At 31.5% G+C, this 60,948-nt stretch overlaps 5 protein-coding genes and 1 pseudogene across 7 annotated transcripts; 3 read left to right on the top strand and 3 right to left on the bottom strand.

Moving 5' to 3' along the window:
* Positions 1 to 3,918: 3,918 nt before the first annotated feature.
* On the top strand, positions 3,919 to 5,673 carry LOC118031364 (transcription factor TCP15). Its single transcript, XM_035035744.2, has one exon. The coding sequence runs from the start codon at positions 4,168 to 4,170 to the stop codon at positions 5,353 to 5,355; it is 1,188 nt and encodes a 395-aa protein (XP_034891635.1). The 5' UTR covers positions 3,919 to 4,167; the 3' UTR covers positions 5,356 to 5,673.
* A 15,603-nt stretch (positions 5,674 to 21,276) lies between these two features.
* On the bottom strand, positions 21,277 to 23,418 carry LOC118031365 (dof zinc finger protein DOF1.4). The gene is made up of 2 exons (XM_035035745.2): positions 23,259 to 23,418; positions 21,277 to 23,045 (listed from the first exon to the last, which is right to left on the bottom strand). Exons 1-2 carry the CDS (start codon positions 23,337 to 23,339, stop codon positions 22,050 to 22,052), a joined length of 1,077 nt encoding a protein of 358 aa, XP_034891636.1. The 5' UTR covers positions 23,340 to 23,418; the 3' UTR covers positions 21,277 to 22,049.
* A 5,472-nt stretch (positions 23,419 to 28,890) lies between these two features.
* On the top strand, positions 28,891 to 31,078 carry LOC118031483 (FT-interacting protein 3-like; annotated as a pseudogene).
* Positions 31,079 to 42,837: 11,759 nt separating this feature from the next.
* LOC118031366 (squamosa promoter-binding-like protein 3) lies at positions 42,838 to 46,689 on the top strand. Its single transcript, XM_035035746.2, has 2 exons — positions 42,838 to 43,313; positions 46,330 to 46,689. The coding sequence occupies exons 1-2, from the start codon at positions 42,997 to 42,999 to the stop codon at positions 46,445 to 46,447; spliced, it is 435 nt and encodes a 144-aa protein (XP_034891637.1). The 5' UTR covers positions 42,838 to 42,996; the 3' UTR covers positions 46,448 to 46,689.
* Positions 46,690 to 47,191: 502 nt separating this feature from the next.
* Positions 47,192 to 49,941, bottom strand: LOC118031367 (mitochondrial arginine transporter BAC1). The gene is made up of 8 exons (XM_035035748.2): positions 49,605 to 49,941; positions 49,270 to 49,359; positions 48,599 to 48,700; positions 48,383 to 48,487; positions 48,189 to 48,287; positions 47,930 to 48,118; positions 47,736 to 47,834; positions 47,192 to 47,598 (listed from the first exon to the last, which is right to left on the bottom strand). Exons 1-8 carry the CDS (start codon positions 49,695 to 49,697, stop codon positions 47,464 to 47,466), a joined length of 912 nt encoding a protein of 303 aa, XP_034891639.1. The 5' UTR covers positions 49,698 to 49,941; the 3' UTR covers positions 47,192 to 47,463.
* Positions 49,942 to 54,107: 4,166 nt separating this feature from the next.
* LOC118031368 (glyoxysomal processing protease, glyoxysomal) lies at positions 54,108 to 60,205 on the bottom strand. 3 transcript variants are annotated; one of them, XM_035035749.2, is made up of 14 exons: positions 60,002 to 60,205; positions 59,874 to 59,920; positions 59,596 to 59,770; positions 59,456 to 59,503; positions 59,295 to 59,378; positions 58,472 to 58,615; positions 58,253 to 58,378; positions 58,020 to 58,123; positions 57,529 to 57,614; positions 57,352 to 57,446; positions 56,537 to 57,269; positions 55,547 to 55,739; positions 55,028 to 55,119; positions 54,108 to 54,638 (listed from the first exon to the last, which is right to left on the bottom strand). In XM_035035749.2, the coding sequence occupies exons 1-14, from the start codon at positions 60,065 to 60,067 to the stop codon at positions 54,373 to 54,375; spliced, it is 2,259 nt and encodes a 752-aa protein (XP_034891640.1). In that variant the 5' UTR covers positions 60,068 to 60,205; the 3' UTR covers positions 54,108 to 54,372. The 3 variants fall into 3 exon arrangements, with proteins under 3 accessions (XP_034891640.1, XP_073268824.1, XP_034891641.1); XM_073412723.1 differs by lacking the exons at positions 59,874 to 59,920; positions 60,002 to 60,205 and having other exon boundaries at positions 59,456 to 59,534; positions 59,666 to 59,770; XM_035035750.2 differs by lacking the exons at positions 54,108 to 54,638; positions 55,028 to 55,119; positions 55,547 to 55,739 and adding an exon at positions 55,746 to 56,228.
* Positions 60,206 to 60,948: the final 743 nt, after the last annotated feature.

The following is a 60,948-nucleotide window of genomic DNA, read 5'->3' on the forward strand; positions in this document are numbered from 1 at the left end:
AAATCTAAGCCAATTTGTTAAATTTACGATCTAGATCATAAGATCAGAATAACCTTATAGAAAATAAATATAAATAAATTATAAAGTTTAATCCCTAACAAACTCAATGTCACGAGATAAAATTTGTTTAAAAAATAAAAAATCTTAATTAATCCAATATTTAAAGATGAAATTGAAAAAAAAAATTAAAAACAAACACAAAAAAATACGAGCTAACCTAAATTAATTTGCTAACCCTAAAACTCAAATTTGAAGATCGAGATAACCCTATAAAAAATAAATTAAAACAAGTTATGAAACGTAATCTCTAGTAAATACAATTTACAAATTTAAAATAAAAAAATAGTTTAAAAAAAAACATTAAAAATAACCAAAACAATGTTGAATTGAATTCCCTCCTTGAAATTAAAAATAAACTAAAATTAAAAAAAAAAAAAAAAAGCATGCTTTGTTCAAGTAAATAATTTTTTTGTGAGGAAGGAATACAGAATTTCACTCCCGGTTCAATATAATAATAATTTGGATGGTAAATATGAAAAAGACATGAGTATATGTTTTCACGGAAAAAATATATATTTTCTATTAAAATTCTTGTTAGATGGCAACCTAAAACACTGAAAGAAGAGAAAGGAGATTTCCGAGTACATAGTAAAAAAATAAAACTTTGTTGACATGAAAAACGAGAGCAAAAAAAACAGAGAGAGAGATACCCAGGAGGGCACAATATATAATATATTCATTTATTGTGGTGGCCTGCCATTTAAATTGTACGATGGGTTAATTGTTGTTGTTCTAGATCTAACCATCAAAACTTTTTATCGACTGCCTTAAAAGTCCATTTTATTTACCAAACAATTCCACCAAATCACTAAAATTATCCTTAAAACAAATTCAATAAAAAAAAAATCCACAACCATCAATTTAAACACAAAATTAGATTCAAAATTTGAAAATTGAAGTTTTAAGATAGTAAAAAACCAAGGATTTTAATACTACAAAATTAAAAATGTCTAAGAAATGATAAAGATCAATTCTTTGTAACTTCCTGTATTTGTTAATGATACTTTTTCCGGTCACATAGACTAGATTTTGATTAGCCATGTGATATTTTCTTTTCTTTTTTTCTTTTGGTTAATATCCTAGGAATAGAAGGCAAGAAGACAATATAGATAAAAATTTATTTGGTTGAAAACATAAAAAAACTAAAACTAAATATATTTTAAAATAATTTTGAAGTGAATTTTTATCTGTAAAGACATATAAAAAAAAACATCAAACAAGAGGTATAAAGGAGACATGTCTCTAGAGATAATATTTATTATTTTTTACTTTTAAAATATCATTGTAAAAAATTCTCAACTCCAAAATTATCCAATTAAAAATGTAAGGAATAAAATGGTTATTACATAGTTTTTAAAATCCAACTTAAGGGTTAATTTAGGGCAAAACCCAAATCACTGGTTGAGGCTAAGGTCATGAATTAATTAAATTAACCTAGGTCAACCTAATAATAAAAATGATTTATTATTATAGTCATAAAACTTGATTCGGGGGTTGAGTTGGGTAAGGGCTAGGTCAAGAGCGAGGTTGAATGTAGATTATGGTCAATACAATGACAAAAATGATTATTATTATAGGTTTAAAACCCGACTCAAAAATTGACCTAGACTAAAGAAGGGTCAACTCGGGTCAACATAAAATAAAATTGGTTATTATCATAGTTTTAAAACTTGATTTAAGGGTCATTCCGAGGCAAGGCCTAGGTCATGGGTAAGGAGGGTCAACATATGAATAAAAATAATTATTATCATTCTTTTAAAACCTTAATCAAAAGTCGACGTGGAGCAAGGATCAGGTCACAAGTCACTTGGTGGACCTAAAATATTTTTACAAAATCAAAACAATGTTCTTTTTATCAATTTTTTTTAAAAAGTCAACATGTTTTTTATCAATTTTTTTATCCCAAGTTGAATTAGATTTTTGATCTATCAAGCCGATTCAATCATTTTTCTTTTTTTTTTTAAACTCGGACAAGTCCAAGTCTCGAGTCAACTCCGTCAAATCGGCTCTGGTTTTATAACTAATTGTTATTATATTATTATTAATTTCAATACTTAATATAAATTAAAATAAAAAATATATCTAATTAGTTTTAAAAAAATATAAGTTGGATAACAATATATATTAAGAGAAAAATAAAATTTTTTATATTTTATTTTATCTTGTTCACCATAACCAAATAGGATACATAAATAATTATTTTTTCTTGTAATCACTACCAAATATAATTTTGCCTTCATTTTCTTTTTTGACTGGTTTTTATTATCTCTGTTTTCCATCTTGGTACAATATATCAAACATTACCTTATATTTTGATTGATTTTCAAGGTTGTTTCCTAAAAAAAGAAAAAGAGTAGGTTCATCTGAGAAAAACATATTCTAAAATCAATAATTGAAAAATGTTAGTTGAGTATTTTTTATAAACGGCCAAAGCTGATCTAAAATTTTGATGTATGAATTATGATGCTAGTGACCGCAGTAGATCATGTATTGTGATCCTCACGCCACGTGTCAGTATCCTAATGTAGAGTCCACCTATCAGGGTCCTTGCTTGAATGTTATGGGACCCACCTAATAATAAGTCTCTCAAATTTTTGACTTGGGATTGGACCCACCTCTGGCCACCATTGTCTTTGAAAATTGAATGATAAAAAGAGCACCTCACGTGGAGTCTGAACCAAAGGGGCTGTCCAACCACAATAAAAAGGAACCTCGCTGCCTTGATTCACAAAAATAAAATAAAAATTAACTACAAATCAGTCCCCAACTTACATTTGATTTCCCATATCACTCTTCAATTTTCAAAACCTTACTAAACATTGACTCAACTTTTCAACACTAAAAGTGATTGGTCCTATATTTTCATTAGGAATTCTTAAAACTAATGTTTTTTTAAGCAATAATAAAACATGTAATATGTATACGACAAGCATCTATTTTACGAGTTTAACGAGATTTCATCATACTAAAATACTTGTTTTTGAAATAACATATTAAAGACTTGTATTAAATTTAAATAAAAATTGACTTAAATTTGATCACAAAATTAAACTTAAAAAATAAAATCAAATTATTTAAAAATCTTTTTTATTACTGTGAAAATTCAAATCGATGAGACATAAAGTTAAAAACGTAAGAACAAAATCAAAGACATCTTTTTTTTTCTTTAAAAACCCAAAAAGGGATTTAAAATTACTGCAAAGCATCTAGAAAAATTAATCTTATTCTTCATCACAAGATGATGTGCTTGCTCTAGCCATTACTTTGAATTATATATTTTCCAATAAGTCCATTGTACAAACTACAAGCAAACACATCAAAACTTTCCTCCATGCTCCCTTTCTTTCATCATTTGAATCTTGGTATTTTAAGAAACATCTTTTTTTTTTTTGAAAAATCTTATCAAGGGTTTTTGCATGCATAATTAACTTACACCATCTTTCAAATGAATATCAATCAAAGCAATAAGCACTTTTCTTTAATCGAGTGAAGTAAGAAACCAAATTACACAGTCGATCGATACAAAATAGTCACTATAAAACCAAATTAGGAAATTAATGGAGCCTGTTGCACAAACGATACAACAGTTTCAACGTTGGTGGAGACTAAAAAGGAAGGCGATACACGGTAGGAACCCATAATTTATAACTTTTATTGTGAAAGGTTGAGCCATATTTGTCCAAGTTCTGAAGAATGGTGGTTGATATGGGAAGAACATCGTAGGTTGGGGCCTGAGTTTTTTTTTCCCCAAAAAAAAAAAGAAAACAAAAAGCTTGTCGACACATCAACAAAGCAATTTTTTCTTTTTGTTAAAAAAATTGCTTTTTAAAGCTTACCCCATATAATTCCCACTCATTATGTTTGTTGCTTAAAGCTCGTCCAGCTCTTCCTCTCTTATCCTCTCTCTAACATTAATTCTCAAGGGAGGGAATTCCAGGCACCCAAAAGAGACGCGAGGAATAAAAAAAGGGCCTCTCTCTCTCTCTCTCTCTCTCTCCGCCTCTCTCAATACAGACTCTTCTAGTAAATATTCAGTCTTTTCTCATAGAAAATAAAGAGGGGGAAAGAAAAGCCATTGGAGAAATTCCCACATATTTTCATGCCATCATGGAAGGAGGTGATGATCAGTTCCACCATCAGCACCACCACCAGCACCACCACCGCCCAACCTTCCCATTCCAATTGCTGGAAAAGAAAGAAGACGAGCCTTGCTCTTCCTCTTCTCCTTACCCTTCTCTTCCCATCTCCGCTACCGAACCTAACAGCAACAGCAACAGTACGAACACAAATCACTCCACCTCGAATCTCCAAATTGAGGTTGCTGAACCATCAAAGAAACCCCCTCCAAAACGAACATCAACAAAAGACAGACACACGAAGGTGGATGGACGTGGTCGTAGAATTCGCATGCCAGCTCTCTGCGCTGCTAGGGTTTTTCAGCTCACTCGAGAACTTGGCCACAAATCAGATGGTGAAACCATCGAGTGGTTACTTCAACAAGCTGAACCAGCAGTGATCGCTGCCACAGGCACGGGCACAATCCCTGCTAATTTCACTTCACTCAACATATCCTTGCGTAGCTCAGGTTCAAGTATGTCACTTCCTTCTCACCTAAGATCAGGGAGTTTCAATCCAAACTTTTCACTGCAGCAACGTAGTCGGAGTTTGTTCCCTGGAATTGGGCTAGAAACCTCACAACCACCGACATTCCTAAGTTTCCAATCTAGTAACAATCTGAATGCAGTGCTGCAAGCGAAGCAAGAACTGCGAGACAATTCTTCACTGGAATTATCAACGGAGACAGAAGAGAGTTTAAGCAGGAAACGAAGGTCCGAGCAAGATTTATCACCATCGCAACAGCATCAGATGGGGAATTACTTGTTACAATCCAGTTCAGGGGCAATCCCAGCTAGTCATGGTCAAATTCCAGCAAATTTTTGGATGCTGGCTAATTCCAATAACAATCAAGTCATGAGCGGAGACCCTATATGGACATTTCCTTCTGTCAACAACAGTAGTGTGTACAGAGGCAGCATGTCAAGTGGGTTGCATTTTATGAATTTCCCTGCTCCTGTTACCTTATTGCCTAGCCAGCAACTGGGGTCTACTAGCATTGGAGGTGCCAGTGCTGGTAATAGTGGGATAAGTGAAGGGCATTTGAACATGCTAGCTGGATTGAATCCCTACCGACCTTCAGGTCTATCAGAATCACAGGCGAGTGGCTCTCACTCACATCATGGTGGCGGTGGTGGAGGAAGCGATGATCGGCATGATACAACGAGTCATCACTCATAGAGATGGAGCAAGCAAAGCAAGAGCATCATCATGACCATCATCCCTCCACTTGTGTAGTTTTTATGTGTAACACACGTGAGGTTTGATTGTTCTTGAAATACTGGAGTTTTGTTTCCCTTTTCTTTTGCGTTTATTTTCCCTAATTATTATTCCAAATTTTTTTTGAGTGTGATTAAAATGGGATTTTAGCTAGGGTTTGAAGGAAAGACAGTACTATTTTAACAGGTGTTGGGTGGTTTTGATAAAGGACCTCATTTGGGTTTTTCATTTCATTATTGCTCAGTCCTACGGAACATCTCATCATCATTGTTTGTGCAATTTCTTCTTTCTGGCCAAAGCTGCTGCTACCTGTAATTTATATATATATATATATATACACACACATGTGTGTGTGTATGCTTCTGATATATGGATGGTAGTTTCCCACCTAACTGGCAATTAAACTCTCCTCCCTCCCTCCCTCCCTCCCCAGCTAGTCTCTATGGATTGGTGATGAAAAGCAGACATGAATTAATAAACTTTGTCAAAGTTAAAGCAAGAGAAAAAACAATCTTACTGCATTTGCAGTGTTGCTTTTCTCACATTCTGATTCTAAATCTCTGCCATGAATCTCAAGGTTTACTGCGTCAATGATTAAGATATTTTTTTCAGAGAAATGGGGGAGGGGCCCAGACCTTATCAGTTCCAGCTGTTGGTTCAGGTGGTGGGCCTAGATGCTGGTCATTGCCCGAACCAATGTACAATGTCACGAACACGAACAAAGAGGTGGATCATTCCTCTCTCTTTTTTTGTGGCAAATTCTACAATGCCGTCGGCCATCAAGAACTTGACGCGTGCTCTTTGGTTTTAAAATACACAGCACGCAACATATCAGTTGGCCAAATAGGTAGAGTCCACCCAATCCCGGTGGTGCTCCCCAGCTAGTTGGCATGCATGCATGCCTGCCTCCCTGCCTTCATAATTAGTGACTGGGCTTCCACGTGGTTGCAGAAAATTCTACAATAACCTTGATCATCTTTCAAAGAAAGAAAAATCATCACCAAATCTAAAACATGACCGATTTAACTCTATAGATCAATTTTCAAAACTTCAACTGATAGTTATAACATATAGCCCTGAACTTATCTTGACACAAAAACACACACACATCTCTAGCCATGAAATACAAGCAGTCTTTACCCTAATCCGCAAGCATGTGAAGGAGAAGGACCGCCCAAGAGAGCCTAGACGAGGAGCAAATGTAATGCCAGGTAAATAATTGCCAGTAATTCCTTGGTGTGCGTGTTTGTTTTATTATCTCGCAGTATGTTTGAGTAAGTTTGAATCGTGAGGCTACAGTTTGTTTTACTAATTAAAAGCAATTGTTGTGGTCTTGCAGTGGCGGCGGCGAAGGAAAACCGGCCAAAGGCAAAAGAATTATCGAAGTTGTCAAAGGTGAAGGTTGTCGAAATTAAGAGGTAACGGGTTGCTTTGTTTTCTTTTGACTGTATACGTTGAAATGATAAGTTGTGAAAGATGGAGTTGATTTCTATGTTTTGGATTTCTCTCTAAAATTGATTTTTGAAATCCAAGTTTATGCATCTGGACACATGAATAGAGTTGATAGATGGGACTGTTGGATTGTGAAATAAAATTAATGGTAATTCGAGCTAGATGGAATTTTATATCTGTAAATGAATGAATTAGTTTTATCTTAATTAATTCGTAGTTAATTGGGAAGAATTTAGCCTCTTGTGCCTATTGTGTTGATGGAATGTCTCTGAATATTAAGGTAACTAAGAAGATACATGGATCGATGTTAGAAAAGAAACCATGCTAACTTGGAATCAAGTCAATGACAACTTAGGATAAATGTCTCTGAATATTAAGGTAACTAAGAAGATACATGGATGTTAGAAAATAAACCAAGCTAACTTGAAATCAAGTCAATGACAACTTAGGATATCTAAGTTGCTTTAATCATAATTAACTTGTTGCTTTGTGGATCGTTAAGTCCTTAGTCTTTTAGGACTCAAGTTTTCGGTTAATATCAACTTGTATAAATAAATATAAGGGATTGGGTCTTCATTTGTGTGTGATTGAAAAAAACTCTCAAGACAAGTGCATGGTGAGTGATAAAAATAACCAGGAATAAATTATAAAGGATATCATAGGGTTGCTATGATGATTTTACAGGTTATTTTTGAGTTTGAAAATGTTTTTAGATGAGTTTTATAAGTACATTTGATTTAAAAAAATATATAATTGATATTTTTTAATATTTTACAATATTTTTTATGTCAAAAATTAAAAAAAAAATCTTAAAAAAAATTATTTCTAAATACTAAAAAATAAAAAACTTTTTTTTAAAAAAATACTAACTTGAATACTAGCTTTGTGTAGTAACTTGATTTTGTGAGTTAAGAATTAAATTATAAGCGTTGGTGTACATTTGATGAAATTATTGTTTGTGTTTGGCAGTTGTCTATGACATATTGAAGGAATCATTAATTGTGATATATATACTATATGTGATGTCGAAAAATGGGCCTTCCAATTATGTGCATAGAACGGTGGCTATGGGTGAAAACAAGGCCATTAATTGTCAAAGATTAGGATTTGTAAAGTTTCTATCCCTTTTATATTAATGTGGTGTGTTCAATAATTCTTATCACAAATCCACATGAAATCAACATGAATTTCTAGCACCTATACAACACATTCAAAAGCAACACGAAATTTTCAACAAAGGATCATCTAGATGTGTAGAAATTTGTGAGAGTTGTTGACAATCTGCATGCGGCAGCTCATGGCTTCCATACAGGTTTCCATTCTATGCATATCGGTGCAGAAAATAAAGAGGGGAAGTGTTTCATATTTGTTTCAGATAGAGCAGCTATGTTGTCGTTATTAAATATTAACATTTACAATTGCATGAGGTTTAATACCTTAAGAATCCATCTTTGGAGCTCAAATCTTAGCTACAAGTCTCTTGTCAAGGCAAGAAAGTAAAATACCTAATGTAACTCTGAAAGGTGTAGTTTAACTGGTCAGATCCTGAGTTTGCTCTTTAGAGGTCACTAGTTTGAGTCTCACAAATCTCAGGGTCATTGGATGCTTACATAATTGTTAATTTTAGGACCTGTGTGATTAGTCAAGATGTACAAAAACTAATGAATTTTAAGATAGATTTTTGTTGACTTAATGTATTAAGAACTTGAAAAAAGGTTTGTGTTGGCTGAAGAACATGTTGAATGGATGATTAACACATAATTAAGAAGAGGCCGAAATGCTTGAAATGGACAAATGTAGAAGTTTGAATATAGGGATCAACAAAAATGTATCAATTGATGATGGGTTTGGTGTGTTCAGATTGTGTATGGTTAATAACGTATCTGCGTCTAGTTTCTATGTGATGTAGGAGGTTTTTAAGTGTGTGTGTATATATATTTAGTTTAATTAAAAAATTAAATAACATGCTTAATAATTTTATTAAATTGTTTTTATATTTAAGTTTTTTAGTTTGTTTAGGTTAATTTTTAGGTTTATTTAAGGAATTGCAAACCTAAGAGACATACTACTTGAATAAAAATTCAATAATAAAATTAAGAATTAAAATTTTTTGCAATATCTCCGATTAATTTTTTTGTATTTTTAACTCTAACTAAATCTGATGCATCTAATAGATAGTTGTATAATGAGACATGAAGAAATGGTGGAAAGTGGACTGAGTGCCAAACATGCAGCAACACTCAGGATTAGTTTCAAAATTCATTAAGAAACACGAGGGGAGAATTAATGAACGAGAGCCTTATATGGTTGGAAAGATGGTGAAGTCTATGAAAAAGAAATATTTTATTATTATTGCTCATCGTAATATGGTGTTATTTATTTTTACAGTTGAAATTATATTTTATAATTTTTTTATTATAGAATATATATATAAAACCCCTTATATTGATCACGTGATTCCTCCTATATATGTTTGACTTCATCAAAATTATTTTCTGTTCTTGAGCGAAAACCGTGGTTGCCTTTGGTTTTCTTTCTTTCTTTCTTGGGATCCATTGGACCTATCAACATATATGATACAACCACCAACACATTACGATGACGACTACTGCAAATATATAGTTTTTAGCAACAATTAAGTCTCGAAATTAATTATAAATTGATCATGAGGAAGATGATGAGGAATGCTACAAATTGTATACAACTCAAAGAATTCAAATTGTAATCATATATGTTGATAGGAATTCAAAGACAGTTGTTTCCCTTTCATTCCTTTCCATGTACACAACTCAAAGAATTCAAACTGTAATCTCTTCATACATATCAAGAGGTCCAATAAGCTATAGATTCATTAATATAATCTTAAGAGTTTGGTAGTGGTCATAAGGAGTTCTCTTATTTGATTTTGAAGTTAATATATAGAAGATTTTGTCTTCTTAAATGCAAGACCGATACTAGAGGAGAGGAGGGAAATACATAAAACAAAAAAAAAAAAAAAAAACAAAAAAAGATTTAAGATTTAGTATTGGTTTGTTTTTTAATCTTAAAAATATTTAAAAAAAATTAATTTTTTTTTAAATTAATACGTTTTTTTTATATTATTTAATGTGTTGATGTTTAAAATAATTTTAAAAAATTAAAAACCATATTATTTTGATACATTTTTAAATAAAAAATACTTTAAAAAACAATATACTTATCAGCACTCACTTCATATTATTACATCCATATTTGCTCATAGCTTTTTTTAACGAAATAAATTTGCATTAAAGGCAAAGTCTTGGGTAAACCATTAAAAAAAGTCAACCACATTAAAACCACTATTTTTTTCTTCTGGGTCAAGCCCGTTCCCTTCAGTTTAAGTTAGGGGTGTTCACGGTCCGGTTCGGTTCGGTTTTAACCCAAAAATTCAACCAAACCGAAAAATAATAGTCCTTGTTAATATAATCCGAACCGAACCAAGAACCAGTTCAAACCGAACCGGTTTTGTTCGGTTTGGATCGGTTTTTAGCATCCAACAACCAGAAAAACCGAAGCATTTTTGTTGCTGCCGTTGTATACCTTAATCTGGGCTTTGTGCCAATTGAGGAACGAGATGGTGAACGAGAAAACAGTCCAGTCAAGAAAAAATGAGATAATCCAACTTCAACCAAAAACCAGAAAGGAGAAATAAAATGGAAAAAGTACAAAAAGGTACCAGATCACCAACAATGTAATGACTGGGGATCCTATGACCATATCCATCTACTTGGTAAGACAATAAATTCAGTTGCCCAGAGGGCAAAGCCATACACTTTCTTTATTTGAGATTTCAGAAGTATATCACATCAGCAAAATAGGGGCGGCTGGAAGGGTTATGGAAAAAGAAAGGGGGAAATGGAGGGGGGAAGGGGGAAAGAGAGGGGGGCGGCTGTTAGGGTTATGGGAAAAGAAAGGGGGAAATAGAGGGGGTGAAGGGGGAAAGGGAGGGGGCGGCTGTTAGGGTTATGGGAAAAGGAAGGGGGAAAGAGAGGGGGGAAGGGGGAAAAGGAGAGGGGGGCTGCTGTGAGGGTTAGGATATTTAGTTTTAGGGTTAGGATTTTCTTTTTATACTTTTTTTTAGATATAATTAAACCGGTTTGGTTTGGTCCGATTCAATTGGTTTAAGCTTTTTTAAACCGGACCAGTTGGTTTTTTTTTAATCGGTTTATTCGATTTTTTTTTTCGGTTCGGTTTTTTCAGTTAATTTTTTCTCGGTTTTTTCAGTTTAATCGGTTGGTCGGTTTTTTTTAACACCCCTAAGTTTAAGTTGATCCATAAACTAGCCCAACAAAGAATGCATTCCATTTCCTACCTCCACATATTTTTCCGTTCGTCATCTTGTCCCGAAGTCCAAAACCAATTGCTTATTTCTTTACCCTTCAAACTTTCCCTTCCAGCAAAGCAAAACACTACCTTTTAGCCTAATTATCCAACCAGCTAGCTGAGTGGCTCCAAATAAGAGGAGTCCACCAGCCCTTTTCAATATTTAATATCCCAACGGCTCGACCCTTGGGACACATATTAATGAAATATATTTTAATTTGTAATATTAGGACACAATTGAAAGAACAAGGATTCAATTAAAAAATAAAAAAACAACGTAGGTGGCCTATCTCAAATTCATGTGAAAAGGTTATGATTAGTCCCCATATTCTTTGTTAATTTATTTTAGATCCATTTGGCTTCAATTCGAATTCCACACATTGGATAAAAAATTTTTCAGTGCATATATACTTAATCCAATACTTATTATTTAGTGCATTTATAGAACATTTAAGCACAAGTTAGTACATAATATTACATTTTTTGTTATCATTAAACATAAAGGTCATAAACCCTTGGAGCTAATAAGAATGGTTTTAGATTAGAATCTCAATGCTATTGAATTACTTGGTTAAATTACTTAGCAATCATTTCAATCTTTTGACTCTTCATCAAACTTCATCACAAAACTTATAATCTGTATTTTTTTGAATTTCAAAAACATTTTTGTAAAAATAAATTTATTTTTTTTCTTTGCTTCAAATTATTTCTTTTTAGTGTTTTTTAATTATTTTAATGTGATAATATTAAAAATAAATTTTAAAAAATAATAAAATTATTATTTCAATGTATTTCCAAACAAAAAGAATTTTTAAAAGCAACTATTATCATAATTTCAAATAGAATTTTAGTGATTTATGCTTCTAACATACCATTACAAGAGTAAGAGTTCATATACATAAAAATGCGTTGAATCAATTGAATCAATCTGTTTTTTTAAAAAAAAAAATTTCCAAAGTCTTATTAGTTTAAAAACCTAATATAGAATTACTATATTTTTGTATTTGTTTGTGACTCAGTAATCTTTAGTAAATAAAGTAAAATTTTTCAATCTCATTAATCATAACAAAGGAAAAACTTCATTAATCATTTTGTACTTCCTGTTGTTAAATAAAATCACATATACTAATTTTCAATCATTTTAAAATCGATATGATTTAATTAAGTGATATGGAAAAATGAAAACAATATAAAATAATAAAAATAAAAATGATATCAAATTTAATATATATATACAAGGTTGCGGAGGTGAATGATATATGCTTTTGAAGAACTAAAAGTTCTCATCTATAAAAAAAAATAAATTAGAAACACATTTAAAAAGTACAATTTAAACATTTTTAATAATGATGTTTTTATCATAACACTATTATAAAACAACTTATTATTAAAAAACAAATTTTCAAATTTTGTTTTCCCATTACCAATTCAGAATTAATTTACTTTCCAAATTCCATTATAACCGAGTCTTCAAAAGCAGAGAAACCTTCCGTTCTCGTTATGTGACTTTGTCTAAACTCTGTCGGACAATGCTGAAACATAATTACAGACGTGCTGCTGTGGATTAAACAAATCTCCTTTGTCGATGAACATGTAGCTTAAATGACAATAGAGTTTTCAAAGATCTAACCTCTTCTCTGTAATAATAATAATACAAAAAAAAAAAAAAAAAACCTGGTTTGGGGAATTAGAACCCATCAATTCCTTAAAAGTGTTACTTGTTTGTTGGGCTTAGGAAGATCCAATGGAGACTTTAAGAAACAATAATGGCAGAACCTAGGTATACCTGGGCCTGTGATACAAAATATACACACACACTCGATGCGAACCCATTAATGGTTTGTAATTTCTTCAGGTCACTTCTGTTCATCGTTTCCAAAACCACCTGGAACCTTTTTAACCTGTGAATGTGGCACACATGCAAGTTTAACAGCATGATAGCCCAAAACTCAGTACCTTTCACTGAGTGTTTGTTCAAAATGTAATTATTGTTGTTTTTTAAAATGTTTTTCATTCAGAAAAATATATTAATAATATTTTTTTTATTTTTAAAAGTTATTTTTAATATCAGTATCAAAATAATTTAAAAATAAAAAAAAATATTAATTTAAAATAAAAAAATTTTCAAAATTTTTAAAAATTATTTTTTTATCGGATTACCAAACAGGTTCTCATAAATACAAGATTTTTTTTGTTGATGTGGAAGTAAACCTGTCATCATTGTGCATAATAGCTTTTGTTTTACAGCTCGGTGGAATCCTGATGATGGGTTATCTTATCATGTAGCCCAGAACTCATTGGACCTTTCAATGAATATTAAAAAAACAACAAAAACAATTTAGTTTACGTTGAAGTCTAACTTGTCATGATTAATGCCTTTTAGATTAATGAATATCTCCCAACCATGTGCCATGTTATTGTATGCGTTTGGTATGCTCTTTTTTTTTTTCAATATTCTTAAGATAGTGTCCAGAAGTATGGTAGTTTGTGTTCTTACATGCACTTAACTTAAAAAATATATATTAAAATGATGATTTTTTTATATAATTTGATGTTGTAGCATGAAAAAAAAACTAAAAAAATTATTTTAATATATTTTTAAGTAAAAAATATTGAAAGTAACAGCTCAAGAAATTTACAAACCCAACTACCTAACATTACATGCTATGAATGTTATAGTCTAATAAATTGGTGGGGGGCCAGCCCTCCCTGTAGCCTTTTGGTTTGTGTTTGACACATTATGCAGGAGGTTTGAGTGTTCAAGCAAGGCTCAAGAGAGGAATAATATCAAGTAGGGATAATTATTCTAGGTTTGGTTCAGTTTTTATTAAAAAAAATAACAAAACTGATTTAAAAAAAAAAAACAAAACCAGTTTAAACTGGCTGGTTTTAGTTCGGTTCGGTGTAGTTTTTTTAGGAAAAAAACCTGTTCAAACCAGTTTGACTCGATTTTTTCAGTTTTGGCTCGGTTTTTTCCGGTTTTGACTTGGTTTTTTCGGTTTTTGCTTGGTTTTTTCCGGGTTTTTTTTGTTCGGTTTGGTTCAGTTTTTTCGGTTTTAGACTTATAAAACCGATACTGAACCGGTCAGTTTTTTTCAAAATTTTAATTAATTTAATTATTTTTTTTTTATAATTCAGTTTTTTAATTATTTTTTTAAATTTTTTTGATTTCTTAGTTTTTTTCTCACCCCTATCTCGTGGAAGAAGAATTAATTGTTTAGCCCCTCCACATTAGTCAGGCCTCACGCATGCTGCAAGGGAAGCGTCCTTGCTAGCTAGTGAAAAGATGCGCATAGATATGCATGGAGGTTAGGAAGCACTTGCGCTGCAGCTGATTCCTTTGTTGGGTTAGGTGGCTCAGCAGTACAAATCAATATAGTATAGGCATAGCCCATGAATTATTAACCCAATGATTTTGACAGCTTCTCCTGGATTCTCTTCACATGACTTGTGCTTCTCTAGTCCTTGCTGCTTCCTGTCATAGAGCTTCTATTTTTCTGGTTGGTTGGGAAGGGTAGTTGTTGTTATTTTTTAAAATATTTTTATTTAAAAAAATATATTAATAATATTTTTTTTTAATTTTTAAAAAATTATTTTTGAGATTAACATATTAAAATGATTTAAAAATATAAAAAACATACTAATTAAAAAAAAAATTCAAAATTTTTCAAAAATATTTTTAAAAATATATTGCCAAACACACGCACAAACCAGGTCATTATTTGCTAGTTGAGCACTACTATATACTGCTACAAATAAAGTATTGCCTTTGTCCCAAACACATTACCAATTTTCCAGCCCTCTCCATGCATGGCCATCCTCCATGTTACATGGCTACTGTGTGTTGACATTATCATCTTTCACCACCATGGTGGCTTTGTCAATGTATTTTTTAGGCATTGCGTATATTAGTATTTTTTTTCCTTCACAACTTTAGATATACAATCAAGTTATTAGAATTCACTTGAGATCAAAGAAAAATTTAGCTTTGATTAAGGGTTAGTTTTATCATTTTCAACCTCAATGTTTTTTGTTTTTGTTATTTTTAAGTGAGGTTAAAGACATATTAGTACTTTAGTATTTAATAAATATTTAAAAAGACATGTGTTCAGGTCGGTTAGTGCGTGAAGAATTGTTGTGGTCTTGAAACAGTACATGTGGTGTTTACTAGAGATCAAACAATGACTTTCAAGGTGGAGTTTGATTTCTCTTATTGTCCCCTGTATGATTCAACGACGCATATCCTTTATGAACCTCTAGTTTGGTGCTAGTATACTTTTTTTTTTATTATTGTTCTCTCTCTTCTTAATTTTCACATCTAGCTTTTTAGATTTTCATAGCTGCCCCTTAATTTGTTTTGCCTTCAAATTTGATGCATAATCTTTTGCTTTTTAATTTTTTTGTCCTTGACCTTTGTGTAAAGTTTTGAATTTCTTTTTACAATTATATTCTTCATCAAGCTCAATTTGCTATGTTTTGTTTTCTTCATTATGATTATCATTCTCTTGATTTCTGATTTTTTTTCTTAACATTTTTGTGAAATTTTTATTTGTTTTTAATTTTATCTATCAATCCAAATTATGGTGTATTAGTTTTTTTTTTTTTTTTAATTTAGTCCCCATTATTTTGGTTTTTGTGTCATTTTGTTAAAGTTTTTCTTTTCAATTTCACTCTTCAATCAATAATTTTTGTTGCCCTCTAATTTATTTTTTATTTTTATCTTCATTCTTCTAATTGATTTTTTTTTAATTGGATCTTTTTGTACAATTGATTAATTTCATCCTTCAATATTTGGTTTGTTAGGGATTGTGTTTCGTGATTTCATCATTTAACATTTTAAAAATTTATTTTTTCTTAAAAGTGGTTTTGTGGTTTTCTTCGATTTCTTTTCTATTAGGTTATTTCAATGTCACGAAATGGATCACAAATTTTGCAGGTTAGTCCAGATTGGCTTGTCCCTTATTATCTAGGTTACATGTCTATCACATTGTTTTAGACTTTTTTTTTTGTTCTTTTTTCATCCAATTTTGTACTTTCAATTTTTTTCAAAGTCATCATGTTTTTTTTTTTTTTCCATTTTGTCTCTTTACTATCATCATCTATTTTTTTTTATTATTATCTCATTAAAAAAAAAAAAAAAACAAACCCTGATGTAATGTGGACATGCGGCATAGCACAAGCCCAACTCTAGTTATTAACATATAGTCCATGGAGTAATCTACTTCCATTGTTTTCATGTACCATGTTATTAATTTCCATTCTACTAATTGTTTTATGGGATATATAAAATCTAGTGACTAAAAGGTAAAAACCTCACCAAAATATAACACACACAAGAAATTATGCAATAAATTTTAATTATAATATGAGCAGAATTTAAATTGAGGGTTGGTTAGTTTAAGAAACTAGCAAAAAGTGCCCCATTTTCATTGGAAGCTTTGATTTTTCCTTTTCTTTTTTCAAGAATGAATTTCAATATGTAGCTAGTTGTAATAGTCAATAATATAGATAAAGTTAAAGTATCGAATTTATTCTTAAAAAAAATAAAAATAAAAATAAAAATAAAATTACAATTGAGTTTAAGTGGTTGTTTGTGAAAACACAATGTTGTTTGTTTATCAATAAATATAATAATATATGTCAATCTAAACCGAATATTTTATCTCAATAAACACACTAAAAATCATTTTAGAAGAAAAAAGAAATAAGGAGGAAGTTGGTTTTCTCTCATTGCAAACTATTATTCAAATGCAGCTATGCATATTCTTATGATGATATCATGTATTCTAATTAAGAAGATGTGAAGTCTCTACTAACATTTTCTAAGTTGCAATTGGAATACAACATTGCTTTTAATTGATTTTGTTTTCATTTTATTAAGTATTAATTAAGTATAGAGCTATAAGGTGTTGACAAAACATTGTTTCCTACACCCATTAGCATTGTGGATTACAATAGTAATCCACATTGTTGGTTTTTTTTTTTTTTTTTTTTTTTTTTTGCATATGACCCTTTTTTTCTTTTGGTTATTGACCTTTTTTTTTTTCCAATTTAATCCTTATATGATGTGTTTATGAGAATTTTGAGTCGATAAGTTACTCAAATTATCTTTTTATATGGTGATCGAGGTATCAAAAAAATATCTCAGCATTAGGTTGGTATGAAAAAAAATTACAACATCGCGGTATGATCTATTTTTTTTTTAAGTTTAGTTAAATAAAAAATGATTTCTAAAAAAATTAGGTTATTAAAGTTTGTGGAGTAATGACCTGATTTGCGAGTTTGGGGAGGTAACCCGTCTCGGTTTACGGGTTTAGCGAGGTATCTTTTTTTTTTTTTTTTTTTCTAATGAAAATTGATATTTATATATCATCTATTTTTCTTTCTATCATATATTTTTAAAAAATAATTTTGGAAAAAAAACATGTTATTAAATTTTAGAAAGTTTATGGGCCTGTTGACAGGTTTGACAAATTTAACTTTTCTTTTTTTCTTAAATTTTTTATTTCATTCTTTGATATATGATTGATTGAGAATTGAGTTTTATAATTTTTTTTTCTTTCTATAAGGTTATCATAGTTTTTAAAAAAAGTATCGGTATTGATTTGACACTTAATTTTGTAATCGTCTATTCTTATTATCATATAGTTAAATAAATAATAGTTTAGAAAGAAAAAAAAATAAGTTATTAATCTCATTGGAGTCTATCATCTTGTTTGCGGGTTTGGTGTGTTAACTCGAGTTACTAGATTCATGGGTCTAGTAGGTTTACCCATCAAACCTAATTTTTTTTTTATATAGTTTTTGGTCATTTAATTTTTCTAATTGTTTTTTTTTTTTTCACTCTTCTTCAATATTGTATTGGCTTGGGAAATGAAATTCATGATTTTATTTTCTTCTATATGGTTATCACGATCTCAAATTAACATCTTTTTAAGGTTCATGCTCAATTTTACAAGCATCTAATTTTATCATAGAATTAAATAAAAAAATTACAAAATAAAAGTTATTAAACCTACTGAAATCCATGATCTAAGTTGTAAGGTGATCGAGGTCTATTCAATCTAGCATCGTCTTAATATTAAAAATCAAATTATCATATTAAAGTTTTTTTTAAAAATATATGCCATGTTTTTTACCGGTCATCAAAGTTATCTTTGGACCCATTAAATTAAATTATACACCTTATGTTAGCTCCCACACGGTTTAATTTGAAATTTAAGCTAAGTAAGGAGTTGGGTTGTCATGTTTCAAAATCAAACCGTTCGATCTGATTAATGACACTACCAAAAAAATTTCCATACTCATAAATTTTTTAAAAAGTTTAGAAAACAATAGTTTGACTAGTAACGGAGCGCGAACAAATATACTAGTGTGTTCTAATTGAGATGTTGTCCCGAGTAGTTTTGAAAATAAATTTTTATTTAAATCTTTTATAATGAAAAAAGATAATTGTAAGAAAGGCAACGATTTAAATTCTAAAAAGAAAATAAATGAATTTTTTTTCATTAATGTATTTGTTTTTTTTTTTTACACAAACATGTCTTCTTTTTATTAATAAGATGTTTTTTGAATAAAAAGTTAAGGGTTATTAAAATAAATATTCATATTAATCTTAATCATAGAAAACAAATGTACGTATGCAACAAAAACCGTTTTCATTTTTCACTATCAGAATTTTGCATATTACTCACAAATTATTTTGTCTATATTAAGACATTGAGTATGTATAGAGAGAGGGTGTTTGTTCTAAGCAATATGTATATATCGGGAAGTAGATTGCTTAGTAAAAGTCTAACAACAATAAATATTTTTTAAATAATTAATTTCAATTAACAAAAGGAATGTCAAGTTTACAAATGTGAAGGTTCATCACACGATAAAATTGACAATTAAATCATTAATAGAAGTGTCATTATTTTAGTAGAATCAGGTTTTCAAAAATATTGAGTGGAAATCAATGATTGATACATGGTTTCGAAAAGTTCAAAGTTAGTATATACTTAAATAATTTTTTTTATTTTAATTTGGTTAGTTTTTAAACTTTAATGAATTAATTCACTTACAAATTTGAAGTGCAAGAAAATGTTTTAACTAGGATATCACTGACAACATATTACCAGAAGGGTTTGGAATAATCACAACGTAACTTAGTAATATTTAATTTAAAATGTTATATTTTTTATTTCAATGTTAAAATTTTAGTTTTCATCATTTTAACCAATAATTTATTTCTACCATAAATATTGCGTGATTTTTTATATGAATGCGCATAAAAAATATATATGCTAATGAAATAGGCTTTCCAGGTTGGGGAAACGTTACAGTTTGGAGAGATTCTAAACCTTTACATGTCTTCAAGGCTATATATAAAGCTTATATATATACTGTTAACTTTTTTCTTGGTATCTGCACTAATACCACTCCTAACAAAAAAACATAATAAATTTTCAACTAACTTTTACCACAAAAACACTAAAGTTATTATATATCCAATGAGAAATTGAAAAGGCCTTTTGATAAGGCTCGAAAGTTATTATATAGGAATATATAAATTAGGCTATTATTTATAAAAGAACCAAGCTTTGTATTTTATTTTAGGTTAATTAGTTATTTGGATTTGATTTTCATCCAATTATTAATTAGAGTTTATTATTATTTAAGTTAGACATATAAATTCCTTTAATTTTTGGATGTAAAATACAAATGATTGATATTGAATTAAAATTTATACTAGCACTCTTGCTTTAATTGGTTTTCCATTGAAGTTTCAATAACTTTTTTAAAAGATCATCTTCATGATATTCTAATCATATCTTGATTCAAGTAATCAATGGGTTATGTTTTTATAATTTGATTTTAGCTTTCTTAAAAAAGTTATCCCATTATTGATTGTAGGTTTTAAGATTTTGTCCTTTGCATTCACATCATTTTTCATTGCAAGAATATAATTTATTTTTTCATAAAATTAATGGTTAATTAACCAAGGGAACATCCTTAATTTTTCATAATATTTACCTGTTTCGAAATGGATTTGTACATGGGTAATGCAGCAGGTCACTATTGTCCATGACGTTTTTGGACAGAAGCCGAGTTCTCTCAAGTTTGACAGATCTAAAAGCCTAGGCCCAGCCTATGAACACCTCAAATTCAAAGCATACTTTTGAGGTTACCTTTGCTAGCACATATACTAGATATACGGTCAAATAGCCCCCGTAAATGAAGACATAAACACATGGAGATTATCAAACTTCCTTAATGGCAATACCTTTCCGACAAGGTCAGTTTCTAATTATTAATTGGACCAAACAGTCAGTCACTACTATCACTTCATCTCCCAACTACTGCCACTTAAAATTGACATAAGAATAGTAAATATTCAAAAAGCTGAGTAAAAATGTAGAATGATGGAGCAATCTTAATCAGAGGATGAGCTAGATAAGTTAATGTTGTGTATAATTCTGCTTTTGGGCATGATGTTATGAACGCCATGCCTAACCTAGCTAGAGCTAGCATTAGCTTATGATCAATTATACAATTGACAAAACTTGATCCTTTGCATCTAAATTTTAGCAGCCGGATTCCTTTATATAATAACTGCACCAAACTCTCATCATTAGCTACCTTATAATTTGGATTATATATAATTCTGAAAATAACCTCCTCATATTTGATTTTGTAAGAGATTTCTGTGTCGAGAGATTCGAAGTTGGAACTGTAGTCAGGCACTGCAGCCAATATACTAAAATCCAAGTCATCATGAAGCTGAAATCTATTTTAGTTTCAGTTCTTGTCAGGGAGATATCTTAATTTTCATTATATCTAGAGATCCCTCAGATCTCTCTGAGGAACTAAACAAAATCAGGACGTAGAATTGGAGCAAGCCATATATATCATACCAAATGTAACATCTAGTCCTGGTACAGTACTCTTGTTTAAAGCAAATCTGAATTCATATTTTCATTTAATATCATCGTGCCTACATTTCTAACATTATGCAGGCAGATGAACTATCTGCAATTATTTGACAATGTGTAGTGTATCCAGAAGTTTACGATATCACTGAATGCATTTCAAACATCAGCATTGGAAATTCCCAAACCCACAGCTCCTTCATTACATGAAACACTTCAAAGTCAACAAACATATAACCCAAAAGACCAATCACATAAACAAAATCCCAACATTACAATAGCAAAATCCCCCCCTTTTCCTATACCATTGTACCCAACGCCCCCCAGCAAATTTTTTTTTCCCCATAAAAAGAAAGTATAAAAGACAAAAAATGAAAAAGAAGTGCCTCGTCTGATATTGATTATGGACTGAAACATATACCCTCTAACCCCAACCTAATAACAAGGACTAGTACATTAGGAGAAATTAAAAAGAAAAGGAAAAGAGACTTGTCATGCATATGTACATACAGATTAAGGAAAGTCCAGTCCAGCAATAGCTGGAAAGTTGCACCAAATAGTAGTGGATATTCTTAATTTCTTCAACACTGTGTAGTGTACATGATAATAATCGTGGTTATGGTAGCTGTGTTGATGAGAGGGAAGAGGATCCGAGGTTCCTTTCAGTGCAAATGGGATTTCTCAACCTTGAAAATAAAACCAATAGGCTGATCTTGCAGCTGACATGATCTCTCTGATCCAAGCTCCTCTCATCTGTAATTTCCTTCCACACCTGTCTTATACCCTTGTTAAGAGAAATCCATCCTCAATTTGAGTACCATGAACCGCACTAGAAACAGAAGTAATACGAAAAATAATCAAGTAGCTTAAAGAAGATCATACCAAGATCACTAACCAAGAGGGAGATATCTAAAATGAAAGAAATGGGTTTTTGGTAGAGCTAGATCAAAGAAGTACTGAAGACCCCATATTAGCTGGATCATGCCATGAACCGACACTTGTGGTGGTGTTCCAATACATTGAAGGATCTGACAAGCCAACTTGTTCTATCTGATTCTGGCATGGCACATTCCAGTCCAACCTATTTTGATCATGCTCAGTTTTCACCCCTTTCATACCAATCCCAGATTCACTATTGCCATTCATTTGCAACTCCTCAAAGGGTACTGTCAAGCTTTGAAAGTAGTTAGGAGCTCTAGTACTCTCTTTGATACCACCATTGGTGAACTTTTGTTGGTTAAAGCTAGAGGCAAGCAAAGAAGCTATAGTAGGAGAAGTTGTGTTGGTGGAAGTTGTGGAGGAGCCAAAGAGATTGGAATAACTAGAAAGAAGTGAATTTGAAGTGACCACATCTTGTATTTGCTTAGTAGGGTTAAACCCATTAGCATCATTAGTACTCATGATTCCTGATGAAAACCCTAAAGCAAGAGCATTTAACTGAGGCTGGAGGTCGTGATACCCAGAAACAGCTGAATCCATCCTTGGATTGAACCTACCAGGATATGGAAGGTTCATCTCTGAAGGGTTACTGCCAGATAACCCATAAAACAAAGGATTAATATGATTTGAAGTTGAAGAAATATGGTCAATTGGGGTTTGAGGGTTAGGGTTTGCACTAGAAACTGAATTACTAGCTCCTTCAGCGGCTGAGGCTGGTCTCTTGACACGCTTGTTCTTTCTACATCCACCACCAACAGGAACATTCCTTAAAGTACCACCTCTTGTCCAGTATCTCTTACAAGCCTTGCAAAAGTGTCTTGGCTGAGATAAGCTGTAGTTGTTATAGTAACAGAACTTGGTGTTTGAGGAGTCACAACGAGGACATTTAAGAGCTTGCTGCAGCTGCTGCTGCTGCTGTTGTGGTTGCGAAAGTACTTCTTGGCTTGGTCTCTCCATTAGTTTACTTGTTGATGCCATCAGGCTTTTCTCATCTATCTGATTCTGCACCAAAGAGAAAAGGAAAGAAAAAAAAAGAAAAAAAAGAAAGACATCAAGAGTGGTGTTTTTATTAGAGTAAAAATAACAACACAAGATAGATATTCTCTTCCAAAAGCTAAGAAACAAAAAAATGGGTCATGTTTTGTCTAATAATTGAGAGAGAAAGAGAGAGAGAGAGAGAGAGAGAGAGGAGGAGGAGGAAGGGGGGTAAAGAACCTGTGGCCATGCGTTAGTAGTTGAAGAGATGACAACCATCTTCTCACAGTTGCCTAGCATTTCTTCTCTCAAAGGAATCATTGAAACAAAGAGTAAACAGACAAAGACCAGGTGGGGACGCGAGTCTCTCTTGATGGGGGTACAAATATTGTCACATACATAGAGAGAAAGAGAGTATGTGTGTTAGATTAATTAGCATAACATGAGAATTTGTGTGATTTAACTGGTCAGATTTCACGTGATGGGGTCTGGCCTGAAATCGAATTTGGGTATATGATTTTTCTAATGAAACTATAAAAATTTAAAAAAAAAACAAGAAAGAAAGGAAGAAAGAATGTGAAAGAATATATGGAGGGACATACAATATATTCAAAATCCAAGAAAAAGACAGGGAGGTATAGTAGAGCTAGAGATGAATCTTTGAGTTGTTCAAGAAAGAACATTAACATATGAGCCTGAGAGACTACACATTCCACATCACTACGTAACATTCCTTTGTTTTAGATAGATATCCATAGATACATAGAGGGAATCCCTAGAGCCCAAGACCCAATGCGGTCACTAGCCAAGTCACAAAGCAAATCCCACTTCCACTTTATTTTCTTGTATTTATTCAATATATATTGTATAGTATGTGAACGCATCCGCCATAAAAATAATGCCCGACGTCGACTTTGACAAGTACTTATTATGTTGCTCCTAAGAGCAAGAAGAAAAAAAAAAAAAAAAACATCCCATCCATAACTAGATCCAAAGATGCATAACAATGTTCACTTGCTTTCGATGGGATATCAATATACAGCAAAATGAAACGTTCCGATCAAGCACAATGTGACTATTTATTCAAAGAGTGCCTTGCCCTTGTTATGAAAACATCGTCATGTTTGACAAGTATAAGCACATAAGCTGTTGTAGGGTTATCAATTATGTATGGCCTTAATGTTTCGTACACGTGAGTGTGTATATATTTACTATATTAGTAGCAACAATAATACTAATATTGTCAAGAATCACCTTGGAGACATCAAAAGTTGTGAGAGGTCGTGAGCTATTGGGTGTTGCTGCTTTTTTTTTTTTCTTTTTAATGGGCATGAGACTGACTACTCAATTTTTGTGGAGAAAGTGAAAATTCCAAGAGAAACAGGACAACACAACAGGACTCCATGTGGGGGACTCCAAGCTACATCTCAGTCTCAAAGCATAGAAATGACCATGCTTTATTCCCGAGGGCTTCATCTTGCATGCAGTGCTTCTTGTTCTCTCACCATTTTCATGTCTTTAAAAATAAATAAATAAATAAAGAGAGAAACCGTTAACAGAGTTAGTCAGAGAGAGGGAGAGAGAGAGGGAGAGGGAGGAGCCATGTGGTGAGCAGCTCAGCTACAGGGAAGAAAAGAAGGGAAAAGCAAAGCATAGCTTGGGGAACATATGGATTTTGTAGTCTTTCAAGGGATCTTCTCCTCCTCCCTACCATCCCATCATTATTCTTCCGCAGTCCTGACCCTAATTAACTTTTGATCTTTGGTTAATTAATATATATAGTACTAATCACATTGCTTAATGTTAACTCGCTAGGGCTACGTAGTACTTCCACATAATTTTATCATGCTTTAAAGTATGGTTTTAAGACCCGGTCCGGCAAGTAGCCGACCCGGTTCAAGGTCCGAGTTTCAAGTTTTAACTGGATTGCTGGGTTATTATTTTTTTAAAAAAATCAAAACGACAATCGTTTTAGTAAAAAAAAAAAAAATCAACGGGTTTGTAGTCGGATCTTAATCCAGATTTTGTCAGGTCAACTAAATAGTCGGGTCGGGGGTCACATCAAGTTTTTTTTTCTTTTGTTTTTTTCTTTTGTTTTTTTCTCAATCCGGTCTAGTTTCAGTCCCGGATCGACCAGGTCTTGAGTCGACCCACCGAACAGGGCAGCATTCAAAGCTATGTTTTAAAATACTGTGGCTGGAGGCTCTCTGTAAATTTAGACGTTAAAAATAGGAAATTAACATGTCAAGGCAGTATTACAGATTAGGCTGTCAGTTTAGTCTTTCTATTTCTTGGAGAATAATTAGACAAGTAGTTTAACTGCTAGATATGCGTAATCCAGTGTTATTTCTACGAAGCAAAATTAAGTGCGGAATTCAAGTTCAATGTCTTGTTTGGATAAATTAATTATTACACCTTCTCTGTTTATGCATCAACTAAACCAATCACAATGCATTGCATATATTAAAGGGGCAGGACAATTTTGGTCTGATTGTTTTTTTTTTCTCTAAACATGTCTAATTCAATTAAATACTTAATTAAATGTTAGCCATTTTAGGGGTAAACTGTAATTTACACATCTATGTATCTTTATATGTTAAGCATGTTCTCTTGTATATTTGTTAAAAAAAAATAATAATTGAAGTTATGTTTTTCAATTCTACCTTAATGGACCACTTTTTCTCCATCTTTTGTGATGAAAATGCTCTTAAAACACCAAAAGAAAAATGATTTAAAAAAAAATAAGAAGAAAAGCTTGAAAACCCAACAAATTAAAAATAGAAAATGAAAAAGTTGAAAACTCCCGAAAAACTTGAAATCCCAACAAATTAAAAAGTTGAAAATTGAAAACGTTGAAAACTCCCCGAAAATTAAATTAAAAATTTCAAAATTATTAGAAATAGATAAAGTATTTGTACTTGAAAGAGTACTCATGACATCACAAATTATGTAGATAGATTAACATGTTTCACTATCAAAAATTCAATAAATATAAATGAAATTACCGATAGTTTTTTTTTTGTCAGTATTTTGCAGTGATATTTATAGATAAAACTTTTTCCATCGGTAAGATTTAATATATGACTAGCCATCGACCCCCTCCCCTATTTATTCTTCTTTTTATCCCCTTGTATATAAACAACCCCCCCTCCCCCTCAACATTAACAATTAGCTCCCCCCCCCCAAACATCCTTCCCCTAAAATTCATTCATGGATGTAGATTGCGTGACTTTTGGTATGAAAGCGTAGAAAAAAAGCAATGAAAATACGCCAGAGATAACGACTTACAAGGTTTGGAATGACGTGATGTCTGAGCATTTTACACGATGCTCACAATTCGGTGCTGAGAATCGGAAACCAACAAATTCATGGTTCGGCTACCATACACACCGACGACTCTGTTTCATTCATTGCACTTATGAAGCGGATGGTAAGATTAATTTTAATGACATTTATCTTTAACTAATTTATTGTTATTTATAAATAAATTTAACTTGTCATATTTTTTTTTCCTTACAAGCTATATCTCTTGGACGTGAGCCAAGACCCAATGAAGCTTTTTGTAGAGAATGCATATGCGGAGTAAAGACTCAAAAACGGGGTGTAATAGTTCGTCGACAAGTACACTCAACACTTCATGGTATGTTTGTTCAATCATTTTCTTTCGTAACTTATTATTTTTTGAATTAAATTTGATGATTTTTTTTTTGAATTTTCAAGACATATAATAGTTGGTTGAGGGAGAGATACGAGGACGATCTTCCGACCCTTCCGGGTTTCAATTTGGATTTGTGGATGGAGGCATGATCATCTAGTGGACCCAATAGAAATCAGGTGTACGAACTCTCCAACACTACGGCTGAGAACTTGCGAGTGGCCCATAGTGTCTCAATTGTTGGGATCTCCTAATCACATTAAGGACCAAATCTCAGGAGTTCGTGGTCTTACCACAACACACAACTCATCTCACCAAAAAAATATGAGCAACTCTCGGTGAATTATGAACAATTCCGTCAAATGGTCATAAACATGAGATCTCAGATGAGTGCTACGTGTGGCTCTTTTTTTGGTCGTATGGTCTTGGGAATGACAGGTCCTCCTTCTCCTTATTCTCCTTTTCCTCTAGCGCCGTCATTGTTATAGTTTAATTTTTATTTGTACAAATCAAATTGCAATGAATATTTAGATGAATATTTGGATTTTATATTATTCAATTTTAGTTTTACATATTTAGTTTTATACAAGTTTATTTTCTTAATTATTATTATTTTATATTAATTATTCTATAAAATTTTATTTTTTAAAATATTTTTTAATTATCACCACAAACTTACTGACAGAATCAATCAATCGATATTGTCTAGAGAGTTGTAAAAACATTACTGCATATGCCACAATCACAGACTAAATTATTCTATCAGTGATTTACGGATGGTAATACAGACAAAATCAAATCCGTTGGTATATTTCAGAGAGTTGGGAAAAAATTATTACATATGCTACTATCATTGATGGAAATATACCAATGGAATAATTATGTCAGCATATTTTCCAACGCAGGAAATATATTTTTTTTTTTTTTTGCACGCATTTTCTGTCTTGTAAACCCATAGGTTTTTAATTTATTTTTTTACTGATGAATGGTATACTGACAGACTGCATTTATTGGTACAATTTTCACCGACGGAGTGGTAATTTCACACCAAAGGAAAAGCTATTAAATGTTGTAGTGTTTTTCTTCACGTCACCTCACAAAAATAAGTTTTTTCACTTTTTATTTTTTTTTAGTATAGTTGCTAAACCTATCTTTTCTAATAAATTAACTCGAGAAACCTAAAATTTATTGCGTGATTTAAACTTTATTTTAGTTGAAATGCATAAGATATTGACTAAAAGAAACATGTTTTTAATGAGATAGTTAACTTAGCCAAATATATTTCCAAACCTAATTGGGTCACTAGCTAAGAAAAAAAATAAAGAAATATTATCGTTTAATAAAAAATAGTTGACTCGGTGACCATAGGTTGACCTAGTAATCCTATATATATTTTTTAGTCAATCCCGGGATCAAGTCTAACAACTATGCTTTTGAGTTTTAAGGGTTTTCTTTTTCTTTTCTTTTTTCAAGATTTTATTTTTTCTTTGGGATTTCATGATTATTTTTTTAGGTTTTTTCAAAATTAGGTTTTTGTTTTTATTTGAGTGGAATTATTATCATAAAAGTGGTAAATTTTTTATCAAAGAATAATTAATCAACAAAAAAGATACTAGAAAGTATAAAAATAATATAAACTAAACTGATAAATCAAGGATCACAAAATTTCATTTGAAATAATACCTTCTATAAATCCTGGATGGGATAAATACAATTATCTTTGTCTTACATTCCTAGCTATGCGTATTAATCGGTAATTGCGTAATCAAGAAATTTTAAAGGTAATGAGGAATGAAATTTGGGATTTCCTAAGAAACTTATTATATTAAACCTAGAATATCTATAGGGCTCAACAACGCCATATCTTTGAACTAATTGTGCATCCCAACTTAAAAAGACTAGCCATATGTCCTCCTAAATCAATTATACCTCAGACTAACCTTGCATCTCCCCAAACGCACGTTGTTTATCTCCTCGGTGGACTGGCCACCCATCCTTCATCAGGATGTTGTGCATAATATCTTGAACAGTTGTATAGAATACATATTAATGAATAAAATGCGTGTAGATTGCCTGGTTGTTTTTGTGTAACCAACATTATGTGTGCATGATTTTTAGTACTTCGTCTATCAAATCTGACAGTATTTTCTTCTCTTGTGATCACAGAATTCAGGCATTCAAAACTTTCAGAGGCCTGATATTTTAATATACTCGGACATGAATTTTCCCTTGAAAGGTTTCTGCTCTTATTGCTCTTACTACAAAATATCTAACAGGAAATAAAGATCCAACACTAATTAAGCTTCAGTAACTGATTTTTTTCACTTTCTTTTATATCTTGTAGTTTGAGCGAATGCCTCCAAAAGGGAAGCAAAGGAGGACTGCACCCTTAAGGTGGCATCACCTGATAATGGTGGAAGGACAGTCATAGGCAGTGACAAGCTTACTCTAGTTGAACAAAGACAGTTTCTTTATGTCAGAATTGTGGGAGCCAATCATGGCTTGCCAGTGAACAACATGACTGTCACTTGTGTCCCTTTTGTCGAGCTAAAGAACGGAAACTACAAGGGAATAGCTAGATGCTTTGAACAGACCTCAAACCCGGAATGGAATGAAGTCTATGCTTTCACAAGAGATCGCCTTCGGGGTGGGAGATTAGAGATCCTGGTAAGGGATAAAGAATCTACGATTAACGAGATTATAGGCTGTCTTTCCTTTGATTTGGGCGATAATCCTACGCGGTTTCCACCAGATAGTCCATTGGCAGAACGGTGGTATAAATTGGAGGATCGCAATGGGGTAAAGGTTGCAGGAGAGTTGATGTTAGCTACTTGGATAGGGAATCAAGCTGACGACGCCTTTTCTGTTGCTTGGGATTCTGATGCAGCTGCAGTTAGCGGCAAAAGCGTGACAAACATTCGTTCTAATGTATACCTCTCCCCTGTGCTTTGGTATTTAAGAATTCAAGTGATTGCAGCTTAGGATTTGGCACCTGCAGACAAGAACAGGAAACCAGAAGCTAACATCAAGGCTGTTCTTGGGAACTTGGTTTTGAGGACTACAGTTTCAAAGGATAAGAATCCGAATCCTACTTGGAATGAGGAAGTGATGTTTGTTGCAGCAGAGCCATTTGATGATCATTTAATTTTAAGTGTGGAGGACAAGATGGGAGCTAATAAGGAGGTATGTTTAGGGAGGTCTGTGATTCCTTTGCACCGAGTGGAGAAGAGGTTGATGCCTCAAGCTATCGGTGCTCAGTGTATTAATCTCGAGAAGTATGTTGCGTAGGGCGAGGAGAAGACAGAAGTGAAGTTTTCCAGTAGACTTCATATGAGGATCTTTTTCGATGGTTTATATCATGTTTTTGATGAGCCAACTTACTACAGCAGTGATTTGAGGGCAACATCTCCCAAGTTACGGCCAGAGAAAATTGGGGTCTCGGAGCTAGGTATCCTAAAAGCTGAAGGGTTGCTACGAACGAAGTCCAAGGAATGAGCAATACTACTGGGATGTTTATGATCCATATACAGTTGTTACCATTGGAGTTTTTGATAATTGTCATTTACAGGCAGGGGACAAGAATGATGGGACGAGTGATCCAAGACTTGGCAAAGTAAGTATTCGGTTGTCTACTCTCGAAACTGGTAGGATTTATACACACTCCTACCCGCTTTTAGTCTTGCAACCTAATGGATTGAAGAAAATGGGAGAGCTTCATTTGGCTGTGAAATTTAGTTGCAAATAATTGGATCAACTTGTTTCATACTTGCTCACAACCTCTGCTTCCTATGATGGTTTAAGACACCAAGCTACTTATATTCTCTCTTGGAGGCTTGGCCGTGCCGGCCCACCTCTAAGGAGGGAGGTTGTGGAGTACATGCTTGATACAGGTGAAAATAGATGGAGCTTGAGAAGAGCAAATGCAAATTGTGAGAGAGTCATGACATGTTCGAGTGGAATCGTTGTTCTTTGGAGGGAGTTTGATCAAATACGCCATTGGAAGATCAATTCAGCAATCACAGTCCTGATTTACTCATTGTTCGTTGCCATGGTTATGTGCCCAAAACTAATATGGACTGCTTTCTTTCTAGCTCCTTTCGTGCTTGGATTTTGGTGCTTTCCAAAGAGGTCATGACATCCTCCACAAGGACGAATCCATGCAGAGGGCTGCCCGGGCTATAGCCCTGACAGATTTAAAAAAAAAAAAAAAAAAAAACACTTTTAGAGCAGAGGAGGGTTTAGGGATCAAGTCGTTATTGTGGAAAATTTGGGGCAAAAAATTATGGTAATTAAATTGTGAATGGCTTCTCCTGCAACCATTCAAATCCAGCCAGTTTGTGTGTGAGTAAACAGGGGAGGGTTTTGTCGATTTTATTTGATTTCCACTCTGTTAATCCTAGACTACCGGTCGATATTTCAAAACCTTTGTAATTCCTCTCTGTTAAACTTCTTGTTTTGACATCACTCATGTTATGTTAGTGTTTTTAAAATTTCTTGTTATATTGTCTCCTATTCTCCTTCTGATTGCTTGTTTTTGGCATTCTGTCTGCTTGCTTGTTTGTTGGCTCATAAAGTTCAGTTCAAGTACTTAGTTCTTGTTACAGGGACTTATGCAACGAGGCCTCCAAGACTTCGTGTTGGCATTCCTTCCATTCCTCAAAATTTCCTCAGGAGATTGCCTGCTAAAACAGATAGCATGCTGTAAGGAAAACATTGTTATGATGTTCTGTGGGCCAATTTCTTTTTTCTTGTTCTAACATTTCATAACGTCGTTAACAAGCTCAGATGCTGCATTGTTGCATGAAGCAGAGGGCACTAACCTCTGCTTCTTGACAATGGGGTGTTGATATGCTTCCTTTATCTATAGGCACTTCCACCTCACATTGTTCTCCCTCCGTATTTCTCTTGCTGACAAATATTCTTTCTGGTCTCTACGTTCAACACCAATAAAAATCACTGGGAAGCAGCAGCTTCAAAAACTGTTAAAGAAGATACCACAAAAAATCTCAGTTGTGCAACTGTGATGAAATTTTTGCCAGGAGCAACAGGTGAAGTGCTCACAGCGAAACGTTGTTTACTGATATGAATGTAACTTCTAATACTTCCAATATATTTTTCTTAAAATAGAATCCTTCGTTGGATTATGCAAGTGTTGAAAATACATTATTTAGATATGGAACTTGAAGAATAACGTAACATTATCCGCTCCAGCAACGCTAAGCAGTCCTGCAACATTACTGGATAAGCACTGTTTTAAGAAACCTATTCTGCTCCCGCACATGTAGATTCATCATCAAAACCAGAGTCTAAAACACGACCATTTCATGTATGAGATTATTAATAATAACTTAGAGAACATCAGGAAGCAAAAAAGGCATATGTAGTATTTTCTTTCAGATTTCTTTTCTAGAAAACAATTATATATATTATAGACAACAATCTAGAAAAAAAAAAAAAAAAATCTTTTTCAATACCTTGTAAAAATCTTCAATTTTTCCAAAATTTTAGCTACAAACTCTGTATTAGCTCATCCGTGTCCAGTCAAGTTTGAGGGGTATATAAATCCCCAACACACATTTTATGAAAACACATAATCCTATAGGAACATTTTTCTTATCATATGCAATCTAGCATTCCAACAATCCAAGAGAACTTAAACTAGATAAACACTAGAAACCAAGAAACAGGGTGATTCTTTGACCATTGTAAATGACACCAATTGAGCAACTTCTCATTATTTTTTATGATATCTCAAAATCCAAGATACGTAACTAAAAACTTATTTAGTGTTTGGGATGGTAGTTAATTAATATAAAATATACTTGGTTAATATAGTGTGTTTATTTTGGTGGACACAAGACGTGATAGAAAACATTTTCTCCAAAGTGATCCAAACATCATGAGAGGTTTTGAGACCAACAAATTGTTGAAGAAGAGATTCGAACAAGGGTGTTTAAAATCAGCTAATCTTTTTTCAAACAAAAAATCATATGTAGGATTTGGTGAAGGGGCATTGGTCGGGGGAGTTTAAAGATTTTGGTGGAGCGAGAGAGATGCCATTGACGAAGCCATAAAGTTTTTGGTAATGAAGGTCGGGAAAAAAAGTGAAGTTTTCCATTAGTTTGAGAACAGTATAGTGGGTGAGTGGATTTGGGGCAGGGGAAAATTGAGACATCGTGGAGGAGGTAGCAGAGAAGGAGGTTGACATGGTTGAAAAAGATATCAATGGGCTTTGATATCATGTAGAGTTTTTGGATTTTGCTGCACATAAGTTTATAATTTATAATAGGTCTATACATATTTCTGTTACTAATATAAATGCTATCTAAGTTTAACCTTATCTTTAAAATTTGAAATTTGAGTTGAAGAGGATTGGCTTGTATTGTTGGAATTGAGACTAGGATATGCTTTTGACTTGATCTGATTCCAAAATAGCATAAGATGTAAGAATTGAAACAAATATAGAAAGCAAGGACAAGTCTTGTGGTGAGCATGGTTTTAAAACCCGGCCTAGCCCGGCGGGTTGAACTGAGACCCCAGGCCCGAGACTTGGAACCGAGCCGAGTTAAAGAAAAAAACAGGAAAGAAAAAACCTGATGTACCCGGCTAACCCAACAGAGTTGACATAAAAAAAAATAGGTGGAGTATGTACAATACATTTTTATTTTAAAAAAGTAAGGTATAACATTCTATTTATATGAAAAATTTAATAACTCCATAAATGACAAAATATTATTTTGCCCCCTGAAAAATATCACAAAATTTTATTTCAAGATAATTTTAGAAATTTATTCAATAAAATCCTCAATCTCTAAAACTTATTCATAATTAAGTCACACTTGATTATGGTTAATTTATGACCAGTAGTTCTTAATGTATATGACATTTTAGGTTCCTAATAAATTTGTTCAAATATAAATCATAATCCTAAATTAACTAGAATTAAATAAATTAAATAATTTAATTTATAATCAATTCAACAATTGATTAATCTATATTTGAAGATTAAGTACAGCGTCTAGCAATGTATCATAATCCCTCAAATATTAATAAAATCATATGTTGTCTGGCTTAACCTTTTTAGTAAGGAGTTTTTTTGTATAGTTATTATCTCTTCATCAAGAATGTTATGAATTAGATATTATAGCATGAAATGTGTTTATTTATCAAATTATGTTTGTTCTTAATACCATAATTATTAATTCTTTAAATAAGATTTAAAACTCTTTTTAAATTTCATTTAACCTTGCGTAAGGATTTCACAATCAATACCATTTCAGAATATGTGAAACATTTTTTCTAATTTATTTATGGTGGTAAATCCTTTTTTTATCACTCAAATATTTTATATAGTTTATGATATACCAAATAGTTACTCATTTGTTACCATTGATTAGAACAACGAGTAATAAGGATTAAAACAGGATGGCCACCATTATTGTTTTTCATGAGCGTACAAAGCATATTAAAATTTATTATGATTCTATTCGAAAAGTCGTGGATACTAAAATTATTTCTCTTCTATAATATCTCTGCTGACCTTTGAATAACTGATGTGTTTACCAAATCTTGGATTCACCAACGCCATCAATTTTTAGTTGGAAAAGTGATGTTTCTTAATCATTCAACATCAATTTAAGGAGAGATATTGTTAGTGTGGACCATCTTATTAAAATTAATAATTTCCATATAAATATTAGCTATTTGCATCAAGAAAATAATTTCAATATTTATGTTCTATCACCAAACTCACCAAACCCCCCCCCAAAAAAAAAAAAAAAAAAAAAAAGCTAAGTTCGCTAGTAAAATACTTGGATGAGAAGAGGAAGCCATTATATTAAATGATGCATCAATATTTAATTTTTATTATTAGTGAATTGAAATGAAATAAAGTTTAGAAGAAGAATTAAAATAAAAACTAAATGGAGGTCAGGTACTTCCAAAAACCTATTGCAGTGAAAGTAATTTTATACCATTAATTTGATTCAAATCGGATCATAAATTATTTATATATATAATTAACAAGTGTCCGCAACGTGTCTTTCTCTCTCTTTTTCTTCACAGTAACTTTATCCTTGACTTCTCCAAAACAACCATCATTCCAACTTTTCTGCCCTTTGTTTTTTCAATTGAAATTGTATTTTAATATATTTTAAAAATAAAATCAACTTGAAAAATATTAAATTAATATGTTAAGTATTTTTAGATAGTTTTAATATATTAATATTAAAATAATAAAAAGTAAAAAAATTAGATGCTTCTTTTAACATTATAATAACTAATTCATTGATAAAAATAAGGTAATCCTTTATTCTGAAATTTTTTTATTAATTCATTTGAAGATTCTAGAATATATTTCTAAATATTTCCACATGTAAATATTTTTTATATTTATCACTAATTTATTAATTTTTAGACTACAAGTTTACATTATACTCTTTATATTTGTTGAAACTTTCTAGATTCATATACATTTTTAATATCAAATTTAAACAGATAACATTTGAATTTCATTAAATTATATACTAGAACATTGGTTTTCTTTTATTAATTTCATGGATTTTATCTGGGAATTTACATAATAAATATTTTATTGTTGTCAATGATGAATCTTGTATTTTTAAGGCTTTATTGTTCATCATTTGTGCAATTAAAATGTATGTAATATAGCTTCTAAGATTCCAACAACAACAGCTTGGCTTAAATACACTTCTAGATCAAGGTATTTGACACCAAAAAATATGAAACTTAAATATCTCTCAACGATATGAATCTAAACTCTAAATTTGGAAGGAAAACTAAAACATAAAATGTGAATAAAACACTAAAATATGAGGTGAATAAGAGTATGTAAAAATCTAAAAAAATCTTAGTTTAAACTCTTCATTCATCCCTCTTTTTATAGTGAAGTCTTGAAAACTAAAAGGTTAAAGTATTAATTTTTATCATTATCAATCATTGATTAGCTACTATAAATCAAGAAATTAAATCTAGAAAAAACAAGAGTTTTTTAAATAAAAAAATCAAAAAAAATTTAAGATTAATTTTTTATTCACTCATAATTTATTTATTTAAAATAAATTTCCAACAGAAAGTAAACCTCATTCTACTCTCTTATGTTAAACTTTGAGAATAGCATCTAAAAAGATTTTTTTTTTTTTTTTTTATGATGTATCAGACCTGCACAAGGTTGTATTTATAAGATAAATTCAAAAAAGAACTCGGTTTTAGTAGATATGTAAGTTGATTTAAATATACTAGTACTCCTTATCATCGAGTCCAAATAAAAATAAAAAAAATATTTAACCAAGTAATTATAAGTTAAAATTCTATTAACATGGTGAGTATATATAAACTATTACTGAGAGCTCAACAACCAATTTAAAAATTTGGATTGAGATGCTTTTAATGTTTAATTAATTGATAAAAGTGGTTCTTGATAATAATCTAAAAAAAATCAATTTCTCGAAACTTTAATTTTATTTTGATATGGACTGAATAAATTAAAAATTACGCAAAATTATTGTATTCTCTTGTCCCTATCTACAAATCTAAATCTACAAAGTTTGCAGAAAATATCAAAGCCAAATAGTCCTAGGATTTTTCAATTTGTCAACGGAATATTTGGTCGGGAATTAGATATTGAATTTGTGGTAATAAAATTAAGAAATCTAGAAAGCTATGAGAGGGAAACAAATCGGATACCCGTAAAAAAATAAAAAGATTCAAGTCTTAACTTGAAGAATCAAGTCCTGTTAAAGAAATAAACCACTAGAACCAGTGTCCAAATCATATCTGATTCTCCTCATCTTTGTAGAAAGCCTCAACTTCTTGCACCAAGCTTGCCAAATTAATCCTAGATTCAAGCAAAAAGTTGAAATTAAAACAGTTTGTTCTTCAATAATCAATAAAAAATAAAAATAAACAATTTAAGATACGAAAAATTGGGTGAAAAACAGGAGAAAGAAAACATAAAAATACAAAAACATCGGCGTGGGTTGGCCTAGGTGAATGATGGTGATAGAATTTGGAGGAAGTGACGTGTGTTCGTTGGTGTTTCTCTCATCCATAACCTCTTATAATGTGAGAGAGAGAGAGAGAGAGAGAGAGAGAGTATTAGGTTGAATTGTAGATTTAACATTACTTTATTTTGTGTAAAATATTTTATACGAAAAACATTTAGTGATGTTTGATAAATAAAAAAAAAAAATATTATAATAATAATAAAGTAGCGTTAAGATGAAACATCGATGGTAATAATGAAAAATAAAATAATAAAAATAATGATGATAATGATGATGAAGACGTGACAACGAAAAGATAATCGCGGGATAATTAAATTATCAATCAAATCTTATTAAAATTTAAACTTTAATGTTTCTTGACCTCCTGGTACTTCATGCGTAGCAAATATCCTTCAATTTTTCTAACCGGCCCCCATCTAAAAGCCGACCTGCAAGTTGCTTTCAAATTTCAAACATCGATCAATCCACGATTCCCATCGCATTGAATTATTTGCGGGCCTATGCATTTAGTGCTTCAAACCACCTGCGAAGTTTGCATCTTTGATCTATTTGGCATCAATGTTTCAAGCTCCAACAGAGCACAAAAGACCTGCCCTAAGACAGCAGATGGGGACCAATTTATTACATTGCTCGATAATGCACATCGTGGTCCTTCCTATGATGGCTAGAAATCATAGCCAAGCACAAGAGCATGGTGCCCACTTTGCTCAAATCATGGTGGCTACAGCAAAATGTGAGGTGGAAAAACAAGGGGGGGAGGGAAAAGAGGAGAAGAATTAGATGCCACAGGATATAATTAATAGTATGGGAGTCGTACCATGAGCATCTACTCGTGATAGACAACTTTGAAAAATCGATGGATCTTCTGGATTTTTTTCACCTTTGAATAATACCCTAACAATGCGAAAATTCACTTTGTTTGATGGGAGTAACTTTGGCAGTACTGTTGTTGGATGCTTTTATTTGACATGAAAAAGTATTGAATTTATGTTTTTTTAGTTTTTTTTTTTATATAATTTTGATGTGGTAGTATATATAAAAAAAAACTTGTTTTGAAGCTTTTTAATCAAATACAGTATTATTTCAGAATTTAAGCTTTTTTTTTTTATAATTTTGATGTGGTAGTATATATAAAAAAAACTTATCAATACATTTATAGTTTTGATAACGTGTGTACAATAGACAAGGAATTAATAATTTTTTTCATAAAAGTTGAGTTAACCTCTGAATTTTCTCACATGAAATTAAGTTCTTATCCTAGCAAACAAAAAAAATAGACAACTTTTTTTTTTAGTATATAATAATTAACAACATGATTAAAAGGAAAAAAAAAAAAAAAACTGAAAAGAGCCTTGAAATGTCTTTAACATGCCTATCTCTAAAAAAAAGCCCTCCGATTCAATCCCCTTTCCTTCTCTTTTTTCTTTTAGGATTAGAAAAGTTCTAAATTTTTGTTTAGTTGTTTAATAAAAGTCCAATTGAAATAGGATTTGGGTTCGAAATAAGATCTGGGTTTGATGATCATTTTATGTGTACATCTAGATTACTATTTAATAAGTGTTTATTTTGTATATTTGTCCCTCTTGTCGGGTCTTTTATTCCAACTTATTAGGGTTTTAGTCCCTTTGAATAAACATTTTTTTTTATTGTTATAATTGATAATTAGAAAATTATGATACTAGTTTGTGGATATTAATCTTTCATTCATATAAACATGATAGTGTAATATGTTTTCCCGTTCACATATCACCATTTAAATTCATGTATAAACATATGATACAATAAATCCTTGTAAGGATAACCCAAGTTTATGAGTTTTAAAAAATTTAGCTTATCATATAAACTGATGAAAGTATAAACTACTACTTTACATATGAGATTTCATTATTGATGTTTCCAACAAAATTGTTATTAAATACTTTTCAAATAATAAGATTTAATTTTTATCCTTTTTTTTACTATTATAATATGAAAACAATGAGATATATAGATATTTTTCAATTTCTTTTCACTTGTAAACATAATTTTTAAAATTTATCCAAAATTTATCAGGAATAAATTTTGAGTTACATATTCAGGTAAGTTAATTTGATTTAATTTAAGTTAATTTAATTTTTTTATATAAAAAAACTATATTAAAAAAATTGAAAAAAATCAACAAATTTTAACTAAATTTTTTTCCAAACCAATCAAATCACAAATCATGAATCTAAATTTTTAACCAATGAATTATGTTACTACTTTCTCTTAAAAAAAAAAAAAAAAAAAAACTTGGCCAGGCCTTTTAGCATCAGATGCCAAAGGATATAATAGCGTGCGAGTCGTACAGTAAGCATCTAATCGTGATTGACAACTTTGAAAAATCGATGGATAATCTGGATTTCTTTCACCTTTGAATAATACCCTTACAATGCAAAAATTCACATTGTTCAGACAAAGACGTTTTTTGTTCTTCAATTAACTATTTGATTTTTTTTTCTTCAATGATAATAAATTATGATATCAATGATCACAATTACTATACTATTTGATATTATTTTTTTGTTTTTAATGGAAGACAAATTATTAAATTCAAATTAAATTGATAGTGAATTAATAAAAACATGTACGGTCATATATATTTCCTTCTCAACATGATAATGGAAATCCAATAATCAAACTCTATATATCTATGAAAAGTTATTCTCCAATGACTTATTCTATCTTCCCGACTTTTTATTATTTTTTTTAATTAATGGTTTAATCAAATATATACAATATTATTTCCAGATTTCAGGATGTCTACATTTTCCAGTACATTATTAACAAAATATTAAAACATGCATGTGGGGGAAGGTCCCCCCCACCACTATTTGACCCAGAGTTGTCGCCTAACTTTTTTTTTTTTAATTTTACCTTTATAGAACCTAATAATGAATAATTTAAGTTGATTTGTTAGAAAATTGTAAAATTAAAACATAGAGTATTAGAGTGAACGAAATGACAAAAATGATTAGCTTTTTTGAACTTTTGGAAAAATATTAATTGTAGTCCTCAGACTTTCTGACTTATGAATATTAGGTCCCTCTAATTTTTTAAAATTTTTAAAAAATCAATTTTAATTCAAAACTTCATTTTATTTTTATTTTTTATTTTTCAATCCCTGTTTTAAGATAGGAAAGAAAAATTCATTGGATTTTGATTTTAAAAAGAGCAAATCCTTGTTTATACTATTCTAACTATTAAAATGATCAATCTTGATGTCAAATGATTCTACTTAGTGAAAAGAGTTTCACTTGAGTATTTTTCACATTTAAATAGTCTAAAAACATATATAAGCTCGGGAATATTTTTTATTTTGGGTTTATTTTGAATTTTTGTGTGATTTTTGAGATTTTGTAGTGCATGTATGAGTTTATCATGGTATTTATGGTGTTTTCAAGATATTTTGAGTAAAAAAATATAAAAGACCTGATTTTCTAGCAACCCTTGATCACTGAAACTGAACCAATAGACAATCCACCCTTTATTATTGACAAAATAAAAAAACTAGCACATCAGCTAGGCCATTTTATGGGTGAGACACGTGGGTAGGCCCACATACCTAGCTTGTTTCATTATCATCATTATTTAATGTGTTGTTAACCTTTTAAAATAAAATATATATATATATAAATACACCATTTCATCGCTTAATTTTTGAAAAGATTTTTTTTATTTGACTTGATTTTTTTTATGAAAACATAAAAAAAAAATAGGGTTATTTTTTATTTTAGTCCCACAAGCAACCCTTTTTTTTTTGTAAAAGAGAAAATTGTTGTTTGATAAAAGAAAAAAATGGCATGCACCTGGTTCACATATAATTAAATGAAACATAATTTTAAAAACAAAAATAGATTAAGTTTCATGAGGAGCATAACCTAAATTATAGGTTTAGCATGTTAATTTTTATTAACTTTATTAATTTTTTATTTTTTAAATTAAATATTTTTATTTCTAATTTTATTCTTTAACTTCTTTTTTTTATTTACAATTAAAAAATGCTTCAAAAGAGCCCACCTATTTTTTTGTAAAACCAAAACAAAATACTAAACTCGCGATGAAATACAAATCAAATATCTAGTAGTTTTTATAATGTTTGTATAATAGACGAAGGAATAAATAATTTGTTGATAAATAATGATAACATAATCAATAATAGACAAAAAAAAATTAAGATAGAGGGAGTCAACCTCTGAATTTTCTCACATGTAAGTTTTTATCATCGCTAACAAAAAAATTAGACAACTTTTCTTTTATGAATATATAATAATTAACAACATGTTAAAAAATAAACTGAAATTAAGATACAACACTCTCGCCTCCTTTTCTTCAAAGCCTTGAAATTTCTTTAGCACGCCTATCTCTAAAAAAAGCCCACCATAAGATTCAATCCCCTTTCCTTCTTCTTCTTCTTTTTTTTTTTTTTTTTTTTTCTCTTGGGATTAGAAAAGTTCTAATTTTTTGTTTAGTTGCTTAAGAAAAATCCAATAGAAATAAGATCTAATCCTTAATTTTGTGTGTAGATCTAGATTACTATCTAGATTTATGTTTAATGGTTGTTTATTTTGTGTATTTATTTCTTTTGTCAGGATCTAATTGTATTCCAACTTATTAAGGTTCTAGTCACTTTAAATAAATATTTTTTTATTTAAATAATTTTTTTTTATTGTTCTAGTTGATTAGAGAATTTTGATACTAGTTTGTGGATATTAATCTTTCATTCATATAACATGATATAACATAATAGTGTAATACGTTCTCGTTTCACATATTACCATTTAAATTCATGTATAAACATATAATGCAATAAATCCTTGTGAGGATAATCCAAGTTTATGAGTTTTAAAAAACCTAGTTTATCACATAAACTGATGAAAGTACTATAAACTACTACTTTACAGATGAGATTTCATTATTGATGTTTCCAAACAGCATTGTTATCAAATACTGATTCAATTTTAATCTTATTTGTTGTACAATTATAGTATGAAAACAATGAGGTATTTGAATACTTTTCAGTGATGGAATATAATTTTTCCTTTCACTTGTGATCATAATTTTTAAATTTAATATGGGATTGATTTATGGTAAATATTAATTCAAGTATAAAAAAATTAATTTAGATTGACTCGAATTAACTTAATATTTTTTATTTTATAAAAAAAATATCATATTGAAAGAAAAAAAAAAAATAAAGTTTTCACTGAATTTTTTATATTAACCTAGTTTGGTTGAATTTAAAATAATGGTTATGAGAAGTTAATTAATTGAAGAACTTGTTTTTAGCCAAACAATTGGTGGCAACATCATTAATTTCTCGCTGCATGGTTGCATATTTGAGAATCCCATAAAAAAAACTAATGGCGTGACATCCACCGCAGATTTTACAACAATCAACATATCAGCTGGCCTTTCGACATGGATAAACGATAGTAATAAATTACTTGTTTGCATATAACAATTGTTTTTCTTTGTGTGTGTGTGTGTGTGTGTGTGTGTGTATATATATATATTTTATTTGTTTATATTAAATTGATTAAGAATTAAATTTAATATTTTGTTATATATGTTTTTTATATATGTCATTTTAATATTTAAAAATATATATTATCTTGATTTTTTTAGTCAAACTTATTTATATAAGTTATTTTTATTATTTTTAGACTTGTCAAGTGGTTTAGATTTATATAAAATCAATTCCAAGATACTTTAAGTTTTTTATACTTAAAAAAGTGTATTAATAAACATTTGTATATTTTATATATATAAAAAAAATCGGATCAGTCATGATGCTCTATGAGAAAGGATTTCATAAGTACAATCTTGGAAAAACATACACTTAGCTATCCTCTTAATGGTGACCATGTTTAACACCTTTTTACTATAATTTTGGAGTTGATTTCCAAATTTTTCTATATAAATTTCTTTATATGGCCGAAAATATGATTAATTGTAACCATGTTAACACCTTTTTACTGTTTTACGTTAAAAAAAATCTGGAACAAGGCCGTGGTGGAAGGAAGAGTATATGTATGTATACTGCACATATACAGCGACAACCGTACAAGGAATCGAGTATATAGTTTTTAAGCTATAGCTTAAAACTTAATTAGCCTTCACTAGTATTCTGATAAGGAATAAAAAAAAATGAAGAATGTGGTCCTCACACAAAGTTCTTCTCCTTTTTCCACCCTATTTATCAAGGTCTTGTAGCTTCTTGTTTGCTTCATATCTTTTGTTTTCTTCTTTTTAGCTACCCTTCTATTTGTTTCTGAATATGGAAACAAGCAAAGCTGAAGGAAAGAGGAGCTTGAAGGAAATAGAAGATGAAGAGGAAGAAGAGGATGATGAAGATATTGCTGGAGGGCTAGGGTTTGTAGATGATGACAAGATCAAGAAGAAAGGAAAGAAAGGATCTAGTGGTGGTGGGTCGTCGTCAATGCTGCCGGTTTCTTGTCAAGCAGATAATTGCACCTCTGATCTGACTGATGCCAAGCGATACCATAGACGCCATAAGGTTTGTGAGTTCCATGCCAAAGCTCCCTTTGTTCCCGTCAATGGACTGCAGCAACGCTTTTGCCAGCAATGTAGCAGGTGAAACCCTAATTTTCCTCGTTATTTCCAACACTTCAAATCAACTGCACAAATTATTTTTTCTATCCTTCCAAGAGTGGTAAAAAAGAAACAAAGTTTGAATCCCAATTAGCTCTATCTATCTATCTATATTAAAAAAGAAAAAAAAAACTAATTTCTCAAGCTAGTTTTTGAAATTAACATTTTCTTCTTTTTTTTATTGTGAAATTAACTATATTTTCTATTATTTATTGTGGCTCATGTACATGACTATTTGTCTTGATTATGAAGATTTAAACTTAAATATAGACTTTTAAAGGAAATCTAGTATCCCATTAATTAGCATGAAAACAAGCCCAAAATCGAGATATTTTCATAGCTAAATGGGGGTAGAGATCTGTGATATAATTCCTCAAATTATAATATAGAACTTTGTATTATTGAGTTATGATGTTGAAATTAGATTTTAAATGAATGTAGGGATTATAAAATATATTCATAAAAAGAAAATTATTCATTAATTGCATCCAAATGAATATCATGAGGAAGTAATTTCTCCTGAAGAATTTCTCTTTAATTCCCCAAAAAGAGAAGAAGAAAAGGAAGAAATCCCCCCTTCCTACATAATTTGAAGAAATTAAAGAGAAAAATATATATGTTTTTCTATGATGAGTTTACCCCTGAAAATAAAAGATCAAATATTAACCTAAATACCAAAAACATTTCCCCATAAAAGAAATATAGTATTAAAATCCTTGTGTCTTCTTATATTTATGCTTGGACCCTGACCCTATTTCCCCTGAAGACTAAAGAGGAGGTTGGAAGCTAAAACTCTCCTCTACCGTAACCAAGAAGAAGGAAGAAAAAAGGAGCATTTCTACTTCTTACAAAAATGTACTTGCATGATGCTACACAAACATTAAGGAAAACCACCAAAAAATACTTTAGGTAATATATTTGATCTATTATTTTAGTGAGATTTACTATTGGGACGTTTCTCATTAAAATCACAATCCAATGGCTCACAATTTTCGAAAAGTCATTTTCTTGTTATTTATCATTTACCCGTGATGAAATTGTGTACTTTGTAGGTGTTTTTTTTTTAAAAAAAGTTAAATATCTTGTTTAATTTACTCTTGAAATTAACACTATACTAAACATTTTTTAAGCGCCAAAAACCAAAAGTAAACAACTCTTTTTTTTTGGGTAAAATGTTATTAATGTATTGTTTTGTATTTGAAAATAAATATTAAAATTCATGTTAATTAATTAAGTTATTGTTTAATATTGTGTAGCAGGGTATTTTTTAAAAGAGTTTGTTTTATTAAAATGATTTTTTTAAAATATCAGTTCATCAAAATTATCAAAACTATTCAAAAACATCTGAGAAAATATTCATTTTAAAAAAATGAATTGTAAAGCAAAAATAAACACTAGGAATTTGATTGCTTTTAAATATTCAAACCTAAGAACGTATACCTAACTCTCTTTGTTCACAAGTCACGCATGATAATACAGTGGCCAAAGGATAGGCATGTGAGCTGGAGATCACAAAACTACCACAAGTCATTAGAGAGAAAGATTAAAAAAGGGGAACACCACAAAACCCCACTCCCATTAATGTCTGTCCATTCTTAATATTAATCTTAATATCCTTAATTAGTCAATATAATTAATAACCTTAATTAGTCAATATATATAGTAATTACTTATTCCTAATTTGACAAAGTGCGAGTCGCCTTAATAGCATCTCGATTTGTCCCCTAGTCGATTGTGTTTTTCTTTTGTTGCGAGTAGAGAGTTCTAGCTAGCTAGATTTATTTAATCATGAAATAAATGAAAATGTAACTCAATAATTGCTCACAAAATTAACATCTAACTTTATGAATAACAAGCTACATATTAATGGGGGGGGGCAGCGCAGCTGTGTCCTTTGAAAATCGCCATGTGCACAAATTTGCTTTCAATATCGAAGTCGTATACGACATCGAAAAATGAGTTGAAATAGACAACTCACTTGTATTCGTACAATTTCTTACTCACACGCACTTGTATAATTTTCAGCATCAAGATTATTTGAAGAGGTGTATAGTATAGTATAGTATAGATAGAATCTAGAGTTTTCATGATCTAAAGTTATAGATATAAGAAATCTAGAGAAAACTCAAATACAGAGAAAACCTTTTATAAAATCTTATTAAGAATAAATCAGATCTTTATTTATATTTAGTTTTAAGATTTTATCATGTGTAGTAAATTCCGAGTCTTATTTGAAAGGTCTTTTAATTTTTTTATCATTATAAAATTTTAATCTGATAAGAACAAGATCTTCAAAATCTATTTTTAAATTCAGTTCGATCCAACAATCAGATTAAAAGTCATGTTTGATTTATCAAATTGTGTTTTAAACTTCTTTTAAACTCTCTGAAACCTAAAAATTTTAATTATTAATAAATTAATACAATAAACATTATTATACCAAAAATATGGAAAAACTTTCTTCACATGTGTATTCAAGAAAAATCTATTAATTAATATGTAATTATATATTACACTATTTTTATCATATTTTTTTATTTAAAAGTAATTTAAAGTAATCCTTAGTTTGTCCCTCTTTTCTAAAATATCACTCTATTAATTATTTTCGATCATCTGACATAACACATAAATATATAATTAAACCATCTCAATAGATACTAACAAAAATATATTCTAAGTTGATAAAACACAAAACAAAACAAAAAATTATGTAAGCTTTTAAACCTCAGTAAAGTTGGTTGTATACTGAAACTATCATATAAATGCATGCGACAGATAGTTATTATTATTTTTACTTAAAAACGGGTGTTTATTACTGAATTAAAAGAGTATTTTCATCCATTTATATTGAAATATCATATTTTGAATGTTTGCAAATTAGTTTTAATTGAACTATATATATAGCAATAATCCAAAGGTGCCTACAGGTTCGATGATTTGTCAGAGTTTGATTTTAATAAATTCTTTTAAGCATGTCTCTTCGAAATGGTGCCTGCAGGTTCCATGATTTGTCGGAGTTTGATGACAGCAAAAGGAGCTGCCGGAGGCGTTTAGCAGGGCACAATGAACGGCGTAGGAAAAGCTCCGCTGAATATCAAGGAGAAGGATCGAACTGAGAAGAGTTGAAATCTCTCAGGAGTGCTGGAGGAAGGCTCACTACAAAAAGAGGGAGACAATTACGTATTATTTCCCCCATAAAGTGCCTCTTCCAAGCATATTTAGATTGGTTAAAATATCTAAATATGTGATCATTGGCATGCTCTCTCTCTTCTGTCAATCCTTAGCTTTCTTATTAATTATAATCCATGATCTGCACTTAATTAAAACCATTCAATAAATGGATATCATATTTGTATTATTTGGGTGAGGAGAAAGATTTCAAATTTACTCCTATGAATGTTCAAAACATCAGCTTATCCACATCTTAATTAATTTTTGGTATCCCAAGTTTAAAAAAATAAAAACAAAAAAAGAAGGAAGTAATAAATGTTAAGCCATGCTAAATTACCAGCCTCCGAAGATCGGAATTTTTGCCGACGGTTGAAATGCAGGGGTAAAAGAGCAGGAATGACACCAAATTATCTTCTTGAATTATGGCAATTAATTTCCACAGGATGGGTGTTTGGAATTGTAGTTTTGTTTGGAATAGTTAAACTGTACTTTTTAAAATATATATATTTTTTAAAATTTTTAATTAATTGTTTTTAATATTTTGAGATGATAATATCAAGAATAGTTTTTTTTAAAATAAAATATATTGTTTTAATATATTTTCAAATAAAAGAATATTTTTAAAATCAAGCCGTTAATATTTGAAATTCTCTTCAGCCACGGATGATAAATGTGACCAAAGGACTACATCCTAGAAACATGACTTGCATAAGCATCTCCAAACTGAGGACAGGATTAATTCACGACCTTCCTATATAGAATCTGCAAGTAAGAAAAAAAAAAATCACTACCTTATCTTTCAGGCAGCAATATCAGAGCACTGATCGTCTTAAAGAATTACTATTTGGAGCTCAAAGTTCAATTAAATCATCTCCGGTGCAATGTAGAGAACTTCATGAGTCAAACCCAATAATGGTGATGCAATGAAAAATTAGATATCCTTGGTAGCTAACTGCCTCTTCTAGTCACGATTTATCCCTAGCATTTTCATGGCTAGCTCCCAGGTGACTATTGCGGCGGCATTAGCAGGAAATGCTCTCACTATCGTCGGACCAAAACCTGTATAGCATCCTTTAAGTCCAGCCCTGCTGTAGATCTATCAAAAAAGGAATTAATTTGGTTTCTTTGTTTTCTTAAAAGAACAGTATTTTAAAGTTTACTGAACATCGCCCTGGTATTAGAACCAGGGAGAGCTATTGGAATCAACAAAAAGAGAGGAACAGGACATCTTACAGAATTCAGAACTGCAAATGGATTACTTGTGGAGCTTTTATCTGGAGCTGTCTGGATGATAGTTTTCGCCACATCCAAGGGCAAAACAGCAGACCAAAACTGGATAGCATCAGAATGAAAAACTGAATCAAATGACTTCATGAAGCACACTAAACAGTTCTTTTCATGATATGCAAGGTTATCAGCGTACTTACAGCTACGCCACTAAGGCCACCGGTCACAATTCCGATCCCCATGTCAGTCAAATTGCTGTGGTCAGATAAAGTGGGTTTCAATTGTAAATGCATGTAATAACGGACATACTCATAAACACTAAAGAAGACAGCATTTCCAATAGATTCTCTCAACAACGTTGTAAAACCTCCACGAAAAATGCCTGTAACCTGAAAGGTTATCCATCAGCTAAGACTGCATCATAAATTTAAGCTTCTAATAGGCAGAGGGTTTTCTCACCCCTTCATTTTTCACTGTTTGGAGGGCACAATCAAGTGGGCTCCTGTATCTACTGAACTTTGGAACCAAAGAGTCAGTGCCTTGAATTTGCATTCTACACTGAAGAAACTTGGTTTCACAATAATGCTACAGAAGGAAAAAAAAACAGAAGGGAGACGGCACTCCGATATATATGAAAGCCACAACTGACTTACTTTTACTAGCTCTGATGGGCATAATACAAAACTAATAATAGCTCCGCCATATGCTGCTGATGGAATTATTACTTGGGGTCGGGGCACATCACTCTGACCTCCTCCCTTCACAAGTAAGAAAGAGGTGATAAACAGTCACATGATAGATTCAAATCTCAACAAGACTCAAAAGATATAAATGCACAAAAAGGCTCTTCCAACTAACTTCACACAGACCTGCAATGACTGCTTTGTTTGGGAATAAATGCCAAAAAGAAGGGAACTCTCAAAAGCCACTCCAACAAAAGATGATGTTGCCCCTCTATACAGTCCTTTAACCTGTCAATAACAACTATCACCTAGCTATCCTTTCAAAAAGAATAATGTCAGGAACATGCACTATAATTCATGAGATGTTCTACTAAAGCAGTGTATGACCTAGAAGCTGTGCAGCAAGGATAATTACAAGATATTTTAATCAACTTCCAATGACAGAATGACTAAAAGCAATAAAACAATGTCAGGGACCAAAGAGCAGAAGCATGTTGCTGAAATTTATGAGTTCATAGGTGAACTAACATCATCAAACCGAAAATCTTCTCACTCACAGATTTTAACATGAATCTACCAATCATGCAAATAACCTTGGAACAAATCAGTAAGCAATATCATTAAAGTCACCAAACATGGTAAAGGCATATTCCTACAAAATTGTACCCACAAACGATTTTGTTGAATTCTTCAGATCAGAAAAAAGTATGCAGCCTATCTTCGCATAAACTGATACACGAACTTAATCTGGCATAAACATAATTGAATATTTAAAAATTTCCACTTTATCAATCTAATTGAACTTAGAAACATTGAGTTAATTTTGTGCTTCGCAAGAAAACGTTAAAAAAGCATACTCCTTCAGTCTGTAGTATCCTAGCCGTGCAATGCAAACCATTCTTGTACTTAATCCCATGTGCTTCTGTATTATGTTTCTGTAGCATCACCTAATAAACACAAATACGCACACAATTCAGCAACAAACCATTGTCAAAACTACGCAAAAACTCATTAGCACAGACCAGTAACCATCAACAGAAAGACCCATATTCACTACCCCTTTAAGCATCCCCACAAACTCCAAATCTAAAGCAACAAACTTTATGATTGCCCACATCATAAAATTTCATTTTAAACAAGTTTTGAATCAAATGACTGAAAATTGATAGATGGGCACCTGTAAAGCACTCACCTTGACAGTGTCAAAAGGGTGACCAGTGATAACAGTAGCAACACCAGCAAGTAAACCGGCTAAGTATTCCTTGTACGCGAATGTCTCTCCCATTTTTTGGTTTCTCTTTCAAGTCTCTCTCTTTTCTCTCTAAACCCCTAAACCTCAAAAGTAATTAATTAACAATAAAAAAGCATTGTCCTTGATAGACTCGTAAAAGTTGGGTGATTGTCCTTGTCATCGACCGGTCACCACACTACTGTTTTCATGTCTAAAATTGGTGTGGGAATCTGTGGCCGCAGGGGAGGAGAGATTGCCCAGAAATGTGCAAATTACAAAGAGATAGTGAGTGATGGGTCTCTTCTTATTCAACATATACAACCAAGTTGTGGGCTTTTGACCAAGCACTAAAAACAATTAAATATTTTTATTTAACTATTAAAATTGTAAAATATTAAATTTATTTTATATATTTTTATTTAAATATTAAGATTAAATTTACTTAAATTTTCTCATATTTACTTAAATCAACGTGGTTAACCTATTAAATTTTTGAATTCAGATCCTGAGATTTTGATAACCCTATAAAAAACAAATAATCATTAAGTTAAATTCTCAATCAATCCAATTTAAACTCAATATCAAATGATAAAATTAAAAACAAAATTCAATTAGAAAAATAAATTGAGTTAGTCCGTGTTAACCTAACAAATCTTAGTCATGAGACCGAGATAATCACATAAAAAGATAATTAAAACAAATTATGAAACTCAATTCTCAATCAATCTAATGTTGAATGATGAAATTAAAAAAAAAAACACGAAAAAAACACATGAATCAACCCGAGCTAACCAACTAAATCCGTGACCCAAGTTAAGAAGTTGGGATAACCTCATAAAAAGAAAACTGAAATAAATTATGAAACTTAATTCAAAATTAATCTAATATTGAAAGATGAAATTGAAAAAAAAATTAAAAAAGAACAAAAAACTTGAGGTAACTAGGCTAACTCACAACTTGGGTTATGAATTGGGCATTGCTAATCTTTTTCTAGTTAATTTAAGATTTTTTTTCTTATTTGGATTATAAATCGTTTATTATCTTTTCAATTTTATTTAGGACTTTTTACTAATATATAAGCAACCTAGAAGAGTTGTAATATAGAGTTTTTTTATGAATTTTTATGTGGTGAAATATTCAATAATAAAATTTTAAATTAGGATTTGTGGTGTGATCCTATTTGATAAAAACATTTGTTACTTATTCTTGTTTTATTTCTTGTATTATTGCCATTTGCATGTAAAAGGAGTTATGGTTATGTATTATTAGTTCGTTCCATGTATTCGAGTAGAGAAAAAGAAGTCTAACATGGGGGAAAAAATTATAGCATTGTTGGTTGGGTCATGCTTTGTTTTTGTATTTAAAATATTTATTTTCTAAGTTTGATAAGGAAAAAAATTTTATGATATTTCTATTTCTAGCTAACAATATGAGTAATGCATTTATGCTAAAAATCATTGTGTTCCTTTTAAAGTAAATTTTAATAAACGATCAAAGTTTTTTTAAGTGTTTATATTGATGTTCGGGGTCTTTTTTCTACCCTTACTACTTCAAGTCATAAATATTTTATTTTTTTATTATTAATTTCACTAGGCTAAGCTGGGTCTATTTACTAAAATCTAAGAGTGATATTATACATGTTATTCCTTAATTTTGTAAAATGATTATCACACAATTTCATTATTAATTGCAAATCTTTCATTATGACAATGGTCATGAGTTATAAACCATGACCATTTGTCTACACAATTTCATTCTTCTTGCTTATTTTTTAAAGATTCATAGCATCCTTTACTAGACAATTTGTCTATACACCATAATAGAAAGATATAGTAGAACATATAAACCATAATCTCATAGAGGTAGCTCAGGCATTAAGTTTTACTATGTATGTTCTTAAATGTTGTTAGGTTGATATTGTCATGACTATTGTCTTCTTTATTAATATGATGTCTACCTATAATATTGACCATAAAACTTCTTTGAGGATTTCATCAAGGTTTCACTTTATTCCTTCTACTCTTAATCTTCATCCTAAGATTTTTAGTTATAGGTGGTATGTTTATATTCATTTTTTTTCATTGAGATAAACTTGGTCCTCGTGCTCTTTAGTGTGTTTTTCTTGGTTACTTTAATTTTCAAAAGAGATATAAATATTTTCATCCTTTTATAGGTAAATGCTATATGTTTATGGATGTTTAGTTCTATGAACAAGTATCTTATTTTTGTAGGAATTTGTCTCTCATTCCTCTTTCGTGAGAGATTAGTAGTAAGGAAGAAGAACATTTGTAGTTGGTGGAAAAGACATTGTTGATTTTAGAAAAGAAAAAAGATTAAGTTATTTTAGATGAAGGATGATCTTCTTTTCTTTTCTTTTTGTAAATGAAGTTGTATCTAAACTTGAAAAAGGCAAGCCCACTTAGTTATTTTAAAAGGGTTATACATAAAGAACAAGAATATAATTGTCAAGCCTTCACCTCTACCTGACTCTAGCACTCCTCTTAATAATATTACCATGCCATCATATGACTATTTTGAAATTGACTGCGAGGTATTTGTCCCTTTTCTCTATAAATTCATAACATGTACATTTAGAGTTTGTCAACTTAAAATCATAAGTTAACCATCAAGATAAGATATATCATTTTCATGTTTGTAAAGAGCCTAATAGACTTGGTTTCTTCATATCATTTCTTAGTGTCATTTATCTCATATTTGATTTTATCTTTTATCATTATATGTCTAAGTCTCACTTATCTTTTACTCTCTAGTTGTCTTATATGTCTATTCCTAGTCCTTTTCAGGTAGCTCTTGAAGACCTTGATTGGAAATTTACTGTGGTTAAGGAAATAAAGGCACTCTAAAAGAACCCTACTTAAAAGATAGTCAAGTTAATGCAAAAAAAGAAAACAATCAATTATTAATGAATTTTTATGATGAAGTATAAGTCATATAAGATAATTTACAAGTACAAGGCTAAATTGGTTCTTAAGGATTACACTTATAGTTTTGAGATTGACTATCAAGAAACTTCTACTCATATAGCTAAGATGAACATTATTAGAGTGACACTCTCTCTTATAGTTAACATGGATCGGCTATTATGACAACTAGATATGAAAGATTTTTTTTTTTCACAATGATTGTTGGAGGAGGTGTATATAGATCCTCCTCTAGGATTTATACTAGAATGAGGTAAAATATACAAGATAAAAAGGTATATAGACTTAAGCAGTCGTCAAGGACTTGGTTTGGCAGATTAAGTCACTCAATAAAGAAGTGTGGTTTTAAGCAAGCATTAGTAGATCACACTCTCTTCTATAAAAGAAAAGGTGATCATATTGCAATTCTTATTATTTATATTGATGACATGATTATTACATGCAATGACATAAGTGATATAGAGAAGCTTCAAAACTACTTGATTAGGAATTTGAGATGAAAAACTTGAGACCATTAAAATATTTTTTCAGCGTTGAATAACTCGATCCATGAAAGGACTTTTTCTTTGGAAACAAATAAATCTCCTGACCAAAACTAATAACTCTACCTATAAACTTGTGGATACTTCTATTGAGATGAACCATGGTCTCGCTTTCTACTTACGTTAGGTCCCAACAAGTAAAGAGAGGTATCAAAGGTTGACAAGGTAGCTCATCTATCTAACTCATACAAGACTTGACATATTATATACAGATCATGTTGCAACAAATCATATCTAGACTTGCCTAAAATCCTTTTAGGTAAAAGTGTTATGTTCTCCCTACTCAGCACATGGATATTTTGGTATATATTGATTTTGATTTTTCGATTTAGATTGTAGGCCTACTGTGTAATTGACTTACCTAAATATTTGATATGTATTCTGCATAAATACCTCTTAGTGTGACAACATTTAGCCTAATTTCTTCAATTACAAGAAAAGAAAATAGCAGAATTTTGTTAATATCAACTTACTAACCTAGATTGGGGTTTTACAAAGCATGTTTTATTTATTTATTTGATACATTATGACTTCTATATTTGCCCTACACGTGTACAGTCCACGTTAGCTTAGGCTGGATAATAATTCGAGTTATGTATAGAAATTATTAGATATATCAAGAATTATTTTGGGTCTCAACTTTATGCGAAAAAAAAAAAAAAAAAAACAATTTCAAACCTACTGAATAGTTAATAGTATTTAGCATTTGGTTTAGGCTTAGTAAGGATGATAAATAAATTTCCTTCTTCCATCTTCGAATCCTAGGAGAGACCACGCAAGAAACTTCTCAAGAAAAAAACTATGCACGAAAAGCTATGCTCTGATGTGCGAAAACAGCAAGGAGAGCTTTTGGAATATTGAACGAAGGTTTTACACATTTACATCAGGACAGTCTAATCATTTTTTCTGATAAATACTTCAGGCGCAAGATCGAATTGTCGGAGAAAATGAACATAATAAGTTGAAGGAATTCCTGCAACTGATATAAGAGGTGTTTAGGGCAGCTCTGACCTAAAATTGAATCGAACTATGACAAAAAGAATTTCAAATTTGGAATTCTAATCACAAAACATAAATAGCATACAGAAAACAGAGGGATAGTGCTGTTTAGTGTACAGCAACATTATTTGGCTGCCTTTGAATTTCTATTATGTTACAATCCTCGACTTGCAGGAGCATACTTCTTGACCAATCCACTCTTCATTAGCCAGCCCCTGACATGTTCATCTTATCCAGCTCGCAATGTCATAACTTACTGGGGAAAATCACGTTTGAAATGCTCCCAGCCTTGCCTAGTTGAGTTGACCCTCTAAAAAGCTTGTCTCTTTCAGCAATGAATTTGGCAAATCTAGAACCCTTCACTTGTTTCTCATTATCTTGCAGTATTGACTCTGGCAGAGTAGACAAAGGAGGGGATGGTTTGGGGGGGAGAGGTGGCATTAATGCCCATACAGAAGAAAGGTCTTCATTTGGTTGGTCAAGATTTTGCAGTAGTGCTATATCCCGCATTTCTATCGTGAGAAAAACAAATTTGTCAGCATCCACAAGCATGCTTTACCTTCATATACTACAACCAGAAACAAAGCCAACTTGCAAGAACAATGAAACGGATAAATTCATCTTGTATCACATATCAATTTGATCCTATAGTTGCTATATTCCCCAATACTAATTCAAGGAAAGACTATGAGTTCCATAGAAACACAAATTTTAATAACCTCTATGAAACGTGATTTTAAAAAAATAAAAAATAAAAACAATCTTTTTGGTGTTTGTGGTCATTAATTAATGAAGCATATCACTCTGCAATGATGAGCTTGACAATCTTAATAATGTGGGAATACAGATTAATTCATTTCATGATTGACATGTTCTCAAAGCCAGTGTTTAGATGAACAACCTTTTGCAAAATCAAAGATTGGCGCCAAAACTGCACATGGAATGCTGAAGTTCAGATGCGGTATAACTGTTCCTCCACCATGCCTTGCATTGCTATGCCAAGAATATAACTCATTAAATAAAGAATTATATCTCTCATTAAATAAAGAAGTTCAATCTCCAAGAACTGGAGAACTTAACTAGGTGAAAATGAAAAAAAAAAAAAAAAAAAACCAAGAAGAAGACTTGCTTGAGAGCTCATAATACAGAAAATGTGTTCCCTCCATCAAATTAATAACATCTCTACTGCAAAAATATGTTTTGACCAATGCAGGTACGTCTCATTATGTCTTTCCTGTCATTTTTCTGTCACGCATACCCCATCATACCAAGTCCATAAGCAACCAGCACAAACTTCAGATGGATTATATAGACTCATACCAAGAGGAAGACAGTTTCCATTGTGGCACAATAACCAACAACCAATCGCATTGAACCATTTAACAACAGCAAAAAGGAAAAAACAATAAAGCAACTGTACCTGGTAACAAGTCCAATCATATGACCTTCTGAATTAATGACAGCACCACCACTACCACCTGGGTGGACAGCAGCTGTTGTTTCAAGCATTGCTGGAATGTGTGAATTCCTTCCTTGAAGGGATTGACAATATGGGGGTGCCTTTGTTTTGACTACTTTTGATACCACACCGGAGCAAACAGAGGGGGAAGAGCCTTGAAAATTCAAGGCATAAACAGATTTATCAAAAAGCATGGAGTACAGCAAAAAAACAAATCAAGAGAATCTTCACAGTTAACTAGCTAATGGAAGTATCAATTCAGCAGAAAGCCAAAAGCAATAAATGATATGGACTCATGAGCACCATATGGATTTAGAACCATAGCTGTTCTCAAAAAAAAAAAAAAATCAGTGTTCTTGTGTTATTCTTCTTTGCAGCACACACACAGAACGATTGAAAAGTTATAACCCAATTCAGAAAGTTTCTAAAGTTGGTTTGGAGGTTAAGGCCACCTATCTTGACATACAGTATATCATACAACATTTATTTAAAACTTCATAGAAAACAAGATACACTTCATAACTAAAGCAAGTGATTCAAACAACAAACTGCATTGGTAGAGAGATGATCTTACCAGAACAAGTTAAGAAGTGGTGGGGGATGGAATGTGCATGAAATGACACTTTGGCTTTGGGTAGGCTGTCTATTATGACATCATGCATTAGTTAAAGTCCAGCACGACAGTACAAAAATAATTTGTAAACAAACCATTTTCAAAGTAGAACTCAATTAAGGATGCACTGGTAGCAAAGTAGGCTTCAAGAAGGGGAAAGGCCAGAAAATTTCTAAAAGAGTAGTCAATCACATTTACTTATAACAGCTACAGCCAGATTTTTTAAGTTCTTCAACTGGCAGAGGCTTAGAAAGACACAGGTATAGAAAAATAATTGAAAGAAACACTCCTGAAAGAATAGATCTAACAACAAATATATAAGGCAATCAAGAATTTACCACATCGGGGTCCAAAAAGTCCATGTCCAATGATATACGCCTTCGATCCCAGAGATGGAGATTTGAAATCCACTTTGGTAGGGCAAAGCTGATCTGGAACATGCTCAAGCTGCAGAAGGGCGACATCCAGTGGTCCCTTACAGACATACACTACTTTAGCATCACACCAAATCCAAGGGTCAGCATGGTCCAAACGAACACGTATATTTCTACGGCCTTTGTAAGACAAACTCAATTTGTATCCCTTCCTCTCATCAGCCACCAAAGAATCTACAATGTTCATTGTCTTTGGTGGCAACCTCTGACTCTTCCTGTAGCCATCAACTTCACTATATCTAGAAAATTCCTTGGGTGGAAAAAAAAGATCCTCTGATTTGGTTCCATATTCTCTACCATTTACAGTTGTTTTTCCAAATCTCCAAGGTTCTAACAGGTGAGCATTTGTGAGTATCAGACCTTGATCATTAAGCAGAACCCCGGATGCCCATACAGCTTCATCAATGGTAATAAGACAAATAGAAGCCATAGCCTTCTCAACTGGCAGTGGGGAAGGGCGATGAGGATTATTATGCTCGTATTTGTAAGGGAAGGATCCATCTGACTTAGGTCTGTATGCATTCCCTACAGCATTTAAGTTTTCCTTATTAATATGAATCCCTTTTTCAGCATTTTGAGGCTCCTTCAGCAGCAAGTCACTGCAAGCAGTTGCAATGGCTTCCCACGGAATCACCAGCTGTCACCCAAGGCTAGAATTTGTGTGATCTGTTAACTATCAGATAATTTAAACATTCAAATTGAGAATTATTCCAAGTCACCTGGATTTCAGCGCCAGTACTCTTTTGCCTTAATGGTCTGATCAATATGCCAATGAAATCTGAATTTTCACCAAAAACTGGACTACCTTCCATTCCTGGCATATTTAGTGTCAAAATGGAATCAGAATTATAAAGGATGAAAGAGCCACAGAAAATATGACAGAGAAATGCTTGCACCTGGAAGACACCGAAAGTCAGCCATCAGCAATGATATGTCAGATGATCTGGGAGGATAGCAGTTGGCAATGGATCCCACTGACAAGCTGCAAGTATCAAAAGAATTTGACAATGAAACTCAGGGTCTGCATGAGGTAGCAATACCGCAATTGAGTGCAAAGGGATTTTTTTCTAACCACACACCTCGTATGCACACAGACACACATTGAATCTAGTTTAGTTTCAGGAGGCTAGATGACCACAGAATATAGATATTTCATTATCTGTTCTACACTAAAACATATAGTAAATAAATGATCTCCTTTAGTATTAATGCTCTATATCAACCAAACTAGAAGTGCCACCTATATGGCCATTTAAGAAAGGACGTTGCAAATACCAGATTTATGTGCTGTATTGTGCTTTTGACAAAAACAAATCATCAGAAATGAGATCTAAGAATCCAAACCAAGTGCAGACATTAAACAAGATGGTAAAACAAAGAATAATACCTGTTAAAGAAGTGGACAGGTGAGAGGACACCGAAAGGAGAACCCACCGCTAAAAGAAAATCCCCCCTTTTTCTTGATGCCAATATTTTAAAGTTGGGCAGATCCTAAATGATAAATTCCACGTCTATATTATATAATGTAGATGTAAAGAAATTATAACACAAAAATCATATAGATGGGTTGTCTAAGGTGGCATATAAAAAGGAAACAGAAAAACAAAAGGTACACTTTACCTTCAAATGTAAGAAAACACCAAGAATAGCAACCCTTGTGGTCATCCTGCCCATAATACTTGGATTGCTAGATCCTCCCCTTGCATGTCTGTGGCTCTCCACAGTAGAAGCATTTCCATGCTCAGTCTGAGATGATTGATTCAACATTATTTATCCCATATATCATTAGTTCAAATTAGATGTAGATAGCACTTTGGAAAAACATTATCCCTTGCTAACCTGTGTCTGGCCAACATCCATAAAAGGCTGAGGACCACTCTCATGTGAGGCCAGAGACCAACCAACCTCCCATCCATGGTCCATCGAGCCTGAAGAAGCTTCAACAAGTGATTGAAGAGCAAGGGAAGATACAGGAACATCAACCTTCATGGAGAATTGATCGATTAGAAACATGCTGTGTAGTAGTAATGAGCTAGAAATTTAAACATCTCAATAACATTGAACACCAGTATGAAGTGCAATTTCCAATATTGGAAACAAGAAGCCTTTAATATGCTCAGTTGACAGTGCTGTTGAAGTTCCAACACAAACATAACATCCAGTAATTATCAAAGTTTAAGATGCATTTGAAATCTGGCATACATGAAATTGAACATCAATTCACTCCCTGCCTCTATACATCATTTAAATCTTACTGATTGATAATGTAAACTAAGGCTATCATGGAAAAGTAAAATTTGCATGGAATCAGTTTTGGATCCCATGAAAAACAACAGAGTTGAATTTTTCATTACCATTAGCCTTCAAATACTGTAAAAACCATCCCACAAGTAATGAATTTGCATGCCAAACACATCCAAATTCATGTCCCAGGGCAACCAGTATCATACTTAGCTATCACAAGCATTGATGAATCTAACAAAACCATCATGCTCCACTTTACTGAAAAAACTACACAACAAAATTACTGAAAATCAAAATCTAAACTTAGTTGGCTAGTGTCAGATAAATAGTTTTCAATGCTGTTACACAAGCACAAATTGATTCTCTCTGAGGCTTCTTCAATGTTCAGCTAAACAGATAACTCACTCAAAATGCCTACCAATCTAATAAGTTGTGCTCTTAGCCAGCAAGGGGCTCCTTTATCCAAACCCCCATCTTCATCTTTCCTCAAACCCAACTTTCCCTGCAAGATAAAACACATTAACTCCAGCTACTAATCACTTCAACCAAGTTAACAACTAGCACAGTATCATCTCATACCTCTACCATAACATCAACATGAGCACCAGGAATCAACTCGGGTGGACCCTGCAATCAAACAACAATCTCCGCAATTCACCTAAAAAATCCAAAAACAACAAAACAAACGCAATTACACATTAAATATAAGTAATTCAAACCTGAGAAATGCCCTCTCTATGTTTTGATGACAAAAAAGGCTCAACAACAGAAGCAACTGTGACTACCAACCCAAGACCCTGGCTTTTAGCCTCCAAAATCCGGTTAGCCAATTCAGCATCATAAAGGGTGTCAGGTAATAACAGCCCAGAAGCTGAAAGCGTTGTCTTGCCAGAACTACAAGTACCCAGATAAATAAAATTCAATAAGAACATATTGAAATGAAAAGGAAGGCAATTTTGTATTCCAAGATAACATTTTTGAAAATAAATTCACTCACTTAAATTGATGAAAAGCATGTTTTCGCATCTTTAGTCCTTTGGGGTCCTAAATAAACACACGAAAAACACATATTCATTGTCAACCTACGAAAGCACAGATTTGTGTATAGGTGATTGAGGGACTTACGGGGCCTTGGATTCTGACCAAGACAGCGAAGTTACGGGCAACATCTACGATTTCAGGCAAACCCATGAGGTTGTTTTGTGTAAGAACGAGGAGAGTTAGTGACTTTTTAATGTGTTTTTCGATTGAATTGACTTCAACTGTTTCTGTTGTGTTTTTGCTCGTGCGGAGACTGAAGAAGGATTGATGACATCAAATTTTAGATATTCGAGGTGCAAGGCAATTAGTTTAATGCAATTATAAATGTGTAATATAATGAACACATTTTTATTTTAGTCCTATATTATTTTTTTATAATCATTTTAGTCTCTATATTTTATTTGTATTTATAATTGGTCCTTGTTTGAGATTTTTTGTCCTTATATTTTATAAAAATTATAGTTTAGTTTTTATAATAAACATTTTTTTTGCAATTAAATTTTTACATGATTACTCTTAATTATATAATGGTTTATTATATAGTTTATATATATATATATATATATATATATATTGCTTAAATGTAATGGATTATTATGATTGTAGTCCTCCACCACATTATAATTTAAAAAAATTGGATAATCAAAAATAGAAATGTAATGTATCATTACATGACCTATACATCTAATTTAACATGCCATAGGAAATAAATGTAGTGATAATTAATGCATCCAAAATCTGACATGAGTCGTGCTAATTAGATTATATATATATACACACACACACACCAAATCTCTGATTTGGAAACAACTAAATTATTTTGTTCCGAATCTTTTCTCTTAAAAAAAAAAGGTAAATATGCAATAAATTTTTCTTTTTAAAAGGGCTGGTTTGAGTCTTTACATAGTAACACGGGTGAGAAAAGTGTTTTTATACCACTAAAAATCATTAAGCTTATTGCATCTAAGATTTAAAAGGAGTTTAGCATTTTTATCTTTTAGATGGGAATGATCTCCTATAAAATGTAAAGA

The sequence above is a fragment of the Populus alba genome, chromosome 11 (assembly GCF_005239225.2).
Source record: "Populus alba chromosome 11, ASM523922v2, whole genome shotgun sequence".
NCBI lineage: Eukaryota > Viridiplantae > Streptophyta > Magnoliopsida > Malpighiales > Salicaceae > Populus > Populus alba.

Coding starts and splice junctions, on each gene's coding strand:
- LOC118031364 (XM_035035744.2), top strand. CDS start 4,168: ATGGAAGGAGGTGATGATCAGTTCCACCATCAGCACCACCACCAGCAC.
- LOC118031365 (XM_035035745.2), bottom strand. CDS start 23,339: ATGATTCCTTTGAGAGAAGAAATGCTAGGCAACTGTGAGAAGATGGTT. Junction 23,046..23,258: donor CTACTAACGCATGGCCACAG/GTTCTTTACCCC, acceptor TCTTTGGTGCAG/AATCAGATAGATGAGAAAAG.
- LOC118031366 (XM_035035746.2), top strand. CDS start 42,997: ATGGAAACAAGCAAAGCTGAAGGAAAGAGGAGCTTGAAGGAAATAGAA. Junction 43,314..46,329: donor TTTTGCCAGCAATGTAGCAG/GTGAAACCCTAA, acceptor TGGTGCCTGCAG/GTTCCATGATTTGTCGGAGT.
- LOC118031367 (XM_035035748.2), bottom strand. CDS start 49,697: ATGGGAGAGACATTCGCGTACAAGGAATACTTAGCCGGTTTACTTGCT. Junction 48,488..48,598: donor AAACAAAGCAGTCATTGCAG/GTCTGTGTGAAG, acceptor TTACTTGTGAAG/GGAGGAGGTCAGAGTGATGT. Junction 48,119..48,188: donor AAACAGTGAAAAATGAAGGG/GTGAGAAAACCC, acceptor ATAACCTTTCAG/GTTACAGGCATTTTTCGTGG.
- LOC118031368 (XM_035035749.2), bottom strand. CDS start 60,067: ATGGGTTTGCCTGAAATCGTAGATGTTGCCCGTAACTTCGCTGTCTTG. Junction 59,379..59,455: donor ATGTTGATGTTATGGTAGAG/GTATGAGATGAT, acceptor TTTATCTTGCAG/GGAAAGTTGGGTTTGAGGAA. Junction 58,124..58,252: donor GTGTTTTCTTACATTTGAAG/GTAAAGTGTACC, acceptor TTTATCATTTAG/GATCTGCCCAACTTTAAAAT.